The following is a 72,089-nucleotide window of genomic DNA, read 5'->3' on the forward strand; positions in this document are numbered from 1 at the left end:
TTTCAGTTGTAGCATAATTTCTTTGAGCACTGTATAGAGTTTTACTAGCATAATGAATATCATTAAGTTTCTTATCAACTCTTCGTGCTAGAACAACACCAACAACATAATCACTAGCATTACACATTATTTCAAAAGGCAAGTTCCAATCAGGTGGTTGAACAATAGGTGTGGAAATTAAAGATTTCTTAAGTGTTTCAAAGGCTTCTAAACAATCATCATCACAAACAAAAGGAATATCCTTTTGCAAGAGAATAGTAAGAGGCCTAGAAACTTTTGATAAGTCTTTGATAAATCTCCTATAGAAACCAGCATGACCTAAGAAACTATGAATACCTTTTATATCTTTAGGACATGGAATTTTCTCAATTGCATCAACCTTAGCTTGATCCACTTCAATACCTCTTTAAGAAATTTTATGACCCAAGACAATGCCTTCATTAACCATAAAGTGGCACTTTTACCAATTCAAGACAAGATTTGTTTGTTCACATCTCTGCAAAACTCAATCAAGATTGCTTAAACAATCATCAAAGGACTTCCCATAAACAGAAAAGTCATCCATGAAAACCTCAACAATCTTTTCAAAAAAAGTCACAGAATATAGTAGTCATACATCTTTGAAAGGTAGCAGGTGCATTACATAAACCAAAAGGCATACATCTATAAGCATAGGTTCCAAAGGGGCAAGTAAAAGTGGTATTTTCTTGATTAGGTTGAGAAACAGTTATTTGTGAAAATCCAGAATATCCATCAAGGAAGCAAAAGTGTGTGTGCTTAGATACTCTTTTAAGCATTTGATCACTAAAAGGCAAAGGGTAATGATCTTTTTCTAGTTGCTTTTTTTAATTTTCTAAAATCAATTACCATTCTATAGCCTGTAATAATTATTTGTGGAATAAGTTCATTCTTATCATTAGGAACAACAGTTATACCTCCTTTCTTAGGAACACAATGAACAGGACTTACCCACCTACTATCAGCTATGGGATAGATTATACCTGCTTCCAGAAGTTTTCATATTTCTGTTCTTACCACTTCTTTCATCTTTGGATTTAACCAACGTTGGTGATCAACAACGGGTTTAGAATCAGGTTCCATATTAATTTTGGGCTGACATAGAGTGGTACTAATGCCCTTTAAATCATCAAGAGTATATCCAATAGAAGCTCGGTGTTTCCTTATAACTTTCAATAATCTTTCTTCTTCATGTTCTGAAAGGTTAGCACTAATAATAATAGGATATATCTTCTTTTCATCAAGATAAGCATATTTTAAAATGTCTGGCAATTGTTTTAATTCAAACACAGGATCACCTTTAGGTGGAGGAGGACCTCCTAGAGTTTCAATAGGGAAATTGTGTTTAAGCAGAGGACGTTGTTCAAAGAAAATTTGATCTATTTCATTTCTTCCATTCATATGTAAATCATTTTCATGGTCTAGAAAATATTGTTCTAAAGGGTCAGTACGTGGTACAACAATATAAGCAAGACCAATTAATTTATCCTTACTAGGCAATTCTTTTTCATAAAGATTTCTAGTAATCTTGGAAAACTTAAACTCATGAGACTCATTACAAAAACTAAAACCGACAGTTTGTTTCTCACAATCTATCTTAGCATTAATGGGACAAAAGTCATCTTGTGGGGAACCAAGAACAAGAAAATTAGTAGGGTATTTTATTTTCCCACACAAGACTTCAACATCTCTAACAATCCCAATTGGTGATATAGTGTCTCTATTAGCAAGTTTAATAGTAACATCTATTTCTTCTATCTCTGTGGGTGCTATGTCATTCATAATTTCTTGATATAAAGTGTAAGGAATAGCACTCACACTGGCACCTATGTCACATAAACCATGATAACAGTTGATACGTCTCCAACATATCTACTTTTCCAAACACTCTTACCCTTGCTTTGGACTCTAACTTGCATGATTTGAATGGAACTAACCTGGACTGACGCTGTTTTCAGCAGAACTGCCATGGTGTAATTTTTGTGCGGAAATAAAAGTTCTCGGAATGACATGAAAATCCACGGAGACACGTTTTGGAATTAATAAAAAATACTGGCGAAAGAATCAGCATCAGAGGGACCACACCCTATCCACGTGGGTGCAGGGCGCCCCCCCTGGGGCGCGCCCCCTGCCTTGTGGGCCCCCTAGGACTCCACCGACCTCAACCCCAACTCCATATATTCACTTTCGGGGAGAAAAAATAAGAGAGAAGAATTCATTGCATTTTACGATACGGAGCCGCCGCCAAGCCCTAATCTTCCTCGGGAGGTCTGATCTGGAGTCTGTTCGGGGCTCTGGAGAGGGGAATCCGTCGTCATTGTTATCATCAACCATCCTCCATCACCAATTTGATGATGCTCTCTGCCGTGCGTGAGTAATCTCATCATAGGCTTCCTGGACGGTGATGGGTTGGATAAGATTTACCATGTAATCGAGTTAGTTTTGTTAGGGTTTGATCAATAGTATCCATTATGTTCTAAGATTGATGTTGCTATGACTTTGCTATGCTTAATGCTTGTCACTAGGCCCTGAGTGCCATGATTTCAGCTCTGAACCTATTATGTTTTCATGAATATATGTGAGTTCTTGATCCTGTTTTGCAAGTCAATAGTCACCTACTATGTGTTATGATCCGGCAACCCCGAAGTGACAATAATCGGGACCACTCCCAGTGATGACCGTAGTTTGAGGAGTTCATGTATTCACTAAGTGTTAATGCTTTCGTCTAGTACTCTATTAAAAGGAGGCCTTAATATCCCTTAGTTTCCAATAGGACCCCGCTGCCACGGGAGGGTAGGACAAAAGATGTCATGCAAGTTCATTCCCATAAGCACGTAAGACTATATTCGGAATACATGCCTACATTACATTGATGAACTGGAGCTAGTTCTGTGTCACCCCATGTTATAACTATTGCATGAGGAATCGCATCTGACATAATTATCCATCATTGATCCATTGCCTACGAGCTTTTCACATATTGATCTTTTCTTAGTTACTTTTCCGTTGCCACTATTACGATTGCTACAAAAACTGCTATTGTTACTTTTGCCACCGTTACCGTTACTTCCATACTACTTTGCTACTAAATACTTTGTTGCAGATATTAAGTCTTTCAGTTGTGGTTGAATTGGCAACTCAACTGCTAATACCTGAGAATATTCTTCGGCTCCCCTTGTGTCGAATCAATAAATTTGGGTTGAATACTCTACCCTCAAAAACTATTGCGATCCCCAATACTTTTGGGTTATCAAGACTATTTTCTGGCGCCGTTGCCAGGGAGCATAGCTCTATTCTTTGAGTCACTTGGGATTTATATCTGTTGACCACTATGAGGAACTTGAAAGATGAAAGAACCAAGATTTTTTCCCTCAACTACGAGGGGAGGTAAGGAACTGGCATCTAGCTCTGCATTTGATTCACCTTATGTTATGAGTAAATTTGCGACACCTACACCTGTTATTGATTCTGATATGTCACGTGTTATTGATGATGCCACTTCTGCTATGCATGATGCTTATGATGAAACTACTTCTATGCTTGATAATACTGTGCCATTAGGTGAATTTCTTGATGAACAACTTGCAAGGGTTAGAGAAAATGAAATTATTGAAACAGATAATATTGATGAAAGTGATGATGAAGATTCTCCCCCTAGATATGAAATGCCTGATGTGCATGAGGGTTACGTTATGGATGAAGAAACTGTTACAGACTTTTTTGCCTGCAAAGATAGATATGATCTTAAGAAACTATTAGCTAAGCTGAAAGAAAAGTCTTTGAATGCTAGAATGAAATATGACCCTGCTTTTGCTACTTCACCTATCTGTATTTCTGATAAGGATTATGATGTCTCTGTCGATCCTGAGTTAATTACTTTGTTGAATCTGATCCTTTTTATGGCTATGAATCTGAAACTGTTGTGGCACATCTTACTAAATTGAATGATATAGCCACCCTATTCACTCATGACGAAAAAAATTGTTACTGCTATGTCCTTAAGTTATTCACGTTCTCATTAAAGGGTGATGCTAAAACATGGTTTAATTCTCTTGCTCCTGGTTGTGTGCATAGTCCCCAGGATATGATTTATAAATTCTCTGCAAAATATTTCCCCACTCATAAGAAACAAGCTGCCTTAAGGGAAATATATAATTTTGTGCAAATTAAAGAAGAGAGTCTACGACAAGCTTGGGGGAGGCTTCTCCGATTACTTAATGCTTTGCTTGATCATCCTCTCAAGAAAATTGAAATACTTGATATCTTTATAATGGACTAACCGATGCTTCCAGAGACCACCTGGATAGTTGTGTTGGTAGTGTTTTCAGGAAAAGAACTGTTGAGCAAGTTGAATTGCTATTAAATAATATATTGAGTAATGATAATGATTGGACACTTCCGGAACCAACTCCTAAGCCAACTCCAAAGAAAAGGGGTATTCTCTTTCTCAGTCCTGAAGATATGCAAGAGGCAAAGAAATCTATGAAAGAAAAGGGTATTAAAGCTAAAGATGTTAAGAATTTACCACCTATTGAAGAAATACATGGTCTTAATAACCCGACACAGGTAGTAAAGGTAAATTCTCTCTATAGATTTGATGAAGGTGATATTCCTCGTAATAAGTCTGCTAGCCAATGCTTGGATGAGTTTGATAATTTTATTGTTAAACAAGAAAACTTCAATGCTTATGTTGGTAGACAATTGAAATGTAATGCTTATATGGTTGAACACTTGAGTGATTATATGTCTAGAGTTAAATGTGACCTTAAACTTATTAGTAAAAATGCTTCTATGGTTACCACTCAGGTAGAACAAGTGCTTAAAGCACAAGATGATTTGCTCAATGAATTAAATAATAGGAAAAATGATAATGCTGTTAGAGTTATGACTAGAGGGGGTAGAATGACTCCGGAACCTTTGTATCCTGAGGGCCACCCTAAGAGAGTTGAGCAAGACTCTCAGAGAACTAATGTTGTTGCACCTAGTCCTTCTAAGAAGAAGAAAAAGAAAAATGATAGGACTTTGCACGCTTCTAGTGAAACTGTTGTTGACACACCTGAGAATCCCAATTATATTTCTATTTCTAATGCTGAAACATAATCTGGTAATGAACATGAACCTAGTGATAATGATGATGTTCATGTTGATGCTCAACCTAGAAATAACAATGATGTAGAGATTGAAGCTGTTGTTGATCTTGATAACCCACAATCAAAGAACCAACTTTATGATAAGAGAGACTTCGTTGCTAGGAAGCACGGCAAGGAAAGAGAACCATGGGTTCAGAAACCCATGCCTTTTCCTCCTAAACCATCCAAGAAAAAGGATGATGATGATTTTGAGCACTTTGCTGAAATGATTAGACCTATCTTTTTGCGCATGCGTTTGACTGATATGCTTAAAATGAATCCTTATGCTAAGGATATGAAAGATATTGTTACAAATAAAAGAAAGATATTTGAAGCTGAAATTTCCACCATGCTTGCCAATTATACTTTTAAAGGTGGAATACCTACGAAACTAGGAGATCCGGGAGTACCAACTATACCATGCTCCATTAAAAGAAACTATGTTAAAACTGCTTTATGTGATCTTGGAGCCGGTGTTAGTGTTATGCCTCTCTCTTTATATCATAGACTTGATTTGAATAAGTTGACACCTACTAAAATATCTTTGCAAATGGCCAATAAATCAACTGCTATACCTGTCGGTATTTGTGAGGATGTGCCTGTTGCGGTTGCAAACGTTACTATTTTAACGGACTTTGTTATTCTTGATATTCCCGAGGACAATAGTATGTCTATTATCCTTGGTAGACCCTTTTTGAATACTGCAGGGGCTGTTATTGATTGCAACAAAGGCAATGTCACTTCTCATGTTAATGGTAATGAGCATATGGTACGCTTTCCGAGGAAACAACCTCAAGTCCACAGTACCAATTCCATTGGAAAATGTTCAATGATTACTATTGGTGTCGGAGTAATGGGCCACGAGTAGGCTAACCCGAGGCCAGAACCTTTCAAGACATTGGGGCTGACTGCGCCCCTCAAGACACCAAGATGGAGAGTCGCCTTCTAGAGGCCGGCTAAAGGAACGGCCGACTGCCCGCATGCGGCCGAGTCCTTGAGGCGAGGTCAAGATAGGCCGACTCCCGCCTGGCGGCTCCCAGAGAAGCCGGCCACGGGGAGTCGGCCCACGACACCAACAAAGCCCATGCCCTCATAAGGGGGGATGGGACGGGAGTGGCCACAGTAAAGCCCACTCCCTCCCCTTTTCATGGGATGGCTAGGCCACAGTGCGCCATACCAACGGAGATCTCCGTCCGGCGAGGCACTGTTGCCGTGCCATCCCTGACATCAGCAACATGGGGCGGAGTCCTGTGCCCACGACGGCCTGTCGGTACGGACCACGGGCGATGGACCCTACCGGCCAGCGAGAGTCCAGAAGACGGCAAGAGCGCCACCAGTCGGACCCGAAGGGAGCCGGCCCCGGGAAGTCGGCCTGCCCCTCCCACGGGTCCCACACGCCATTAACCAAACGAGACGGGGAGTGGCTACAGTAATCGCCCGCCAGGTAGCAGGGCTGTAGCCACGACCCCATGACCAAGCCTGCGTCATTAGAAGCACGGCTACAGTAATCGGCAGCCGGCAAGACCCGCAAGCGGCGGGTACGGCCTGTCGGCTCCGTACTAGACCAGTCGGCGGGGCCCACTAGCCGGCGGGCCTGAGCGGTCGGCAGAGAAGCCGGCAGGCGAAGAGACTGATGGTTGTGCCCTGCGCCCAGTCTGTTTACCATTGTACCCCTGGGGGGTAGGCCTATATAAACCCCCAGGGCACCCATGCAAGGGGGTTCCGATCCATTAGAACTAGACTAGACCTTAGAGAAGGGGGAGAGCAGGCCTAGTCTCCTCCTGCCCGCAGATACAGCTCAAGGAGCACCATTGTACCCACTTTTGCCTTAGTGATCATGCTGAGACCCTGCAGGGTAGGACTAGGGGTGTTATCTCCTAGGAGAGCCCCGAACCTGGGAAAAGTTCGTCGGCGTTCGTGTCTACGCCTCATCCCGTTTCCAGGCACCGGCGACGTTCTACTCACCCCCACCATGATAAGCCATCCATTGGCATATGTCGCACCCAACCCCCGACATTTGGCGCCCACCGTGGGGCCTGGTGCACCGTCGTCCGGAGACCTGTTCTAGATGGGAACCCTTTTCCTCCCTGGCGAGTGCAGCCAGCTCGGCACGCCAGACGGAGTCTGCACCGATGCGCTGCATGGCACTGAAATCGCCTGCGCGGCCAGTTGCCTCGCCGATCTTGTAGGCGAGGTCCGCCTCTCCGATGAGCCCGCATCCGACGTGGGCACATGCGGCCCCGAGAGCCTCCTCGCGGGCCTCCTCGATCAACTTTACGTCGCCAGCAAGCCAGCTGGGGACTTGGAGTCCGTAGGCTCCATTGATCCGATGTTGGTCGACTCCGACACCGTGTCGCTTGACACGTTCCCCACCAATGTGGTGGTCTACGATGAGCCGCTTCCTCGCGCGGAGAGCGGCGGAAGCACCGTCACGGAAGTGCTTGTCATCGATCATGACGAGCAGTCCGGCGGGGGTGATTACGACCCACTCCATGCAGCGCTGCAAGACCAGGCAGCGCCCATCCTTGAAGATGCCGACACCGAGACGCTGGAGGCACGCCGCCTTCAGCTAGTTGAAGGCGCCAAAAAGTTGGCCAGCATGAGACGCCTGTCAGAAGCCTACCAGCGCGAGATGGACCGCGCGGTGGGCGGCACGCCAGCTCCAGTTGGGCCTAGCCGCCTTGGCACGGTCCAGCAGCACGGTGCGGCTATCGCCGATCTGTTTGGGGCGAATCACCCCGTCTATGCCACACCTGCGGAGAATATTCAAGCCGCCCAAGAGGCAGCGGACGAACTGGACATGTTCGAAGGCGAAGAGCGTCGCTTGAAGACGGAGCGCGTGCAGCGACTCCTTGACGCGGCTGCTGAGCAGAACGAGGCCGGCTGCCACACTGATGTGCCACGCCGACGGAATGACAACTTGCTTCCGCGCCGAGACCAAGGCGCGGAGTCTCGAACACCGACTGGCGGCGTCCTCGGAAGAAAAGACAAGGAGCCGGCTGCCAGCCGTAGTCGGACTCGCATCACCATAGAGCGCGACCGAGACGACCGCCCAAGAATAGTGGTACGACGGGACGACTGTCTGCCTCCTCCCCCTCGGAGGGAAAGGTGAGTCTCCCCGCCACCTGTTGATCACCCGACGCCCGGCGACCGCCTTGGCCGCCGAGAGGGAGTCGGCGAGAACGACGCCCGCCATCGGATCGACCGCCTCCACCGATCCCTGGCGCTTGAGGAAGAAGATGAGTTGGGTCCGCCGTGTTTTGGCCCCCGCATCCGAGACAAGCCCTTCCCCAAAGGGTTCATGCTCCCCAGTGACACACCCAAGTACATCGGCTCCGTGAAGCCGGAGGACTGGCTGGTCGACTACTCCACGGCCATCAGCATAGCAAACGGCAACAAGCGTGTTGCTGTGAAGTACGTTCCACTCATGCTCCAGGGCACGACCCGGACATGGCTGAACAGCTTAAGGCCCAGCAGCATCAACAGTTGGGTCAACTTCACCGACGCCTTCGTCCGCAACTTCACCAGCACGTACAAGCGACCTCCCAAACCCCGCCAGTTCTCCTTGTGTGTGCAAGGCCCCAGCGAGTCAACCCGCGACTACCTCACGCGCTGGGCCGAGCTCCGCACTCTTGCGAGGGTGTGCATGAGGGTCAGGCTATTGAGTACTTCACTTCATGATGCTGAGAGGGCACCCTTCTCAAGCACAGGCTTCTCTGCGATGAGCCGGAAACCCTCGACGAGCTGCTGATCATAGCAGACAAATACGCCACGGCCGATTCCTCCATGAAGATAGAGATTCAAGTCAGCGCAACCGGCAAAGTGGCTCCTCAGGCTCCCCGAACCCTAGCTGGAGACACCAGTCGGCGTCAACAGCAGAACAACCACAAGCGTAAAGCCCCCCGCCGACTTCCACCAGTCGATAGGTGGCAACAGTTGAAGACCAACAGCCGGAAGGGCAGCCTCCGCTCAGACGTCAGAAGGGCGGAAAGTCCAACTGGCAGCCGACTTTCTCATATGAGAAGACTCTGGATGGACCCTGCAAGTTCCACAGTGGCGCGAAGCCGTCCAACCACACCACTCGGAAATGCCACTGGCTCACCAGGATCGCAAAAGGAGACGGCCTTTTGCCTCCCCCTCTGCCCAAGCAGCCGGCGGTCAGACCAGTCAGCGCAGTGCAAGATGAGTACCCGGAAGAGCAGGGAGCATACGTCATGTTCACCAGTGTGGCCGACGATCGACGCAGCAGACGGCTGCAGCAGCAGGAGGTGAATGCAGTAGCTTCTGACACACCTGAGTTCATGCCCTGGTCTGAGAAGCCCATCAGCTGGAGTCAGGCTGACCACCCCGAAGTAATGCCCAGACCCGGCTCCTATGCCTTGGTTTTGGACGCCACCTTTGCCACCGACAAGCGAGCTGCTCGTTTTTCCAGAGTCCTGATAGACGGCGGCAGCAGCATCAACATCTTGTACAAAGACACCATGGAGAAGTTGGGATTCAGGCAGAGGCAACTGCAGTCCAGCCGGACGGTGTTCCACGGCATAGTCCCTGGCCTTTCCTGCTCGCCAATCGGCAAGATCTTGATCAACGTCCTCTTCGGAGACAAAGATCATTTCCGCCGTGAATCAATATGGTTCGAGGTGGTGGACCTAGAGAGCCCATACCATGCACTGCTTGGCCGGCCAGCCCTGGCCAAGTTCATGGCCGTCCGCCACTATGCCTACCTCAAGATGAAGATGCCGAGTTCCAGAGGGATTCTGACCATAACTGGTGACTACAAGAAGTCGTCTGCCTGCGCATTAGAGAGCAGTCGGCTGGCCGAGTCCCTCGTGATCGCAGCTGAGAAGCGGCTGCTAGATCGAGTTGTGGCGATGGCAGGCAAGCAGCCAGAGATGTCGCCTGATCCCAAAGAGTCGGAAGCTGAGGGCTCGTTCAAGCCGGCCAAGAAAACAAAGAAGATACCTTTGGACTCGGAGCACCCAGAGAGGTACGCTGTCGTAGGCGCCAACCTCGACAGTAAATAGGAAGGCGAGCTCATCGATTCCTCTATGAGAATCGAGACATCTTCGCATGGTCCCCCAAGGACATGCCAGGTGTCCCGACGGAATTCGCCGAGCACAAATTACACGTCCGATCTGATGCCAAACCAGTCAGACAGCCTTTGCGCCGCTTGTCAAAAGATAAGAAGAGAGTTGTTGGAGAAGAGATAGCCCGGCAGCTCGCAGCCGGCTTCATCATGGAAGTATTCTTCCCAGAATGGCTGGACAACCTGGTCTTGGTACTAAAGAAGAACAAGCAATGGTGAATGTGTATTGACTACACCAGCCTCAACAAAGCATGCCCCAAGGACCTGTTCGCCTTGCCAAGGATCGACCAAGTGATAGACTCCACAGCCGGATGCGAGCTGTTGAGTTTCTTGGATGCATATTCAGGTATCACCAGATCAACTTAAACCCAGCCGACTAGCTGAAGACTGCCTTCATCACGCCGTTTGGAGCTTTCTGCTACCTAACCATGACGTTCGGCTTGAGGAACGCCGGCGCCACCTTCCAACAATGCATGCAGAAGTGGCTCCTCAAGCAGCTCGGCAGAAATGCTCACGTCTACGTGGATGATGTGGTGGTAAAGACGGAGAAGCGTGGAACACTGCTAAAAGACCTCAAGGAGACCTTCGACAACTTGCGCCGATTCGAGATCAAGCACAACCCGGAGAAATGCGTCTTCGGAGTACCAGCCGGCCAGCTCCTTGATTTCCTGGTCTCCGAACGCGGCATAGAATGCAACCTTGTGAAGATCAAGGCGATTGAAAGGATGGAGGTATCCAGCCGACTACTGGACGTACAAAAATTCACCGGCTGTTTGGCGTCCGTCAGCCGGTTCATCAATCGGCTGGGCGAGAAGGCCCTTCCCCTGTACCAACTCATGAAGAAGACCACTTTTTTCGAGTGGAACCACAAGGCGGAGGAAGCATTTGTCCAACTAAAAAAGATGCTAGCGACTCCACCTGTTCTGGAGGCTCCGACTCCTAAGGAGCCCATGCTCCTCTACATCGCCGCCACCAGCCGAGTGGTCAGCACGGTCATTGTAGTAGAGTGCAAGGCGGAAGGCAAAGCACTACCAGTTCAGGGACCGGTGTATTATTTGAGTGAAGTACTGTCGACCTCCAAGCAAAACTACCCCCACTACCAGAAGATGTGCTATGGTGTGCATTTTGCCGGCAAGAAATTGAAGCCTTACTTCCAAGAGCATCCAATCACTATGGTCTGCACGGCTCCTCTAGCCGAGATCATCGGCAGCGGAGACGCTTCGGGACGAGTGGCCAAGTGGGCCATAGATTTGGCCCCCTACACCATCTACTACCAACCTCGTACTGCCATCAAGTCACAAGCGCTGGCCGACTTCTTCGTCGACTGGGCCGAAACCCAGTATCTACCACTAGCACCCGACTCCACCCATTGGCGAATGCACTTCAACGGCTCCAAGATGCGCACCGGCTTGGGAGCCGGCATCGTCCTCACCTCTCCCAAGGGCGACAAGCTCAAGTATGTGCTGCAAATCCATTTTTCCGCCTCCAACAACGTCGCCGAGTACGAGGCACTCATTCACGGGCTCCGACTAGCCAAAGAGCTCGGCATTCGCCGGATCCTGTGTTATGGTGACTCCGACTTGGCGGTCCAGCAGTCGTCAGGCGATTGGGACGCCAAGGACGCAAACATGGCAAGCTACCGCTTCCTCGTACAGCAACTCAGTGGGTATTTCGAGGGATGTGAGTTTCTCCATGTACCAAGAAACAACAACGACCAAGCAGACGCCCTGGCGCGAATCGGCTACACCCGTCAGGCGATACCGTCCAGTGTCGCCCTTTAGCGCCTCCTCAAGCCGTCCGTCAAGCCATCACCGGAGCCAGATTCCATCTTCGTGGCGGCTCCTCCTGAAGTAGTCGGAACCGACTCAAGAGCCCCCGCAGACGGCGCGAGTATTCCGGCAGGCGGCGCGGAGATCGTGGCAGTCGCACCCGTCCCGGGGACTGCGGAGCCCAGCCCGGAGACTTCGGAGCCCGGCTCAAGGACTGCGCCATTCTGCCCAGGGACTTCATCGACACAGCAAGCGGCTGCCGACTCCAACCCGCCACCTCCCGGCGCAGCCACCCTCGTCCAAGTCACAGTCTTGGCGGTTGCAGAAATTGCAGCACCTTCATGGGCCCAACCCATCCTCAAATTCATGGTGAACAAAGAGCTTCCAGCCGATGAGATCTCGGCTCGGCAAGTACAACGCCGGGCGGCAGCTTATGCCATCATCAATAGAGAGCTCGTAAGGCGCAGCATCACTGGTATTCACCAGCGGTGTGTGGAGCCAGAGCAAGGCCAGGCAATCCTCAAAGACATCCATCAAGGCGAATGTGGCCATCACGCGGCTTCAAGAGCACTCGTCGCCAAAGCTTTCTGCCATGGTTTCTTCTGGCCGACTGCTCTTGAAGACGCCAAGTCTCTAGTCCAAAAATGCAAGGGGTGCCAGAAGTTCCGCTCTAAGCCTCATCAGCCGGCTTCGGCACTCAAAACTATTCCTATTGCCTTGCCCTTTGCTGTTTGGGGCCTGGACATGGTCAGACTGTTCAAGACGGCACGAGGTGGCTTGACTCATTTACTTGTTGCAGTGGGCAAGTTCACCAAATGGATAGAAGCAAAGCCAATCAAGAGTTTGAATGGTCCGACTGCTGTGACCTTCATCTCTGACATCACAATTCGGTATGGCATACCACACAGCATCATCACCGACAACGGCACAAACTTTGCCAAGGGTGCCTTGGCCCGTTTTTGTGCGACGCAGGGCATCCGACTGGACTTAGCGTCCGTTGCCCATCCGTAGTCCAACGGCCAAGTAGAGCGAGCAAATGGCCTAATCCTGTCCGGCATCAAGCCCCGGCTGGTTGAGCCTCTGGAGCGCTCGGCAGGCTGCTGGCTTGATGAGTTGCTAGCCGTTCTCTAGAGCCTGTGCACGACTCCAAACAAGTCAACCGGCTTCACGCCCTTCTTCCTCGTCTACCGTGCCGAAGCCGTCATCCCAACGGACATAGAGTTCGACTCCCCTCGAGTCACCATGTACACCGAGGAGGAAGCAGAGGAAGCATGCCAAGACGGTGTCGATCTGCTGGAAGAGAGCCGGTTGTCGGCACTCAGCCGGTCCGGCATCTACCAGCAAAGCCTACGCCGATACTACAATCAGAAGGTCAAGCCGCGATCTTTCCAAGAAGGAGACCTTGTGCTTCGGCTGATTCAGCGAACAGCTGGCTAGTACAAGCTCTCAGCACCTTGGGAAGGCCCCTTCATCATCATCAAGGTGTTAGGCAATGACTCCTACTACCTGATCGACGCTCAAAAGCCCCGAGCACGCAAAAGAGATGACTCCGGCAAGGAGACGGAGCGACCATGGAATGCAAAATCTCCTCCGAAGATTTTACAGTTAATGCAGTATGTATCATGCTACCCTTTGTATTAAAGTACGAAGACTTCGGGCCCCTCGAGAAGATCTCGGGGACTGCCTTCTTTTATCTATATGATAATGAGTTATGCCTATGAGTATGTTATTCTTTACCGCTTGGCACCGGGTTCGACTAGTCGGCCCGGGGACTTGCCGTCTTCAGCTATGAAATGACTTCCTGCAGCTAGACAAGTAGTGTGTGGCACTCAAGCCGTCTCCTGTTAGAAGCCGCAGATCACAGAAGCGACTGACTGGCAAGCTGGAGTAAGGTAGAATGGGTGTCCATATGAAAAATGGCTAAGGACTCAAATCATGCACATAGCTTAAGCCGGTATTCCGCTTTTTGCAACCGACTCTCGAGCAGCCGGCTCGCCGTTTCCTAAATTAACTTGCTAAAAACTGTAAAAGGCTAAGTACTTGCCTTCCCAAAGAAGCCAAGTATTCGATCTAGCGGCAGTCCGCAGAGCGGCTGTCCGACTAGCAAAACGGCAACTCAGGGAAGGCGGCAAAGGAAAAGGTCAAAGAGCAAAGAGCAAGAAAAGATAGAATACGGATAAATATTTACATAAAAAGTCTCTTGGCCGAGTCATCAAGCAAAAATTCAAGATACACCCAGTGGGTGGAATTGTGCAAAATAACAAGTTCATTGAGACTACTAAGCAGGTAAAGCAAAGATAAAGTGGCAGCCTAGGAAGCCGCGGACGGACTCGAAGGACCGAAGGGGTCGGCGGTGCCAGGGGCAGTCGACTGGTTGGTCTCCGCCTGATCACCTCTGGCGACAGCTGGCTTAGTTGAGCGCGGCTCGTTGCTAGAGGCGTGGTCGGGCTGGGGTTGGTCGTCTGCCTTGACCTCTGGCGCCTCCTCCTCGTCTCCTTCCTCCTCCTCGCCTTCCTCTTCGCCACTGGAGTCAATCACCTCCGCCGAGTCCTCGCCGTCGTCCGGGTTCAGCCCGAACCACTCCGGCGACGCCTCCTCGTCGTTCTCAGCCTGCTCTGGGATGAAGACACTGGTGTCGGTGTACTTAGCGATCGATGTGGCGCGCCTGACGAGATCGTCCTCCACCGTTGCCAGCTCCGCCTGAGCTTCCAGCCGGAACGTGGCTAACTGGGCTAAACTCAGCCCAGGATACCACGCCTTGGTGAACTCCAAGGCCCGGCGGGCTCCAGCCCGGGCTGCAGAGCCCTTCCAGGCCTCAAGACGGCCGGCTGCCACCTCCAACTAGTCGGCAGTCCGACTGGGGGTGCGTGGCGCCTGCATGTACGGCCAAAGGGCGGCAATCGCCTGGGCGCCGACACGTTGAAGCCGGCGCAGCATCCGGTGGGCTGGCCGAAGACGGGCCTCGATGCTCAGAATCTGCTCGTTAAGAGTTCGGGGGGCATCAGTGGCGACCTGTGCGCCGTCCGCCCTTCGTGCTTCACGATCGGCCTCGATGGCCCGATTGGCGGCGTCAGAGTGGCCGGGGAAGAAGTCTGCTAAGGAAGAAGAGCAAAGAAACAAAGTTAAAAATTTAAGGCCGACTCGACTAGCAGTCGGCAGCCCGGAAAAGAAAACGAATGGAAGCTCACCATCGACAAGATCTTGGATTGCCTAGAAGCCGGAGACCAGCGTTGCCTCCTTGTCGGTCCAGGAGGAGCGCTCGGACGCAAATTCAGCGAGAAGGGCGGTCTCCTTGTCCTCCGCCTCCTTCTGGGCCCTTTGGAGTAGCTCCTTCTACTCCGCCAGCTTCGTAGCCAGCCGGTCGCGCTCCTTCGTCAGCCGGCCGCACTCCTCTTCCCTAACGCGCAGCGCGGTTTTGATTTCGCCCAGCTGCTGCTGAAGGGTGGCATCGGCCTCTAAAAAGAGAGGGGGAGGGATGTCAGTTGCCAGCAAAGGAGAAAGGTCACCGGGGAGATCCGGCCTGAATCTCGGGGACTACAACCCGCGGGTGCGCCAGTGCGCCCCCGTAGAGAAAGAAGAGAACTCACCCCGGCTGTCCGATAAGTCGGCCGTCCGCTTGGCCAGCTCCTCAACATTGGCGTTGAAGGAGATCACGCGAAGATTGTGGTAATCCTGCATCAAAATTTCAGAAAAAAAACGTTGGTACTTGGAACTCGCCGATAAGAGTCCCAAGCCTCCTGCTCAGCAGCCGGCCCGAAACTCGGGGACTACACCCAGTGGGTGCGCTGGCGCGCCCCCACAAAGAAAAAACAAGGAAGCAAAGCAAAGAAAAGCTGCGTACCCGGATGGCCGTTCGTGACGCCAGGTATGCCTTGGTGCACTCCTTGATGGTGTCGCCCTCGGCCCGGAGCTTGGCTTGGACGTCCAAGAGCGCCCGGTTCAATGGGCCCGTCCCGCCTCCCCGCACCCACCCGGTGGGCGCGACGCTCGACACCTCGGTGTCCGGGATCGAGGAGCTCGCAGTGCCGATATCCAGAGGACGCGGTGCTGAGGCCGCCTTCACGAGACGGCGGCGCGTCGGCGTACCGACCTCGAGGGCCAGGCCCGTCGCCGCAGCGCCTCCGGTTGGCGGCACTGGCGGATCCGCCAGTTATCCGCCTAGCGCGCCTCCGGAGGGAGGCGTTGGCGGCGCAATGACCTCCGGTGTAGCGGTGACGTCGGCGTCCCTCTCCATGACCGGGTTCTCATCGCCGGCTTCCCCAGTCTGCGCCGAGAACTCCGGTGGCGGTGGTGCGGAGTTCAAGGGGACGACAAACACTGCCCACTGGTGGTGTGCGGCTTATTCCGCGCGCTTCTTCTCCGCATCGGCGGCCTCGGTTTCCGCCAGCTTCTTCAGAGCGGCGGCCTCCGCCTTGTTAGCTTCTGCCTTCTTCAGGCGGGCGGCTTCCCGCTCTTCATGCGCCTCCTGCGCGTTCCGCTCCGTCGCCCCCTGGAGGTCGGCGGCGGGGTCAACCCGCCGGGTGGTGGAGGAGGTCTCCACCGACTTCACGACGGAGCCAGCGGCCGACTTCTCAAGAGAGAGAGGGGCCCTAAAGCCGGAAAACAAAGTAAAGAAATTTCAGACAGACTCAATAAAAGAAATACGAAGATACGAGGGGAGGTGGTGCTTATGCTTAAACAAGCTGCGGCATCTTCACCACCTTGCGGAAGCGGTTGGCCTTTGCGGCCGCCTCGTCCCGCTTGGTCGCCGCGGCTGAGCCCTTGGGCTTCTTCGGCCGGCTGCCAAACAGGTTCGCCCCGGCCCTGCGCTTCTTGCCGCCGCCTTGTGCGTCCGGCGGAGCTGACGAGCCCACGCCCGACTGGCCGGCTCCTGGCTGGTGGCGTGGGACGACCTCCTCGTCATCGTCGGGCCAGTCCTCGAGACTGGCCCCAAGTCTCGGGCCGCCCGCTGCGCCGCCTCCTCCCTCGGCGTCGTCCTCCAGGGCCGCCGCCCCCAGGTAGGAGTCGTCAACATCACTCTCCGCCCGGTTTGGGAGGAATTCGCGGTCCGGCCCCGAGGTGCTGGCTGCTGGCTGGAGGAGGGGGTTCTGACCAAAGCCAGCTAGTCAGATCGGACAAAACGGACTTGACAGTGAAGAAGTCAGAGAGAAAGAGAAAAGAAAATGACTCACCTGAGGCGGAGGGGCGGCACGTGAATACGGCTCCTTGCCGAATTGCCATTCTTCTCGAAGGTCGCAGCTCGCCAGATAATTCACCATATAGGCCACCTCCTCCCGAGGCATCTCCTTGGTGCACATCCGACTTGGGTTCCGGTGCCCGCACATCTGGCAGATCATCTAGGGGCGACTTTGAAGAGGGAGCACTCGGCGGGCTACAAAGGCAGCCAGCAAGTCCGGCCCTGTCAGGCCTCCGACTGCGCCAGTACTCGAAGTCGCGCAATGGCACCGGCTCCCGCAGGCGTCAACGTTCGTGCCCGGTATGACCAGTTGGGTTGCCTCCCAGCCGGTGGGCCGACTACGAAGGCCGGCAGGTTGATCCAGTCGCCCTCCGCGAAGACGTTCTTCACGTAGAAGTATGACTGCTACCACATCTTCACCGACTTGATCAGCTTGATGGAGGGAAACGGGTTGTCGGCCCTCGACCTCCGCATGGCGATGAACGCGCCGCACTGAGCCGGCACGCCCGCGGCTTGGGTGCCGAGCTTGGAGTAGAAGAACTCCCCCCAGAGCTCCATGGTGGGGAGAACGCCGATGAAGCCCTCGCACAAGGTGACGAAGGCGGACAACAACAACACCGTGTTGGGGGTGAGGTGGTGAGGCTGGAGTCCGTAGAACTCAAGGAAGGAGCGGAAGAAGTTGCTCGCCGGCAGGCCCAGGTCGCGCAGGCAGTGCGAGCGGAAGACGACCCACTCGCCCTCCTGCGGCGCCGGCGAGATCTCTCCCCTCTGCGTGAGGCGGACCCTCATGAGGTCCCCACCGGGCAACCGACGCGTCTTGCAGAGGAAATCGATGTGGTCATCGTGAACCTCCGAACCATCCCAGGTGTCGGAATGCGCCATAGGGGGCGTGACGGCGGAGGAAGAGCTCATCGTGAGCAGACTGCCAGAGCGCTCGACGTAGCTTGAGGTGCGGCGGAGAGAGAGAGAAGAAGAACAAGAAGCAGGGGGGAGGTGGGACGCGCGTGCTCCGCCGTCTCCCCTCCTCCCCCTACTTATAGCCCAGTGGGATGCGAAGCCGAGGGGTTAGTTGTGGGATTTACTGCGCCCACTACTCCACGCCCCCACGTTTATCGCGCAAAGTTACTGTGCGCGGTAATTCCGTGGGAACCTCAACCGCCTCCCACGGCCGCAGCGGATCCGCTCGCATGCCGAGGCGTGGTAGTGGCGGGACCCGCCTGCAGACATATCCCATCTCGTGGATGGGTAGGCGGGATGGCCCGGACACTGGTTGCCATAGGGCGGGCACGGAGTGGGTGGCGGTCAGGAAGCTTAGCTCACACGCTACTGAGTTCCCACCGGGGGATTCGAAAGCATTTTTGGACAAGTCAAGGTCAGGCGACTCCGACTCCTACCAGTCGGCCTGGCAGAAGTCAAACGAGGTCTCACCTCAAGCACTCGGAGAAAGAAACTGATGAGGCTCCTCGGCTGATTGCCCGCGGCGCCTCATCAGCTTCGGGGACTACTGTCGGAGTAATGGGCCACGGGTAGGCTAACCCGAGGCCCAGAACCTTTCAAGACATCGGGGCTGACTGCGCCCCTCAAGACACCAGGATGGAGAGCCACCTTCTAGAGGCCGGCTAAAGGAACAGCCGACTGCCCGCATGCGGCCGAGTCCTGGAGGCGAGGTCAAGACGGGCCGACTCCCGCCTGGCGGCTCCCATAGAAGCCGGCCACGGGGAGTCGGCCCACGACACCAACAAAGCCCATGCCCTCATAAGGGGGGATGGGACGGGAGTGGCCATAGTAAAGCCCACTCCTTCCCCTTTTCATGGGATGGCTAGGCCACAGTGCGCCTTACCAACGGAGATCTCCGTCCGGCGAGGCACTATTGCCGTGCCATCCCTGACATCAGCAACATGGGGCGGAGTCCTGCGCCCACGACAGCCTATCGGTACGGTCCACGGACGATGGGCCCTACCGGCCAGCGAGAGTCCAGAAGACGGCAAGAGCGCCACCAGTCGGACCCGAAGGGAGCCGCCCCCCGGAAGTCGGCCGACCCCTCCCACGGGTCCCACGCGCCATTAACCAAACGAGACGGGGAGTGGCTACAGTAATCGCCCGCCAGGTAGCAGGGCTGTAGCCACGACCCCATGACCAAGCCTGCGTCATTAGAAGCACGACTACAGTAATCGGCAGCCGGCAAGACCCGCAAGCGGTGGGTACGGCCTGTCGGCTCCATACCAGACCAGTCGGCGGAGCCCACTAGCCGGCTGGCCGCAGCGGTCGGCAGAGAAGCCGGAAGGCGAAGAGACTGACGGCTGTGCCCTGTGCCCAGTCGGTTTACCATTGTACCCCTGGGGGGTAGGCCTATATAAACCCCCCAGGGCACCCATGCAAAGGGGTTCCGATCCATTAGAACTAGACTAGACCTTAGAGAAGGGGGAGAGCTGGCCTAGTCTCCTCCTGCCCACAGATACAGCTCAAGGAGCACCGTTGTACCCACTTTTGCCTTAGTGATCATGCAGAGACCCCGCAGAGAAGGACTAGGGGTGTTATCTCCTAGGAGAGCTCTGAACCTGGGTAAAGTTCGCCGACGTTCGTGTCTACGCCTCATCCCATTTCCAGGCACCGGCAACATTCTACTCGCCCCCACCATGATAAGCCATCCATTGGCATATGTCGCACCCAACCCCCGACAATTGGAGGTTTTAAATTCCCTCTTCCTACTGTCAAGAAGAAATATGATATTCTTATTGTTGGGGACATGCATATCCCCATTGAGGTAACCCAGTGTTATTCGAAAATTCTCCGGTTTCATGTTATTCGGAAAGAGTTTGTTAACAAGACTTGATCAACCTTGTTGTTGGATTCCTTTTGATGAGCACGAGATGGATGAAGTTAGAAAGCACAACTCTTTGTACCCTCTTTTACTTTCTATTATTTAGATTAAATAAAGCAAAAAAAGTATTTTTTGTCTGTTTTCTGAATTATACTTGCAATAAAAATACCCCGAAAATAATACTTCTCCAAATGTCCTAAAAATGAAATATGATTTTTTGTGGAACATTTAAGAATTTCTAGCACTGAGAAAACACCAGGGGGCCCACCTCATGGCCTCGAGGGCATAGGGCGCACCCACCCCCCTGGGGCGCGCCCCCTGCCTCATGGGCCCCACGTGGACCCCCTCCACTTATTCCAGCACCCACTCACTTTTTCTTCCTCCAGAAAAATGCTCCCATTGTTCAAACCCGTGTTCTAGCTCAACTTCCTGCCATTTTCGATCTCTTTGGTATGTGACTCCTCCAATGGTCTAATTAGTTTTTGTTCTAGTGATTTATTTATTGTAAATTTTTGCTGCCAAGGTGACCCTGTTCTTGAGCTTGCATGTCAAATTTATATGGTCCAAAGTAGTTTTAATGCATGATATAGCCTCTAGGCAATTGTGGGAGTAGCTGCTATAAATCTTGTTGAGTTTGGTTCACTTTTATTTTGAGTCACTAAAATTTTAGAAATTTTTCAGAGAAATAAAAATGCATAGGAAAATGTACCAAGGTGGTTCCTCAAGGAAGCAAGGACCAAGGCTCGCGATACGTGAGCCGGACGATGAACCATCGAGGGAAGCTCAAGTGCGGCCTTGTGAATGGCCGTCAGAGGAGTTTATGGTCCAGGCAGACATCAAGGATGAATTTGATGTGTATGTGCGTGATAAGTGCCTACAGTACCACTACCTAACTGATTCCTTTGTGAGGAGGTTTCAATTTACATCCTCGCACAATTCTCACACTTCTTTATTTGATCTTTATGATGAATCATATACCATGGACTTAGAAGATTTTTAATACTGCTTGTAAACTCCCGCGGCGGGGCAATGTTAGTGAACCTCGCAAATCTGAATATAAAGACTTTCTTGCTAGTATCACTGTGGGGGAATATAGAGAAATCACACAATCTACCATAGGGAGCATTCATTTCCCTTCCATACATTATTTTTCTGTCTTTATAGGTAGATGCATTAACGGTAAAGATGAGGCTTGTCACATGTGTGTTCCAGATCTTTGTGTCCTCAAGTGTGCGGTATTTGGTGATAGACAATATAACTTAGGGCCCATTGTTGCACGAAGGTTGCATCTTAATGGTACAAGTGGAGATTTGTATGGTGGAATTTATGCAACTCGTGTAGCTAATTATCTTGGTGTACCCATACATGGAAATGATATGGAGTTGCCTCCTACTTATCTAGATTATAATGCTATGGTTCGCCATCGGTTTCTTGAGAGGAATGAACAGTTCCTCCAGTACCGACTAATCTTTGACAGACAGTGCACTATCCATGTTGCCCTCCCTGCTCCTACTTTCTTTAACTTTCAGGCAAAAAGGAGATATGTTATAACCAGGGAGGAGGCGAACGACTATGAGAGGAGGATGGAGGCATCTCGCCTCCAAGCTGCAGCTCTGCAGGTAGTAGTTACTGCATCTCAGTACAACCCCAGCTACGACTTTGGATATCCGCCAGGCCAACAGTAGCCATAGACCAACTTAGGCCAAAAGCCTAAGCTTGGGGGAGTATGTATTCCTCACCGACATTACATTCATGTTCACACACTCATTCTAGTTGTTGGTGCTCATACTTTTTCATTGTACTATCCATGCTAGTTTATTTTCTTTTCTAAGCCTTCTTCTTGTGTGTTTGAAAAAACCTTAAGAAAAACCAAAAAAATAGTTATAGCTTTTAGCTAGTTTACTTTCCATGCCTGTAGTAGTGGTAATTAAAAGAAAACCCAAAAGATTTCTTGTTCTTCTTTTGCTTGTTGGGAGCTTTCCCGTGTAAATAGTTTTATTTCTTTTCTTATTCTTTGGGGTCGAGAGGAGAAGACCATGATGAAAATGTTGAGTGGCTCTCATATGCATTATTGTTGATTTAATCAAGAGCCCCTATTACCTTGTCTTCTCCCTTGTATTAAATGCTTGCAGATTCTAGCTTAGTCCAATGCACGTGCACTATTATTAATATCCACACCATTCGGTTGTGCGAGTGAAAGGCAATAATGACGATATATGATGAACTAAATGAGATGAGATAAGCTGGTATGAACTCGACCTATGTTGTTTTTGTAAATATGATTATCTCACCGTTCCTGATTCAGCCTATTATGAATGAAACATGTTTGCAATGACAATTAGAGATTATAGTTGCTCATGCCATGCTTAATTTGCTAGGAGTTTATAATGGTTTACCTTGCGGGCCAGCATGCTATTAAAATGGTTGTAATGTGGTAGGATAGGGCGGTATCCTCCTTTGAACGATTCGAGTGGCTTGACTTGGCACATGTTCACACATGTAGTTGAAACAAAATCAACATAGCCTCCATGATATTTATGTTCACGGTGATTTATATCCTACTCATGCTTGCACTCATTGTTGATTAATGTTAATGCATGTTCATGACTATTGTCGCTCTCTAGTTGGTCGCTTGCCAGTCTCTTTCTAGACTTCACTTGTACTAAGCGGGAATACTGCTTGTGCATCCACTTCCATAAACCCCAAAGTTATTCCATATGAGTCCACCATACCTTCCTATATGCGGTATTTACCTGCCGTTCCAAGTAAATTTTTATGTGCCAAACTCTAAACCTTCAAATGAAATTCCATTTTGTATGCCTGAATAGCTCATGTATCAACTAGGGTTATCTATATCTTCCATGCTAGGTGGGTTATTCTCACGATGAGTGGACTCCGCTCATCACTCACGAGAAAATGGCCGATAACCGGGATGCCCAGTCCCATGCTCAAATCAAATCAACATAATTGCAAACAAAACTCCCCTAGGATTATTGTTAGTTGGACGACACCCGTAGTTTCGGACAAGCCATGGATTGATGTTTGTTGGTGGTGGGGGAGTATAAACTTTACCATTCTATTTGGGAACTGCCTATAATGTGTGTAGCATGGAAGATATCGAGATCTCTTGGTTGTTATGTTTACAATGAAAGTATGCGACTCAAAATATTATTTATCTTTGTTTCAAAATTCGAGCTCTAGCACCTCTGCAAATCCCTGCTCACCTCTGCGAAGGGCCTATCTATTTACTTTTATGTTGAGTCATCATCCTCTTATTAGAAAGCACCAGTTGGAGAGCATCGTTGTAATTCGCATGCATTGCTATTAATTTACATTGAGTATGACTGTGACTGGATCTCTTTTACCATGAATTACAATGTCTACTCAGTCCTTGATCTTCAAGGGTGCTCTGCATTTATGTTTTGCGCGGTCTCAGAAAGGGCTAGCGAGATGCCATCTTGTTATATCATGTTATGATTGTTTTGAGAAAGTGTTGTCATCCGAGATTTATTATTATTGCTCGCTAGTTGATTATGCCATTGATATGAGTAAACATGAGACCTAAATTTTATTATGAATATGGTTAGTTCATAATCTTTGCTGAAAACTTGAATGCTGGATTTACATATTTGCAACAACAAGATCAAACAGAGTTTGTAAAAGATTTTCTTTATCACTTTCAATTTGTCAACTAAATTGCTTGAGGACAAGCAAAGGTTTAAGCTTGGGGGAGTTGATACGTATCCAACATATCTACTTTTTCAAACATTTTGGCCCTTGTGTTGGACTCTAACTTGCATGATTTGAATGGAACTAACCCGGACTGATGCTATTTTCAGCAGAACTGCCATGGTGTTATTTTTGTGCAGAAAAAAAAGTTCTTGGAATGACCTGAAAATCCACGGAGACACATTTTGGAATTGATAAAAAATACTGGTGAAAGAATCAGCATCAGGGGGCCCACACCCTATCCACGAGGGTGCAGGGCGCCCCCTAGGGCATGCCCCCTGCCTCGTGGGCCCACTGGGACTCCACCGACCTCAACCTTGACTCCATATATTCACTTTCGGGGAGAAAAAAATAAGAGAGAAGGATGCATCACGTTTTACGATACAGAGCTACCGCCAAGCCCTTTCCTCGGGAAGGCTGATCTGGAGTCTGTTCGGGGCTCTAGAGAGGGGAATCCGTCGCCATCGTCATTGTCATCATCAACCATCCTCCATCACCAATTTCATGATGCTCTCCATCGTGCGTGAGTAATCTCATCGTAGGCTTGCCGGACGGTGATGGGTTGGACGAGATTTATCGTGTAATCGGGTTAGTTTTGTTAGGGTGCGATCCCTAGTATCCATTATGTTATAAGATTGATGTTGCTATGACTTTGCTATGCTTAATGCTTGTCACTAGGGCCCGAGTGCCATGATTTTAGATTTGAAACTATTGTGTTTTCATGAATATATGTGAGTTCTTGATCCTATTTTGCAAGTCAATAGTCGCGTACTATGTGTTATGATCTGGCAACCCCGAAGTGACAATAATCGGGACCACTCCTGGAGACGACCGTAGTTTGAGGAGGTCATGTATTCACTACGTGGTAATGCTTTGGTCTGGTACTCTATTAAAAGGAGGCCTTAATATCCCTTAGTTTCCAATAGGACCCCGCTGCCACGGGAGGTTAGGACAAAAGATGTCATGTAAGTTCTTTTCCATAAGCACGTATGACTATATTCAGAATACATGCCTACATTACAATGATGAACTGGAGCTAGTTCTGTGTCACCCTGTGTTATAACTATTGCATGAGGAATCGCATCCGACGTAATTATCCATCATTGACCATTGCCTACGAGCTTTTCACATATTGATCTTTGCTTAGTTACTTTTCCATTGCCACTGTTACGATTGCTACAAAAACTGCTACTGTTACTTTTGCCACCGTTACTGTTGCTTCCATACTACTTTGCTACTAAATACTTTGCTCCAAATATTAAGTCTTTCAGGTGTGGTTGAATTGACAACTCAACTGCTAATACTTGAGAATATTCTTTGGCTCCCCTTGTGTCGAATCAATAAATTTGGGTTGAATACTCTACCCTCGAAAACTGTTTCCATCCCCTATACATGTGGGTTATCAACAGTGATATCCTATTTTAACTAAGATGACAGGCATGCCAACAACAAGTCTATGTTTATCTTTCTTATCAGGTTTGGCAATTCTAGCAGCTTCTTCACAGAAGTAAATAACAAGCCCATCCATATCTTCTTCCAAGAGATCTTTAACCATAGCGATACTTGGTTCTACTTTAATTTGTTCATCAGGTTTAGGTGTTCTAATATACATTTTGTTAACCACACTTGAAACTTTAGCATGTTCCTTTATTCTAACAGGGAAAGGTGGTTTCTCAATATAAGCAGAAGGAACAACTGGATCCGCATTATAAAGTATAGTTTCTTTAACCGGTATAGGTTCTTTGGTTTCTTCTTTAATACTCCCTTCGTTCTGAATTACTCGTCGCAGAAATAGATGTATCTAGATGTATTTTAGTTCTAGAGACATCCATTTCTGCGACGAGTAATTTGGAACGAAGAGAGTAGGTGGGTGATATTTAAACCACTTCTCTTTAGGGAGTTCAACATGAGTAGCAAATGATTCACAAAAGGAGGCTACTATCTCAGAGTCAAGTCCATATTTAGTGCTAAACTTTTGAAAACCATCGGTATCCATAAAAGATTTAGCACAATCATACTTAAGTTTAATACCTGACTCTTTACCTTTGTCGAGTTCCCAATCTTCAGAGTTGTGTTTAATTCTTTCCAGAAGATCCCACCGGAATTCAATAGTCTTCTTCATAAAAGTACCAGCACAAGAAGTATCAAGCATGGTTTGATCATTACGAGAAAGCCGAGCATAAAAGTTCTAAATAATAATTTCTTTTGAGAGCTCATGATTGGGGCATGAATATAACATTGACTTAAGCCTCCCCCAAGCTAGAGCGATACATTCTCCTTCACGAGGCCAAAAATTATATATATAATTCCAATCACGATGAAATAGATGCATAGGATAAATTTTTTGGTGGAACTCCAATTTCAAATGATTCCAATTCCATGATCAAATATCATCACATGGCCTATACCATGATAATGCTTTTCCCTTCAAAGATATAGGGAAAACCTTTTTCGTAACTTTATCTCCGGGTAAGCCTGCAAGCTTAAACAATCCACAAATTTGTTCTACATATATCAAGTGCATATCAGGATGTTCGGTTCCATCTCCTACATAAGGATTAGCTAGCAGTTGTTCTATCATACCCGAAGGAATTTCATATTCAATATTTTTAGTAGGTGCAGTAGTTTGAGGGGTACCTAATTGTGGTTCCGGACGAGGTGAAGATACCCCGAACAAACCCCTCAAAGGATTGTTTTGCATAGTAACAAGTGACAATAAATTACAACACACTATATAAATGTTTCCTTACCAAAGGTGCTTCACTCCCCGGCAACGGCACCATAAAATAACCTTGATGACTCACAAGTATAGGGGATCAATTGTAGCTCTTTTTGATAAGTAAGAGTGTCGAACCCAACAAGGAGCAAAAGGAAATGACAAGTAGTTTTCAGAAAGGTAATGTCTGCAAGTGTTGAAATTGTAAGTAGCAAAGTAATTTGATAGCAAGATAATTGGTAACAGGCAAGTAACGATAGTAGTAAAATAATTGCAGCAATGTAGCCCAATCCTTTTGAGGCAAAGGACAGGCCAAAACGGTCTTTTATGATAAGCAAAGCGTTCTTGAGGGTACACAGGAATTTCATCTGGTCACTTTCACCATGTTGGTTCGATTTGTGTTCGCTACTTTGATAATTTGATATGTGGGGTGGACCGGTGCTTAGGTGCTATTCTTACTTGAACAAACCTCCTACTTATGATTGACCCTCCCGCAAGCATCCACAACTACGAGAAAAGTATTAAGAATAAATTCTAACCATAGCATTAAACTTTTGGATCCAATCGGTCCCTTACAGAATAGTGCATAAACTGGGGTTTAAGCTTCTGTCACTCTCGCAACCCATCATCTAATTGCTACTCCACAATGCATTCCCTTAGGCTCAAATATGGTGAAGTTTCATGTAGTCGACGTTCACATGACACCACTAAGGGAATCACAACATACATACTATCAAAATATCGAACACATATCAAGTTCACATGATTACTTGCAACATGATTTCTCTCGTGACCTCAAGAACAAAGGTAACTACTCACAAATGATAATCATGCTCAAGATCAGAGGGGTATTAAATAGCATATTGGATCTGAACGTATAATCTTCCATCAAACAAACCATATAGTAATCAACTATAAGATGTAATCAACACTACTAGTCACCAGAAGCACCAATCTATAGTTCCGATAACAAGATTGAACACAAGAGATGAACTAGGGTTTCAGATGAGATGGTGTTGTTGAAGATGTTGATGGAGATTTCCCTCCCTAGATGGGAGAGTTGTTGGTGATGATGATGATGATGATGATTTACCCCTCTGGGAGGGAAGTTCCCCCGGCGGAATCGCTTCGCCGGAAGGCAAAAGTGCTCCTGCCCAAGTTCCGCCTCGAGACGGCGGCGCTCCATCCCGAAAGTCCTCCCCTTATTTTTTTTCTAGGTCAAAATGACTTATATACCAAAAGATGGCACCAGAGGTGGGCTGAGGAGGGCACAACCCACCAGGGCGTGCCCAGGTGGGTTGTGCCCACCTGGTGGGCCCCCTCTGGTAGTTATTTGCTCCAATAATTCTTAAATAATCCATAAAAAAATCTCCATGAAATTTCAGCTTGTTTGGAGTTGTGTAGAATAGGTGGCCTGACATAGCTTTTCCAGGCCCAGATTTCCAGCTGCCAGAATTCTCCCTCTTGGTGTGTACCTTGCAAATTATGAGAGAAAAGGCATTAGAATTACTCCAAAAAGCATTATTATGGATAAAAATAGTGTAAATAACAGTAAGAGAACATGATGCAAAATGGACGTATCAGTGTATGATACTGCGTACTAAAGGAAATATGCCCTAAACGCAATAATAAAGTTGTTATTTATTTCCTTATTTCGTGATAAATGTTTATTATTCATGCTAGAATTGTATTAACCGAAAACATAATATATGTGTGAATACATAGACAAACAGAGTGTCACTAGTATGCCTCTACTTGACTAGCTCGCTGGTTAAAGATGGTTATGTTTACTAACCATAGACCTGAGTTGTCATTTGATAAACGGGGTCACATCATTAGGAGAATGATGTGATTGACTTGACCCATTCCGTTAGCTTAGAACTTGATCATTTTAGTTTACTACTATTGCTTTCTTCATGACGTATACATGTTCCTATGACTATGAGATTATGCAACTCCCGATTACCGTAGGACCACTTTGTGTTCTACCAAACATCACAATGTAACTGGGTGATTATAAATGTGCTCTACAGGTGTCTCCGATGGTACTTGTTGAGTTGGCATAGATCGAGATTAGGATTTGTCACTCCGATTGTCGGAGAGGTATCTTTGGGCCCTCTCGGTAATGCACATCACTATAAGACTTGCAAGCAATGCAACTAATGAGTTAGTTGCGGGATGATGCATTACAGAATGAGTAAAGAGACTTTCCGGTAATGAGATTGATCTAGGTACTGAGATACCAATGATCGAATCTCGGGCAAGTAACATACCGATGACAAAGGGAACAACGTATGTTGTTATGCGGTTTGACCGATAAAGATCTTCGTAGAATATGTAGGAGCCAATATGAACATCCAGATTCCACTATTGGTTATTGACCGGAGACGTGTCTCGGTCATGTCTACATAGTTCTCGAACCCGTAGGGTCCGCACGCTTAACGTTCGGTGACGATCGGTATTATGAGTTTATGTGATTTGATGTACCGGAGGTAGTTTGGAGTCCCGAATGTGATCACGGACATGACGAGGAGTCTCAAAATGGTCGAGACATAAAGATTGATATATGGGACGACTATATTCGGATACCGGAAGTGTTCCGGGTGACTTCAGAGAAAACTGGAGTGCCGGAGGGTTACCGGACCACCCCGGGCCGGCCAGGGCAGGCCGCACGCCCCCTCCCCCTCTGGTCTGAATTAGACTAGGGAAGGGGGGGGGGCGGCGCCCCCCTTTCCTTCTCCCTCTCCTCCTTCCTTTCCCCCTCCTAGTAGGAGTAGGAAAGGGGAGTCCTACTCCTACTAGGAGGAGGACTCCTCCTCCTGGCACGCCCTGCAAGGGCCAGCCGGCCTCCCCCTTGGTCCTTTATATACGGAGGCAGGGGGCACCCTAGGACACACAAGTTGATTGTTCCAAGCCGTGTGCGGTGCCCCCTCCACCATAATCCACCTCGATCATATCTTAGCGGTTCTTAGGTGATGCCATGCATCGGTAGCAACATCATCACCGTCATCACACCGCCGTGTTAACGGAACTCTCCCGTGAAGCTCTGCTGGATCAGAGTTCGTGGGACGTCATCGAGCTGAACATGTGCTGAACTCGGAGGTGCCGTGCGTTCGGTACTTGGATTGGTCGGTTCGTGAAGACGTACGACTACATCAACCGCGTTCTCATAACGCTTCCGCTTACGGTCTATGAGGGTACATGGACGATACTCTTCCCTCTCATTGCTATGCATCACCATGATCTTGCATGTGCGTAGGAATTTTTTTGAAATTACTACGTTCCCCAATAGTGGCATCCGAGCTAGGTTTATGCGTAGATATTATATGCACGAGTAGAACACAAGTGAGTTTTGGGCGATACAAGTCTTACTGCTTACCAGCATGTCATACTTTGGTTCGGTAGCATTGTTGGATGAAGCGGCCCGGACCGACATTACGCATATTCTTACGCGAGACTAGTTCTACCGACGTGCTTTGCACACAGGTGGCTAGCGGGTGTCAGTTTCTCCAACTTTAGTTGAACCGAGTGTGACTATGCCCGGTCCTTGTTGAATGTTAAAACAACACTAACTTGATGAAATATCGTTGTGGTTTTGATACATAGGTAAGAACGGTTCTTGCTCAGCCCGTAGTAGCCACGTAAAACTTGCAACAACAAAGTAGAAGACGTCTAACTTGTTTTGCAGGGAATGTTGTGATGTGATATGGTCAAGGCGTGCTGCTATATTTTATTGTATGAGATGATCATGTTTTGTAACGAAGTTATCGGCAACTGGCAGGATCCACATGGTTGTCAATTTATTGTATGCAATGCAATCGCCCTGTAATTGCTTTACTTTATCACTAAACGGTAGCGATAGTCGTCGAAGCAATATTTGGCGAGACGACAACGATGCTACGATGGAGATCAAGGTGTCGCGCTGGTGACGATTGTGATCATGATGGTGCTTTGGAGATAGAGATCAAAGGCACACTATAATGGCGGCCATATCATATCACTTATATTGATTGCATGTCATGTTTATCCTTTATGCATCTTATTCTGCTTGATTGACGGTAGCATTATAAGATGATCTCTCACTAAATTTCAAGGTACAAGTGTTCTCCCTGAGTATGCACCGTTGCCAAAGTTCATCGTGCCGAGACATCATGTGATGATTGGGTGTGATAAGCTCTACGTTCACATACAACGGGTGCAAGCCAGTTTTGCACACGCAGAAATACTCGGGTTAAACTTGATGAGCCTAGCATATGCAGATATGGCCTCGGAACACTGAGACAGAAAGGTCGAGCGTGAATCATATAGTAGATATGATCAACATAGTGATGTTCACCATTGAAACTACTCCATTTCACATGATGATCGGTCATGGTTTAGTTGATTTGGATCACGTGAGCACTTAGATGATTAGAGGGATTTCTATCTAAGTTGGAGTTTTTAAATATGATTAATTGAACTTTAATTTATCATGAACTTAGTACCTGATAGTATTTTGCTTGTCTATGTTGTTGTAGATAGATGGCCCGTGTTGTTGTTCCATTGAATTTTAATGTGTTCCTTGAGAAAGCAAAGTTGAAAGATGATGGTAGCAATTACACGGACTTGGTCTGTAACTTGAGGATTATCCTCATTGCTGCACAGAAGAATTACGTCCTGGAAGCACCGCTAGGTGCCAAACCCGCTGCAGGAGCAACGCCAGATGTTATGAACGTCTGGCAGAGCAAAGCTAATGACTACTCGATAGTTCAGTGTGCCATGCTTTTACAGCTTAGAACCGGGACTTCAACGACGTTTTGAACGTCATGGAGCATATGAGATGTTCCAGGAGTTGAAGTTAGTATTTCAAGCAAATGCCCGGATTGAGAGATATGAAGTCTCCAATAAGTTCTACAGCTGCAAGATGGAGGAGAATAGTTTTGTCAGCGAACATATACTCAGAATGTCTGGGTACCATAACCACTTGACTCAACTAGGAGTTAATCTTCCTGTTGATAGTGTCATTGACAGAGTTTTTCAATCACTGCCACCAAGATACAAGAGCTTTGTGATGAACTATAATATGCAAGGGATGGATAAGATGATTCCCGAGCTCTTCGCAATGCTAAAAGTTGCGGAGGTAGAAATCAAGAAGGAGCATCAAGTGTTGATGGTCAACAAGACCACCAGTTTCAAAAAAAGGGTAAAGGGAAGAAGAAAGGGAACTTCAAGAATAACGACAAACAAGTTGTTGCTCAAGAGCAGAAACCCAAGTCTGGACCTAAGCCTGAGACTGAGTGCTTCTACTGCAAAGGGACTGTTCACTAGAAGCGGAACTGCCCCAAGTATTTGGCGGATAAGAACGATGGCAAGGTGAACAAAGATATATGTGATATACATGTTATTGATGTGTACCTCACTAAAGCTCACAGTAGCACCTGGGTATTTGATACTGGTTCTGTTGCTAATATTTGCAACTCGAAACAGGGACTACGGATTAAGCGAAGATTGGCTAAGGACGAGGTGATGATGCGCGTGGGAAATGGTTCCAAAGTCGATGTGATCGTCGTCGGCACGCTACCTCTACATCTACCTTCGGGATTAGTTTAAAACCTGAATAATTTTTATTTGGTGCCAGCGTTGAGCATGAACATTATATCTGGATCTTGTTTGATGCGAGACGGTTATTCATTTAAATCAGAGAATAATCGTTATTCTATTTATATGAGTAATATCTTTTATGGTCATGCACCCTTGAAGAGTGGTCTATTTTTGATGAATCTCGATAGTAGGGATACACATATTCATAATGTTGAAGCCAAAAGATGCAGAGTTGATAATGATAGCGCAACTTATTTGTGGCACTATCGTTTAGGTCATATTGGTGTAAAGCACATGAAGAAACTCCATTCTGATGGACTTTTGGAATCACTTGATTATGAATCACTTGGTACTTGCGAACCATGCCTCATGGGCAAGATGACTAAAATGCCGTTCTCCGGAACTATGGAGCGAGCAATAGATTTGTTGGAAATCATACATACTGATGTATGTGGTCCGATGAATGTTGAGGCTCGCGGCGAGTATTGTTATTTTCTCACCTTCACAGATGATTTGAGCAGATATGGGTATATCTACTTGATGAAACATAAGTCTGAAACATTTGAAAAATTCAAAGAATTTCAGAGTGAAGTGGAAAATCATCGTAACAAGAAAATAAAGTTTCTACGATCTGATCGTGGAGGAGAATATTTGAGTTACGAGTTTGGTCTTCATTTGAAACAATGCGGAATAGTTTCGCAACTCATGCCACCCGGAACACCACAGCGTAATGGTGTGTCCGAACGTCGTAATCGTACTTTACTAGATATGGTGCGATCTATGATGTCTCTTATTGATTTACTGCTATTGTTTTGGGGTTATGCTTTAGAGACAGCCGCATTCACGTTAAAGGGCACCATCTAAATCCCTTGATACAACGCCTTATGAACTAAGGTTTGGCAAGAAACCAAAGTTGTCATTTCTAAGTTTGGGGTTGTGATGCTTATGTGAAAGAGCTTCAACCTGATAAGCTCGAACCTAAATCGAAGAAATGTGTCGTCATAGGATACCCAAAGGAGACTGTTGGGTACACCTTCTATCACAGATCCGAAGGCAAGACATTTGTTGCTACGAATGGATCCTTTCTAGAGAGGGAGTTTCTCTCGAAAGAAGTGAGTGGGAGGAAAGTAGAACTTGATGAGGTAAATCTACCTGCTCCCTTATTGGAAAGTAGTCCATCACAGAAACAGGTTCCTGTGACACCTACACCAATTAGTGAGGAAGCCACTGATGATGATCATGAAACTTCAGATCAAGTTACTACAGAACCTCGTAGCTCAACCAGACTAAGATCCTCACCAGAGTGGTACGATAATCCTATGCTGGAGGTCATGTTACTTAACCATGACAAACCTATGAACTATGAGGAAGCGATGATGAGCCCAGATTCCACAAAATGGCTTGAGGCCACGAAATCTGAGATGGGATCCATGTACGAGAACAAAGTGTGGACTTTGGTTGACTTGCCCGATGATCGGTGAGGGAGTCCTGGATTAGGGGGTGTCCGGATAGCCGGACTATACCTTCGGCTGGACTCCTGGACTATGAAGGTACAAGATTGAAGACTTCGTCCCGTGTCCGGAAGGGACTTTCCTTGGCGTGGAAGGCAAGCTTGGCGATACAGATATGTAGATTTCCTAGCATTGTAACCGACTCTGTGTAACCCTAGCCCTCTTCGGTGTTTATATAAACCAGAGGGTTTTAGTCCTCAAGGACAACAATCATACCATAGGCTAGCTTCTAGGGTTTAGCCTCCTCGATCTCGTGGTAGATCTACTCTTGTACTACCCATATCATCAATATTAATCAAGCAGGACCTAGGGTTTTACCTCCATCAAGAGGGCCTGAACCTGGGTAAAACATTGTGTCCCCTGCCTCCTGTTACCATCCGCCTAGACGCACAGTTCGGGCCCCCGTACCCGAGATCCGCCGGTTTTGACACCGACATTGGTGCTTTCATTGAGAGTTCCTCTGTGCCGTCGCCATCAGGAAGGATGCATCATCCCGTCTTTAAAGACGGCACCGTTGCTAAGGGAGCTTTGGCTGTCGGCCAGACTCTCAGGCTAGGTGGTTTCCTTATGACCGTCCGTTCGGCTGCTGCGCCGACGATGACCTCTCGGGTCATCGAAAGCAATCTTCACGTCAGCTCGGAATTCGCCGAGCAGCTATATCCAATGGAGCTCTCTTCCCTAACCGAGCTCTTGGATCGCTTCGCCGCCCTGGGAGTCGCTACAGATTACGACCAGCTTCGGCCTAAACCCGATCTGAGAGAGATTAACTCTCCCCAGGTTACCCATCACGTTGCCGTGGTAGAGGGACAGTGCGGCGACCCTTCATCTATCTTAAGGACTAGCTATGTCGGTATTCCCGATCCCTCCAAGCCGGATACCCGCGGAGGGGAGGAAATCACTCAAGACCTAAACTTAAAGTCAGGCGATGGGCTAGATTCATTGGACAGCATCCAAGAATCCAAACTTCCGAGTTCAGAAACTCCTTGGCCCCTGGGTCTCAGACTGGGTGAGGTTTCGGATTTGATTCCACCCACCCACCCGTACATAAGCGATCTATCTCAAATTAGGCAAGAGCCCAAAGAAACAGTACATCATTACTGGGCCAGATTCCTCCTGGTTATGAACAGGATAAAGGACTGCCGCGAGGAAGATGCACTTTCATTCTTGTGCAATAATTGCACGAACAAGGGAATCCTCAACGCCATAAGTCGCCGTGATATTACACGCTTTGCTGACTTGTCATCCATAGTACGAAAGTATTGTGCGATGGAAAGCGCCTGGAAAACCGAAATAAAATTTTGGGACAATCCGGCCTTGAATACAAACCCAGTCTGAAATAAAAGGGTGCATCATCGCCAGACACCCGGGTTCAATACCAAAAAGCAAAAGCCCTCTACAGGGCACGGAACCGTGCTGGAAGGATGGCTTAATGGACCCTGTAAAATTCACAGTACAGAGGGCGCCACCCCAACTCATAGCCTTAGAGCATGTTGGATACTCCGGAGGTGGCAAAAATTGGCGAATATCTTCTAATTCAAGAAGCCACAGAAAGCCACCCCAGAGACACCAGTACGGTATCAACAGTCTTCGAGACTTTCGCATCAAATAATATGCGAAAAAGAACACTCCGCAGCCTTGCCGAAGTCTACCAAGTAGCAACAATAAACCCATGGAGTGACACAGCTATTACTTTTAACGCCAGTGATGAACCTAAATTCCGAACAGCCCGAGCACCAGCCGCATTGGTCCTCAGTCTAATAGTGGACGGCTTTCGTCTTACCAAGGTACTCATGGATGGCGGCAGCGGATTGAACCTCATTTATGAGGAAACCCTTAAAAAATGGAAATAGACTAGAACCGCATTGAGCGAGGCAGCACAACCTTTAGAGGAATAATCCCCAGTAGGGAAGCGCGCTGTATAGGAAAAATCACCCTAGATGTGGTGTTCGGCACGCCGGATAATTACAGGTCCAAAGAGATCACGTTCCAAGTGGCCCCGTTCAGTAGCGGATATCACACTCTGCTAGGGCGGGAAGCATTTACGATCTTCCAAGCAATACCCCATTACGGGTACATGAAGCTCAAGATGCCCGGGCCTAAGGAATCATCACTCTCGCTAGTGATCCGAACATAGCACTCCGCGCCGAAAACAAGACAGCCGCACTGGCCCTCGAGGCGCTATCCGAAGCCCTAGCGGCTGAGGAACTGACTGCGCTGTGCTCCACGGTGAATAGGGACGATGTGATACTTGACAAAAGATCCAAGTCCACCTCCTTTAAACCGGTGGATGAAATAGTCAAATTCCAGGTCCACCCAAAGGACCCCAATAAAACAACTTCCATCGGAGCACAGTTAAACCCTGATGTAGATGCCGCACTGCGGGAGTTCCTACGAGAGAACTGGGACATTTTTGCCTGGCACCCTTCAGACATGCCAGGAATCCCACGCAGGCTGGCCGAACACAGCTTAAATATCCTAAAAGGATTCAAGCCAGTCGAACAGGCTCTTCGGCATTTTTCTGAACCTAAGAGACAGGCCATGGGAGAGGAACTAGCCAAGCTACTGGAGGCCGGATTCATCGAAGATATAAAACACCCGGACTGGCAAGCAAACCTGGTGATGGTACCAAAGAAGGACAAATCCTGGCGCCTGTGCGTTGATTTTAAAGACCTTAACAAGGCTTACCCAAAGGATCCCTTCCCTCTCCCCCGCATCGATCAAATTATCGATACTCCGGCTACCATCAAATAAAGATGGCAGAGTCAGACCAAGCCGCAACGGCATTCATCACACCATACGGCCCATTCTGCTTCAACACAATGCCCTTCGGGCTCAAAAACGCCGGCGCAACATATCAGCGCATGATTCAGACATGTCTGGCAAACCAGATTGGCAAAACAGTGGAGGCATATGTAGATGATGTGGTCGTTAAAACAAGACATGTCGAATCTCTAGTAGACGACTTGAGGCTAACATTTGGTAACCTCCAAACATACGACATCAAGCTCAACCCGGAAAAATGCGTTTTCGGCATTCCAGCCGGAAAGATCTTGGGCTTCATTTTATCCGGTAGAGGAATTGAAGCAAATCCTGCCAAGATCCGAGCTCTGTCACAATTGGATATCCCGAAGGACCTCAAACAAATACAAAAATTAATCGGATGCGTGGCGGCTCTAAGCCGCTTTATCTCCCGCTTGGGAGAAAAGGCCCTACCCCTTTACCGCCTCCTTCGGCGCACCGAACACTTCGAGTGGACGGATGCAGCCACGGCCGGACTCGACGAAATAAAAGCCATCTCGGCAACAAACCCAGTCCTGGCCGCGCCAAACATTGGCGAACCAATGCTATTATACATTGCAGCAACCCATCAGGTCATAAGCGCAGTGCTCGCCGTCGAACGAGAAACGGACGGACACAAATTCCCCCTTCAAAAGCCAGTCTACTGTGTGTCCACTGTCCTTACTCCGTGCAAGTCACTGTACCCGCATTATCAAAAGATTGCGTACGCGGTATTTATGGCATCCCGAAAGCTGCGACACTACTTTCAAGAGTGTTCAATAACAGTAGCCTCGGAAGTGCCACTTAATGATATTATAAACAACCGCGACGCGACGGGCCGGATTGCAAAATGGGCCATTGAGCTCCTCCCGTTTGACATAACTTACAAGCCACGGCGAGCTATCAAGTCGCAAGTTTTTGCCAACTTCGTCGCAGAATGGACGGAGGCCGAACTCCCTAAAGAGTACGGCACATATTCAAACTGGGTCATGCACTTCGACGGCTCCAAAATGTTGGCCGGTCTAGGGGCTGGCGTCGTTTTGACATCCCCCACATGAGACACAATTCAATACGTACTCCAGATAATGTACACAGACTCCAACAATGCAGCCGAATATGAGGCCCTTTTACATGGTCTCCGGATGGCAGTATCCATGGGCATTCAATGCCTAGAGGTGCGCGGGGACTCGAACCTCGCAATATCCCAAATAAATGGAGACTTTGATGCCAAGGATCCAAAAATGGCAGCTTATCGCAACACCGTCCTAAAAATGTCAGCTCGGTTCGAAGGGCTCGAATGTCACCATATAGCCTGGGAAAATAATCAGGCAGCAGATGTCCTGGCATGCATCGGCGCAAAACGCGATGTAGTCCCCCCCAACATCTTCTTGGAAAGGCTATTCAAGCCATCCGTAGTATGGGAAGGGGAACCCGGCAATAACAGCCCAGACCCAACCGCACTGCCCGACACCGAACACTCTGACATAATTGGAGGCTCTGCCAATGAAATAACACCTTCATCCCACGTAATAATGGCCGTCATCGCCCCATTGACAGAACCATTCCTCGCCTACCTTACTAGGCAGGAACTCCCCGAGGACCAAAATGAGGCACGCTGCATAGTGCGGCGATCTAAAGCCTATAAATTCCATGAGGGAGAGCTTTATAAGAAAAGCGCTACCGGAGTCCTTCAAAGGTGCATCTCTGAAGAGGAAGGGCGGAACCTCCTGGCTGAAATTCATGCCGGACTCGGTGGTCATCACGCTGCAGCTCGGTCCCTTGTAAGCAAGGCCTTCCGTACAGGATTTTATTGACCGACGGCCCGGGCAGACGCCCAGGACTTAGTCCAACGATGTGTCGGTTGCCAGCATTTTGCAAACCAAAGCCATATGCCACCCACCGCCCTCCAAACTATCCCCATAACTTGGCCCTTCACGGTCTGGGGGCTTGACATGGTTGGACCCCTTAAAGGAGGAACCCATAAGAAAAAATACTTATTGGTCATGGTGGATAAGTTCACCAAATGGATAGAAGCCAAGCCTGTTAAGATGGCCGAATCTGGACCGGTGATAGACTTTATATCCGGGGTTGTACACAGTTACGGCGTCCCCCACAGCATCATCACTGATAACGGTATGAACTTTACGGCCGACGAGGTAAAACTCTGGTGCAAAAACATGGGCATCAAGCTCGATTATGCTTCCGTCTATCACCCACAAACTAACGGCCAGGTCGAACGTGCAAATGGTCTTATCATGAGCGGCATCAAACCCAGATTGGTGCGGTCCCTTAAGGAATCTAATATGCACTGGGTAGAGGAGCTCGACTCCGTACTCTGGGGGCTACGGACCACGCCGAATCGCACCACCGGATACACACCATTCTTCATGGTGTATGGCGCAGAAGCAGTTTTGCCCTGCGACATAATTCATTACTCACCTCGAGTGCACATGTATGAAGAAAGAGAAGCCGAGCTCGATCGGTAGGACAGTTTGGACGCCTTGGAGGAAGAGCGTGACGTGGGAAAAGCCCGTTCCGCATTCTATCAACAACAGGCTCGGAGATACCAAAGCAGAGAAGTACAGGCCAAAAATTACAACGTTGGCGAATTAGTTCTACGCCCGCTGGACAAGAAAAGGACAAACTCAAGCCCAAGTGGGAAGGTCCCTTCATAATTGACCAAGTCCTGACTGGTGGAGCGTACCGCCTGCGAGATGCATCGGATAACCGACTCGAGCCGAACCCATGGAACGCATCCCGTCTCCGAAGATTCTACGCCTAGCGCCGGACTCTGTGTTCGTCTCCTTCCTCTGTCCATTTTTATATACTTTATGTCTTACATTTCTCTCCTTCTCCTCTCTCTCTATCTCTCTCTCTCTTATAGCCTTTAAAGGCTCATACAGTGATGCGCTATCCGCGCTCATTCCCCCTGCGGGCTTCCTTAAACAGAATCTTATTTATACGGGCCTCATGCCCAACACATGTGTCACACTTCTGCATGTACCTTTTATTCACCATTATATGCATCAATATGACTTAAGTTTTGGCCAAGCTGGGTTGCCTGGCTCCTGTGCTTACCCCTACGTTCCCGATTGTTTAGCTAGGTGGTAAAGGGAGCACCTCTGCGATTGTTACTTCCGGGTCAGCCGGATGTGTACCTCAGACTGGGTGAAGCGGAAAGCTAGCATTCTTAAGGGAATATTCGGTCGGTGAACTAAAGATGATCTTTTTTTCACTTATTTATCTATACGTCGCCAGATGTTTTTCCTGCGTCTCTTTTCACAGAATGGACATGCACTTTAGGGCATGCCTCCCAGGGAAAGGAACCCCTAACGGAACTATTCTCCCTGGAAGATGTTTCTTACTAACCATGTAATATAACATAACTAGTTGGGCACTTGTCTGTTCAAGCACTAATGACCCCTATGCCTGGTCTCCATGCATACCCTGGTTCTTATATAACCGCGAGGGTATTCGGACACACTCCGGACCGTCAGGTCCCGAGGTTGAAGCGAAAAGGTCGGACATGACAAATGATCTACAATCCGGCTAGAAGGCATTACACATGTCAATTATAATTACATAGTGAATCTGACTGATTGTATTCCTCTTCAATACCATCTAACAGGCTGTCTAGTTTACAGTCCTGTTGGGAATACTTTGCAGCCAATTCTATTTGGCCGTATACTAATCTCACAGGGATCTCCATCCCATCGGGCCCCATGGGTCCGACCTCGGCCATGTGGTTTGGGTCAGCCTTCATGTACCATGTCTTCACCATGGCCCAGGCCTCCCTGGCGCCTTGACGGCAGGCCGACATCTTCCACAATCGGAAGCGTCGCCGCGCTCCCTTCAGCTTCTCTACAAGCTCTCCAAGGCCTTCGGGCATGGAGACGGAGGGCCACAAGGCCTTCGGGCATCTTGGAGATCGTTCTTCTCCCGCCTCACCTTTTTCAGCACGCTCTCACCAGCCTTCAGCTGGCGTCGGAGTTGTTGCTCTTCCGGATTTAATCCGGCGCCATCTGCAATTTCATTTGTCAGATTTGCACCCACGCCGCACTTTGCAAAATACTTATCTTTCGAAGCGTATATTACCAGAGGGGGTCTCCTTGGGCTCCCCTGCCGCGGCTAGTGCGGCCTCAAGTTGGGCTTTGCACTCTTCCAGCTCCTGGGACAGTAGGGTATTCTTTTCTATAAGAACCTGCATAACAAATGATCCTTAAATCAGTTATTCTAACTGTTTCAAGTCTCAGGGGCTACTGGTATATATATAATTACCAAAAATTTCTTACCCGTATTTCTTTTACATATTGCTCCGTGGCTCTGGCTAGACCATTTTGAGCGGCATGGAGGTACGCATCTCCCGAATTGAAGGCATCCAATGCCTCTTGGGAGAAACAAGCATCGCGAAGAACTGTCTGGCGACGCCTGTGGTTCATGGCACTCTCCACCTCGGAATTGGTGACAGACAGCCTGTCCGCATCCTCTGTCGGAGGAGCGTCCGGTGTGCGCCTCGTGTTCGCCTCCGCTTCCGGACCAGGCTTTCGAGCCTGGCTGGTGGAGGCGCGATTGGCAACCTCTCTGGATATAGTCCGGCGAGGTCTCTTAGTCCTGAAGAGAGCACGAGTGTTAGTATGCCTTGAAGGAATAACACCTGGGAATAAGATGGCGTGCTATACCTTTGCGCCGGCGTCTCAGTCCGGACCGCACTTCTTTTCAGCCTGCGGGGCCTTGCCGCCCCTCGTTGGCTAGTCGCCGCAGGCTCGGCCTCCCGTCTCAAGGACCTCCCCTGCAAAACACGGTTGTCATACGGCAATCGAAAACACGCAAGGATAGATCCCTTTTCAAAGTGTTGGGACTTCGGTCTCAGTTACCTGTGAGGCTGGGAGTAGCCCTGGGTAATCGGCCGTAATGGCCACCAAGGCGTTGTCCTTGCTCAATTGATGAAACACCCCATCAATCAGCTCCACAGATAAGTCCGGATCCTCTTGAGAGGCTGGGTCGAGGAACCGTCCCGGATCCTCGGGTTGTGGAGGAGGGCTGTTTATTTCTTTAACAGCCTGGCGTAGTTCCTGCATTGAAGTCATTAGACTGAATATTTAACAATGGGAATACAAAATAGTTGGGCAAGTAAAAGTGTCCACTTACCCAACTTGGGGGATTGTACATAGAAAATTCACCCTGTGGGTTAACGCGGAGAAATTCCTCCTCTTCTCCCTTGTACAAAGTGGACAAGATCTTTATTAGAGCGGCAATCGAATCCGGCCCCTTACGGCCGTGGCGGGTGGTGTCGTCCTCCCCATTGAAGTCTCACATGGGGCAGCCTCTATACTGAAGCAGCTGCACCCCTCGCATGATGCATGCGGCCATGACCCCGATCATGGTAAGTCCGGAATGAGCTAACAATCTTATCTGGACCATCAGGTAAAGAACGTCATTGTTGCTTTCCCTCTGAGGGCTTCGTGGACGCCAGCTGAGGCACTTCTTTAGGGGAGCACTGTCGAACTCAGGGAGGCCGATCCAGACAGGATCCGGCAGCGGGACGTCCTCTATATAAAACCATTCCGAAGGCTAGTCTTCGGACGCCTTCTTTGGGGTTCCGGATAGATATCCGGTCCCGGCGATGCGCCACACTTCGGCTCCGCCCACTTGATATATTGACCCCTTCTTAGAACGGGGCACAAGGCAGAATAGCCTTTTCCACAGCACGAAATGAGCCTCACAGCCCAAAAACAGCTCGCAAAGGGCTACGAAGCCCGCGATATGCAATATGGAGGCAGGCGTGAGGTTGTGCAGCTGGAGGCCATAGAACTTCAGGAGCCCCCGGAGAAACGGATGAATTGGAAATCCGAGCCCTCCTATTAAGTAAGGGACAAGGCATACCCGTTCTCCTTTGGAGGGATTGGGGGCGCTCTCCGCTTGCTCTCCACCATTATAGGTGGCAAGTCCGGCTCGAACCGGGACCATATAGGCCGGGCGGAGAAATCCCTTGGTCCGGAGCGTCGCTAGATTGCTATGCGGGATGGAGCACCTCTTCCTATCTCCAGGCTGAGGGCTGGAAGGGCGAGAGGAGGAGCTGCGGCGGCCGGCCATGATAGAATGGACTTCTGTCGGATACGCTCTGATGAATACTCGCGGAGGGGACAAGGTGTGGTTTGGATCTAAATCCTCGTCCCCTTAAATAGGCGGCTCATTCACGCGACTAGGGGTGTAAATATAAAAAAAACACCCTGACTTTTCGTATTCGTTTGACACGTGGAAGACGACCATTATTGGGCGTACAAGCCAAGGAGCGCTACAAGAAACCAGACATTATTCAAAGGTACACGGAATTTGGAGAACCCGCCTTGCAATGCCGAAGACAATCTACGCGCCAGACTCGTCGTCATTGAAGCCTGGTTCAGGGGCTACTGAGGGAGTCCTGGATTAGGGGGAATCCGGATAGCCAGACTATACCTTCGGCCGGACTCCTGGACTATGAAGATACAAGATTGAAGACTTCATCCCGTGGCCGGAAGGGACTTTCCTTGGCGCGGAAGGCAAGCTTGGCGATATGGATATGTAGATTTCCTACCATTGTAACCGACTCTGTGTAACCCTAGCCCTCTCTGCTGTTTATATAAACCGGAGGGTTTTGGTCCGCAAGGACAACAATCATACCATAGGATAGCTTCTAGGGTTTAGCCTGCTTGATCTCGTGGTAGATCTACTCTTGTACTACCCATATCATCAATATTAATCAAGCAGGACGTAGGGTTTTACCTCCATCAAGAGGGCCCGAACTTGGGTAAAACATTTTGTCCCCTGCCTCCTGTTACCATCCGCCTAGACACACAGTTCGGGACCCCCTACCCGAGATCCGCCGGTTTTGACACCGACAATCGGCAAGCCATCGACAATAAATGGATCTTCAAGAAGAACACTTACGCTGACGGTAACGTTACTGTCTACAAAGCTCGACTTGTTGCGAAAGGTTTTCGACAAGTTCAAGGAGTTGACTACGATGAGACCTTCTCACCGTAGCGATGCTTAAGTCCGTCCGAATCATGTTAGCAATTGCCGCATTTTATGATTATGAAATTTGGCAAATGGATGTGAAGACTGCATTCCTGAATGGATTTCTGGAAGAAGAGTTGTATATGATGCAACCTGAAGGTTTTATCGATCCAAAGGGTGCTAACAAAGTGTGCAAGCTCCAGCGATCCATTTATGGATTGGTGCAAGCCCCTCGGAGTTGGAATAAACGTTTTGATAGTGTGATCAAAGCATATGGTTTTATACAGACTTTTGGAGAAGCCTATATTTACAAGAAAGTGAGTGGGAGCTCTGTAGCATTTCTAATATTATATGTGGATGACATATTGTTGATTGGAAATGATATAGAATTTCTGGATAGCATAAAAGGATACTTGTATAAGAGTTTTTCAATGAAAGACCTCGGTGAAGCTGCTTATATATTGGGCACCAAGATCTATAGAGATAGATCAAGACACTTAATTGGACTTTCACAAAGCACATACCTTGATAAAGTTTTGAAGAAGTTCAAAATGGATCAAGCTAAGAAAGGGTTCTTGCCGGTGTTACAAGGTGTGAAGTTGAGTAAGACTCAATGCCCGACCACTGCAGAAGATAGAGAGAAAATGAAAAGTGTTCCCTATGCTTCAGCCATAGGCTCTATCATGTATGCAATGCTGTGTACCAGACCTGATGTGTGCCTTTCTATTAGTTTAGCAGGGAGGTACCAAAGTAATCCAGGAGTGGATCACTGGACAGCGGTCAAGAACATCCTGAAATGCCTGAAAAGGACTAAGGATATGTTTCTCGTTTATGGAGGTGACAAAGAGCTCGTCATAAATGGTTACGTCAATGCAAGCTTTAACACTGATCCGGACGATTCTAAATCACAAACCAGATACGTGTTTATATTGAATGGTGGAGCTGTTAGTTGGAGCAGTTCTAAACAAACGTCGTGGCGGGATCTACGTGTGAAGCAGAGTACATAGCTGCTTCGGAAGCAGCAAATGAAGGAGTCTGGATGAAGTAGTTCATATCCGATATAGGTGTCATACCTAGTGCATCGGGTCCAATGAAAATCTTTTGTGACAATACTAGTGCAATTGCCTTGGCAAAGGAATCTAGATTTCACAAGAGAACCAAACACATCAAGAGACGCTTCAATTCCATCTGCGATCAAGTCCATGTGGGAGACATATAAATTTGCAAGATACATACAGATCTGATGTTGCAGACCAGTTGACTAAGCCTCTCTCACAAGAGAAACATGATCATCACCAAGGCTCCATGGGCGTTAGAATCATTATTGTGTAATCTAGATTATTGACTCTAGTGCAAGTGGGAGAATGAAGGAAATATTCCCTAGAGGCAATAATAAATTTATTATTTATTTCCTTATTTCATGATAAATGTTTATTATTCATGCTAGAATTGTATTAACCAGAAACATAATACATGTGCGAATACATAGACAAACAGAGTGTCACTAGTATGCCTCTACTTGACTAGCTCGTTGGTCAAAGATGGTTATGTTTCCTAACCATAGACATGAGTTGTCATTTGATAAACAGGATCACTTCATTAGGAGAATGATGTGATTGACTTGACCCATTCCGTTAGCTTAGCACTTGATCGTTTTAGTTTACTACTATTGCTTTCTTCATGACTTATACATGTTGAGGGAGTCCTGGATTAGGGGGTCCTCGGACAGCTGAACTATATCCCTTAGCCGGACTGTTGGACTATGAAGATACAAGATTGAAGACTTCGTCCCGTGTCTGGGTGGGACTCTCCTTTGCGAGGAAGGCAAGCTTGGTCGTTCGGATGTGTAGATCTCCTCCCTTGTAACTGACTTTGTGTAACCCTAGCCCCTCCGGTGTCTAAATAAACCGGAGGGTTTTAGTCCGTAGGACAACAACAATCATACCATAGGCTAGCTTCTAGGGTTTACGCTCTCCGATCTCGTGGTAGATCAACTCTTGTAATACTCATATCATCAAGATCAATCAAGCAGGAAGTAGGGTATTACCTCCATCGAGAGGGCCCGAACCTGGGTAAACATTGTGTCCCCCGCCTCCTGTTACCATCTGCCTTAGATGCACAGTTCAGGACCCCCTACCCGAGATCCGCCGGTTTTGACACCGACATTGGTGCTTTAATTGAGAGTGCCACTGTGTCGTCATCATAAGGCTTGATGGCTCCTTTGATCATCGGCAACGATGCAATCCAGGGTGCAGTTTTCTTCTCCGGACAGATCTTCGTATTCGGCGGCTTCGTACTGCGGGCCAACTCGCTCGGCCATCTGGAGCAGATCGAGAGCTATGCCCCTGGCCATCGGGTCAGGTTTGGAAGCTCGAACTATACCGCCGACATCCGCAGAGACTTGATCTTCGACGAATTCGATCCCATGTCAGGTACGCCGCACAGTCACAATGAGCATGATTTAGCTCTGCCATCGGACAGTGTTCGGGAGATCACACCTGTAACTACTCTGGCCCTCAATCCGGAACAGATCGCGCCGTCCGAGGATGGGTGGATGGACCCCACCACGGAGGCAGCACACTCAGCGGCGATAGAGCTGAATACTGACTTCACCTCCTATGAGGCCTGTGTTGCCGGACACTCGGATTCGTCCCCGGCCACAGACTCCGAACCGCTCGTGTCCGGCCCATCCAATCTGACTGGGCACCGATCATGGAGTTCACCTCCACGGATATCTTTCAACACTCGCCCCTAGGCGACGTCCTAAACTCATTACGGTCTCTCTCCTTGTCAGGAGACCCTTGGCCGAGCTATGTCCGGCTTGAGTGGGAAGCGGACGACGAAGAAATTCGTTCCCCACCCACCACCCACTTAATAGCCACTGTCGACGACTTAACCGACATGCTTGACTTCGGCTCCGAAGACATCAACGGTATGGACGACGATGCAGGAAACAAACAGGAACCACCAACCGCAGGGCGCTGGATTGCCACTTCATCACATGATATATACATGGTGGATACACCCCAAGAAAATGATGACGAGGAACGGGAGGAAGCAGCGAAGGACAATTCCCTCGAGAAGCAACCAAAGTGATGGCGTAAGCGCCGCTCCAAATCCCGCCCCGGCAAAAACAGCGATAACAATGCAAGAAAGAGTAACACCCCGATCGACCCCAAAGGAGACAATGACCACATGAACCCAGCGGTGGAGCAGGGTGAACCAGCGGACGGCGAACATAGTACGGAGCCGCTATCAGGTCCCGACGACCCTGAGGGTAAAACTCATCAACCTGTCTCCTTGAAAGACACTTAGAACAAGAGAACCTTCATAAAAGGCTCATTGAAACCTCGCGGAGCCTGAAGAAGCAGAAGCAAAGGCTTAAGACCGTGCAAAATATGGTCAACAACAGATGGAATAAAGTGCTTGACACGGAAGAAAAGCACGGCGGTAATCACCACACACAAAGCTATCCAAAGCGCAAGCTGTTGCCTGAATTCGACGATGAGGCCTTAGAGCCCACTCAGCCGGAAAATAAAACGGCCGATCAACCGGACCGGCCACCCCGTACACAAGTCAGCACACGACCTACGTGAGGACCTACACAAAAAATCCGATTTGACCAGGTCCATTTACGGACCTAGGAAGCATGTTCCGGCACAAAATCATCGTCGCCCAAATGACTATACTGACAAAATAATGGTTCGGAATCAAAACCGAACACTACAACGGTCAGACACACCCAAATACAAGGGGTGCCGCGCACCCCCTATGCTTCACCGACGAGGTACTGGATCATGAATTCCCAGAAGGATTCAAACCCGTGAACATAGAGTCATACGACGGAACAATAGACCCTGGGGTCTGGATTGAGGATTTTATCCTTCACATCCACATGGCTTGTGGAGATGATCTCCACGCCATCAAATACTTGCAATTAAAGTTGAAAGGACCAGCTAGGCACTAGTTGAAAATCCTCCCCGAAAACTCAATTGGAAGTTGGGAAGAGCTCAAGGATGCTTTCAGGGCTAATTTTCAAGGGACCTATGTCCGACCTCCGGATGTAGACGATTTAAGTCACATACTTCAACAACCTGGAGAGTCAGCCCGACAACTTTGGAACATATTCCTAACTAAGAAGAATCAAATTGTGGATTGCCCGGACGCCGAAGCCTTAGCGGCTTTCAAACATAGTGTCCGGGACGAATGGCTTGCCAGACACCTCGGCCAGGAAAAACCAAGGACAATGGCAGCCCTAACAAGCCTTATGACCCACTTTTGCGCGGGCGAGGATAGTTGGCTGGCCCGCAGCGGCAGCAGCGACCCAAGCACATCCGAAGTCAGGGATGGCAATGGAAAACCACGCGTAATAAAAGCAAGCGTCGAAGCAACAAAGACAGCCCTAACAACACGGCGGTAAACGCCGGATTCAGGGGCTCTCGACCCGGTCAACGGAAAAAACCATTCAAAGGCAGCAGAGATGGACCGTCCAACCTAAACAGGATTCTGGACAGATTATGTCAGATTCATGTTACCTCCGATAAACCTGCAAATCACACCAACAGAGAATGCTAGGTCTTTAAGAAGGCCAGCAAGCTAAATGCCGAACACAAGGGGAGGGAGACACCAAGTGAAGACGGGGATGAGCCTCACCAACAAAACACTGGGGGACAGAAAAAATTCCCCCAGAAATAAAAACAATGAACATGATTCATGTAATGAAGAGGAGGAGCACACGCGCGCTCTGAGACGTATGCACCCTAGAGCCCGTTGCCCCCAAGTTCAACCCTTGGTCGGCCTGCCTAATCACTTTTGATCGCATGGATCACCCGACTAGTATCTGGCACGGAGGATCGGCTGCCTTGGTACTAGACCCAATAATTGATGGATACCATCTCACCTGAGTCCTTATGGACGGCGGCAGTAGTCTTAATCTTATATATCAAGACACAGTCCGCAAAATGGGGATAGATCCAACAAGAATCAACCAAAGCAATACTACCTTTAAAGAAGTAGTACCAGGCCCAGAGGCACGCTGCACGGGCTCTATAATACTAGAGGTTGTATTCGGTTCTCCCGACAACTTCCAAAGCAAAGAATTAACCTTCGACATCGCTCCATTCCGAAGCGGCTATCAAGCACAACTCGGAAGAACAGCCTTCGCTCATTTTAACGCAATACCGCATTACGCTTATCTTAAGCTCAAGATGCCCAGTCCATGTGGCATCATCATAGTTAGCGGAAACTCGGACCGTTCCTTACATGCGGAGGAATGTACGGCGGCTTTCGCAGCCGAACACTGGACGACCCCTCCAACTAGAATAAATGATCGGACGAAAAGACCGCGGACACGGCTAGACGAGTCTGGCACCCCCCTCGCTGTAACAGTTCAGGTAAAACCGAGATTGGGTCGATGGATATACCCCCATAGGTGGCGCTAGGGGCTTCCCGCATGTAAAAAGGACTATAGTTCGGTTTGACCTTACTTAGATTGAATTTCAATGGTCTATTAATAATAACCAATTTTCCACATGTAGGCTTTCACCTAGGTTTTTTCTCTTGCAGATGACAATCGTGCTACACCCTTCCGGGACACGGCACAATGGAGACACAGGCGCAGACGTGCAGCAGGGCCCCGCTCAAAGGTTTATTTTTAGATTAAGACCCTGTGTAAACCTTTCTCACTGTCTGTTGTTGCTTTATGCCCTCCAGATACTTAACACAACCGAGAGGGATGCTGACGTTATTGGCATTTTCGCCACGTCAGACTAATGCATGTACCTGGAAATTTCGGATTCATTATCAAGGGCTTTGCTCAGCCCGGTATATGTTGTAAAGTCCGAATACCTTAGGGAGTGTTCGGCGTCGCGAGTTTGGCCTTATATGCATCAACTCCGAATCATGTCTTTGGTCAAATGTTGGGTTTTCCTGGCTCCCGTGTTTTGCTACCTTACGTTCCGCTCTATCGGCTAAGGTGGCACCGGGAGAACTACTTCGATTGAGCCCTGGTTCATCTGGGTGAGCACCTCATTAGAGAAAGCCGAAAACTGACTGTCATGATAAAGCGCGAGACTGGTCAACCACTCAATGACTCAGCAGAATCTTCGTGATTCCTCCGCATTAACGAAGGACCGGTTTCCCAGTCATGTATGTACGTGCACCGTATTTGGATAAGTGCGGAGGTATCAGGGGCTATATAGTAGCCCCACTGTCAAACACCTATGGCTAAGTGAAAGTGTTAAAGCAATATAGTCCGATTGCCTTGTTCGCCGCGCTATCACCTCCTTCATGGATCAAGACGTTGGATCAAGTGTGAATACGTGCTTTTCCGAACACCCCCGCATTATGTGCGTGGGGGCTGAAGCCGACGACTACAAACTTTCAGGTTATATACATACATAAAACGACCGCACAGGAGGCATCATAATACTTTCAGGCAAAAGTATAAACATAGCCTTTATAATTCAAAGAATATTGTTTTTACAATTGGGGCACATGTCACTCGAACATGATACTCTTCGAGCACCGTGCCTCTATTAACCGAGCACATTCTAGGACTTCTCCTAAATAGTGCTCGATCGAGACCTGGCCTACGACCGGACCCTGGGTTGCAATAGCGGTAGCATCCACCTCTGCCCAGTATGTCTTAACACGGGTAAGAGCCATCCGGGCACCCTCTATGCACGCCGACCTCTTTACAGCATCGATACGCTGCACAGCACAAGGGAATCGTTGCACTAAACCAAAATCACTATTCACCTTTGGCCCTTCCGGCCAAAGATGATCCATGGCAGACCTCATAGCAAGCCCAGACAACCTATGGAGCTCCGCCCACTCGGCCATTTGCTCATTTAAGAGCAACGGATGCGTCGGAGCACTGAACTGTGACAAGAACAACTTCTCTACTTCGTGATCTTCTTGATCCTTGAAAAACGCAGTCGCATCAGTAGCACTCATTGCCAAGTCCGCATACGCGTCTGCAGCACTCCATAATCGATCCAGAGGGGCATACTTCGGATCTTCGAACTTCGTCCGCAACAAAAAGGGCTTCCTAGCCATGATGTCTCTGGCTAGATGTAGCTCCTCCTCTGCCGCTCTGATTTTAGAATGGGTTTCCTTGGATGCCTCCACGGCACTCTTCAAGTCAGCCGCTCTCACTTGGCTTTCCTTTTCAAGAAGCTCATATCGGCCGACGGCATCTTTCAGCTCAACAGCCATCTTAGCTATTTTATCTTTGCTCTTGCGATGAGAAGCCTGTTTGGCTCTTAAATCTTCGGCCGCCTTTAGGGCGGCCACATCACTTCTCCTGGCTTGTTCCTTGGCTCGGGCAAGTTCCGCCCGAAGGGTCTCCACGGCGGCAGCTCCATCTGCAGTCACAACATACATAGATACTAGCATCATGCTCCTCTTAATATCTGTTGACCACCCGAAAATACATACCCTGTGCCTCGTCAAGCCGCTTATTCACAAGCGCAATGTCGGCATCTGCCGCATCAAGTTGTCGGCTTAGTCCGGCAAGCTCGGCAGTCCGGCCAGCCACAGGACCGTCAGCCGTCTGCATAGGATAGAAGCGTGATCATTACCATGGATTATGATTCTCTGTTTGCTGCCTCTCGACAGAAACCAGAGTCTCAGGGGCTACTATCGGTATAGAGCACACCTAGCGAGTGCGGTACCGTCAAAAATTTATATATTATTTTGCATACCTTAAAGCCTCTTAGCAGGCTCACAAAAGCTTCATGCAACCCACTTTTGGTGGATGAGATCCTCTCGATCACAGTACCCATTAAGATACGATGCTCCTCTGAGATTGCCGCTTGCTCCAAAAGATTCATCAGTACATCCGATTGCGCACCGGACAATCCCAGACTCTTTATGTTGCTCCCCTTAGGAGCCGAATACTCCGGACTTCGTGATGACACCTTCTGGCCCTGGCGGATCAGGAGAAATCCTCCATGATGACACCTCAGGGTCATCCGCCCCAGGAGGTGGGGAGACAAGGGGAGGCATTACGCTCTCCATCATCTCCGGAAGAAGATCCCCCGAAGACAAACTCCGTCGAGAAGGGCTACGATCCGGACTGCAAGACATACATCTTGATTATTGTCCGTGGAGATAAGGAAAAATATATTTACCAAAAGTACTTTTGTTCACTTACAGCTCGGTGGAGGGCTGACCCCCTTACGGGCACTGGGGGCAAGGACGCCCTCCGAGGCAGGGCCTCCTAGCGAGGGTTTCTTCTCTCGTTTGGAAACCTTTGTTTCCAAGTCTTCAAGAGCGGTCCTTTTCCTTCCTTGGGAAGAGGGAATTTCGGATTCTTCTCCCCGATTATCCTCCTTCATGGAGGTACTAATTCCCCCGGTTTGGATGAGTAATACGTGAGGCTCGTTTCGGCTTCTTCGTCTCTCCTTTTATCTTCCCCCGAGGGCACTTGATAAGGTGCGTACTCCAGCATCCTGGTGTTGGAAATATGCCCTAGAGGCAATAATAAAATGATTATTATATTTCCTTGTTCATGATAATTGTCTATTATTCATGCTATAATTGTATTGTCCGGAAATCATAATACATGTGTGAATACATAGACCATAATGTGTCCCTAGTGAGCCTCTAGTTGACTAGCTCGTTGATCAACAGATAGTCATGGTTTCCTGGCTATGGACATGGGGATGTCATTGATAATGGGATCACATCATTAGGAGAATGATGTGATGGACAAGACCCAAACCTAAGCATAGCACAAAGATCGTGTAGTTCATTTGCTGTAGCTTTTCTGGATGTCAAGTATCATTTCCTTAGACCATGAGATTGTGCAACTCCCAGATACCGTAGGAGTGCCTTGGGTGTGCCAAACGTCACAACGTAACTGGGTGACTATAAAGGTACATTACAGGTATCTCCGAAAGTGTCTGTTGGGTTGGCACGAATCAAGACTGGGATTTGTCACTCCGTATGACGGAGAGGTATCTCTGGGCCCACTCGGTAATGCATCATCATAATGAGCTCAATGTGATCACGTGGTTGATCACGGCATCATGCATTACGGTAAGAGTAAAGTGACTTGCCGGTAACGAGACTGAACAAGGTATTGGGATACCGACGATCGAGTCTCGGGCAAGTAACGTACCGATTGACAAAGGGAATTGAGTACAGGATTGATTAGGTCCTCGACATCGTGGTTCATCCGATGAGATCATCGAGGAGCATGTGGGAGCCAACATGGGTATCCAGATCCCCTTGTTGGTTATTGACCAGAGAGTCATCTCGGCCATGTCTGCTTGTCTCCCGAACCCGTAGGGTCTACACACTTAAGGTTCGGTGACGCTACGGTTGTATAGATATGAGTATGCAGTAATCCGAAAGTTGTTCGGAGTCCCGGATGAGATCCTGGACGTCACGAGGAGTTCCGGAATAATCCGGAGGTAAAGAATTATATATGGGAAGTTGTCATACGGTCACCGGAAAGGTTCGGGGGCATATCGGCATTGTACCAGGGCCACCGGAGGGGTTCCGGGGGTCCACCGGGAGGGGCCACCTCTCCCGGAGGGCCTTATGGGCTGTATGAGGAAGGGATCCAGCCCAAAGTGGGCTGGGGCGCCACTCCCCCTAGGGCCCATGCGCCTAGGGTTGGGGGAAACCCTAAGGGGGGGCGCCCCCTTGCTTGGGGGACAAGCCCCCCTCCCCTTGGCCGCCGCCCCCCCTCTAGATCTCATCTAGAGGGGGCCGGCCCCCTTCCCCCTTCCCCTATAAATAGAGGGCTGAGGGGAGGGCTGCAGAGTACATCCAAGGCGTAGCCCCTCCCCTCCCCAACACATCTCCTCCTCCGTCACGAGCTTGGCGAAGCCCTGCCAGAGTACTGCTGCTCCACCACCACCACGCCGTGGTGCTTCTGCTGGAGCCATCTTCCTCAACCTCTCCTTCCCCCTTGCTGGATCAAGAAGGAGGAGACGTCACGCTGACCGTACATGTGTTGAACGCGGAGGTGCCGTCCGTTCGGTGCTAGGATCTCCGGTGATTTGGATCACGTCGATTACGACTTCCTCATCCCCGTTCTTTGAACGCTTCCACGCGTGATCTACAAAGGTATGTAGATGCAATCCGATCACTCGTTGCTAGATGAACTCATAGATGGATCTTGCTGAAACCGTAGGAAAATTTTTGTTTTCTGCAACGTTCCCCAACAGTGGCATCATGAGCTAGGTCTATGCGTAGTTCTCCTTGCACGAGTAGAACACAATTTGTTGTGGGCGTAGATGTTGTCAACTTTCTTGCCGCTACTTGTCTTATCTTGCTTCAGCGGTATTGTGGGATGAAGCGGCCCGGACCGACCTTACACGTACGCTTACGTGAGACTGGTTCCACCGACTGACATGCACTAGTTGCATAAGGTGGCTAGCGGGTGTCTGTCTCTCCCACTTTAGTTGGAGCGGATTCGATGAAAAGGGTCCTTATTAAGGGTAAATAGAAGTTGACAAATCACGTTGTGGCTATTACGTAGGTAAGAAAACGTTCTTGCTAGAACCCTTTTGCAGCCACGTAAAACTTGCAACAACAATTAGAGGACGTCTAACTTGTTTTTGCAGCAAGTGATTTGTGATGTGATATGGCCAAAGTTGTGATGAATGATGAATGATATATATGTGATGTATGAGATCATGTTCTTGTAATAGGAATCATGACTTGCATGTCGATGAGTATGATAACCGGCAGGAGCCATAGGAGTTGTCTTTATTTTTGTATGACCTGCGTGTCATTGAGAAACGCCATGTAAATTACTTTACTTTATTGCTAAACGCGTTAGCCATAGTAGTAGAAGTAATAGTTGGCGAGCAACTTCATGGAGACACGATGATGGAGATCATGGTGTCATGCTGGTGATAAGATGATCATGGAGCCCCAAGATGGAGATCAAAGGAGCTATGTGATATTGGCCATATCATGTCACTATTATTATTTGATTGCATGTGATGTTTATCATGTTTTTGCATCTTGTTTACTTAGAATGGCGGTAGTAAATAAGATGATCCCTCATAATAATTTCAAGAAAGTGTTCCCCCTAACTGTGCACCGTTGCGACAGTTCGTTGTTTCGAAGCACCACGTGATGATCGGGTGTGATAGATTCCAACGTTCACATACAACGGGTGTAAGACAGATTTACACACGCGAAACACTTAGGTTGACTTGACGAGCCTAGCATGTACAGACATGGCCTCAGAACACAGAAGACCGAAAGGTCGAGCATGAGTCGTATAGAAGATACGATCAGCATGAAGATGTTCACCGATGTTGACTAGTCCGTCTCACGTGATGATCGGACACGACCCAATTAACTCGGATCATGTTATACTTAGATGACTAGAGGGATGTCTATCTAAGTGGGAGTTCATTATATAATTTGATTAGATGAACTTAATTATCATGAACTTAGTCTAAAATCTTTACAATATGTCTTGTAGATCAAATGGCCAACGTTGTCCTCAACTCCAACGCGTTCCTAGAGAAAACCAAGCTGAAAGACGATGGCAGCAACTATACGGACTGGGTCCGGAACCTGAGGATCATCCTCATAGCTGCCAAGAAAGATTATGTCCTAGAAGCACTGCTAGGTGACGCACCCGTCCCACAGAACCAAGACGTTATGAACGCTTGGCAGACACGTGTTGATGATTACTCCCTCGTTTAGTGCGGCATGCTTTACATCTTAGAACCGGGGCTCCAAAAGCGTTTTGAGCGACACGGAGCATATGAGATGTTCGAAGAGCTGAAAATGGTTTTCCAAGCTCATGCCCGGGTCGAGAGATATGAACTCTCCAACAAGTTCTTCAGCTGTAAGATGGAGGAAAATAGTTCTGTCAGTGAGCACATACTCACTATGTTTGGGTTATATAACCGCTTGACTCAGCTGGGAGTTAATCTCCCGGATGACGCGGTCATTGACAGAATCCTCCAGTCGCTTCCACCAAGCTACAAGAGCTTTGTGATGAACTTCAATATGCAGGGGATGGAAAAGACCATTCCTAAAGTATTTGCAATGCTGAAATCAGCAGAGGTAGAAGTCAAAAAGGACCATCAAGTGTTGATGGTGAATTAAACCACTAAGTTCAAGAAAGGCAAGGGTAAGAAGAACTTCAAGAAGGACGGCAAGGGAGTTGCCGCGCCCGGTAAGCAAGCTGCCGGGAAGAAGCCAAAGAATGGACCCAAGCCCGAGACTGAGTGTTTTTATTGCAAGGGAAGTGGTCACTGGAAGCGGAACTGCCCCAAATACTTAGCGGACAAGAAGGCCGGCAAAACGAAAGGTATATGTGATATACATGTAATTGATGTGTACCTTACCAATACTCGTAGTAGCTCCTGGGTATTTGATACCGGTGTAGTTGCTCACATTTGTAACTCAAAGCAGGAGCTGTGGAATAAGCGGAGATTGGCGAAGGACGAGGTGACGATGCGCGTCGGGAATGGTTCCAAGGTCGATGTGATTGCCGTCGGCACGCTACCTCTACATTTACCTACGGGATTAGTTTTGAACCTCAATAATTGTTATTTAGTGCCAAGTTTGAGCATGAACATTGTATCAGGATCTCGTTTAATACGAGATGGCTACTCATTTAAATCCGAGAATAATGGTTGTTCTATTTATATGAGAGATATGTTTTATGGTCATGCTCCTATGGTGAATGGTTTATCCTTAATGAATCTCGAGCGTAATGCTACACATATTCATAGTGTGAATGCCAAAAGATGTAAGGTTGATAATGATAGTCCCACATACTTGTGGCACTGCCGCCTTGGTCACATAGGTGTCAAACGCATGAAGAAGCTCCATACAGATGGACTTTTAGAGTCTCTTGATTACGAATCATTTGACACGTGCGAACCATGCCTCATGGGTAAGATGACCAAGACTCCGTTCTCAGGAACAATGGAGCGAGCAACCAACCTATTGTAAATCATACATACTGATGTGTGCGGTCCAATGAGTGTTGAGGCTCGTGGTGGCTATCGTTATGTTCTCACCCTCACTGATGACTTGAGTAGATATGGGTATATCTACTTAATGAAACACAAGTCTGAAACCTTTGAAAAGTTCAAGGAATTTCAGAGTGAGGTTGAGAATCAACGTGATAGAAAAATCAAGTTTTTGCGATCAGATCGTGGAGGAGAATACTTGAGTCACGAATTTGGTACACACTTAAGAAAATGTGGAATAGTTTCACAACTCACGCCGCCTGGAACACCTCAGCGTAATGGTGTGTCCGAACGTCGTAATCGCACTCTATTAGATATGGTGCGATCTATGATGTCTCTTACCGATTTACCGCTGTCATTTTGGGGCTATGCTTTAGAGACTGCCGCATTCACTTTAAATAGGGCTCCGTCGAAATCCGTTGAGACGACACCGTATGAATTATGGTTTGGGAAGAAGCCTAAGCTGTCGTTTCTAAAAGTTTGGGGATGCGATGCTTATGTCAAGAAACTTCAACCTGAAAAGCTCGAACCCAAGTCGGAAAAATGCGTCTTCATAGGATACCCTAAAGAAACTATTGGGTATACCTTCTACCTCAGATCCGAAGGCAAGATCTTTGTTGCCAAGATTGGATCCTTTCTAGAGAAGGAGTTTCTCTCGAAAGAAGTAAGTGGGAGGAAAGTAGAACTTGATGAAGTATTGCCTCTTGAACCGGAAAGTGGCGCAACTCAGGAAAATGTTCCTGTGGTGCCTGCACCAATTAGAGAGGAATTTAATTATGATGATCAAGATACTTCTGATCAAGCTCCTACTGAACTTCGAAGGTCCACAAGGACACATTCCGCACCAGAGTGGTACGGCAACCCTGTCTTGGAAATCATGTTGTTAGACAACGGTGAACCTTCGAACTATGAAGAAGCGATGGCGGGCCCGGATTCCGACAAATGGCTGGAAGCCATGAAATCCGAGATAGGATCCATGTATGAAAACGAAGTATGGACTTTGACTGACTTGCCCGTTGATCGGCGAGCCATAGAAAATAAATGGATCTTTAAGAAGAAGACAGACGCGGATGGTAATGTGACCATCTATAAAGCACGGCTTGTCGCTAAGGGTTATCGACAAGTTCAAGGGGTTGACTACGATGAGACTTTCTCACCCGTAGCGAAGCTGAAGTCCGTCCGAATCATGTTAGCAATTGCCGCATTCTATGATTATGAAATATGGCAAATGGACGTCAAAACGGTATTCCTTAATGGTTTCCTTAAGGAAGAATTGTATATGATGCAACCGGAAGGTTTTCTCGATCCTAAGAATGCTGACATGGTGTGCAAGCTCCAACGCTCGATTTATGGGCTAGTGCAAGCATCTCGGAGTTGGAACATTCGCTTTGATGAGATGATCAAAGTGTTTGGGTTTATGCAGACTTATGGAGAAGCCTGCATTTACAAGAAAGTGAGTGGGAGCTCTGTAGCATTTCTCATATTGTATGTGGATGACATACTGTTGATGGGAAATGATATAGAATTCTTGGAAAGCATAAAGGCCTATTTGAACAAGTGTTTTTCAATGAAGGACCTTGGAGAAGCTGCTTATATATTAGGCATCAAGATCTATAGAGATAGATCAAGACGCCTCATTGGTCTTTCACAGAGTACGTACCTTGACAAGATATTGAAGAAGTTCAAAATGGATCAGTCAAAGAAGGGGTTCTAGCCTGTATTGCAAGGTACGAGATTGAGCTTGGCTCAATGCCCGACCACGGCAGAAGATAGAGAAAAGATGAGTGTCGTCCCCTATGCCTCGGCCATAGGGTCTATCATGTATGCTATGCTGTGTACCAGACCTGATGTAAACCTTGCCATGAGTTTGGTAGGAAGGTACCAAAGTAATCCCGGCATGGAACACTGGACAGCGGTCAAAAATATCCTGAAGTACCTGAAAAGGACTAAGGAAATGTTTCTCGTTTATGGAGGTGACGAAGAGCTTGTCATAAAAGGTTACGTCGATGCTAGCTTCGACACAGATCTGGATGACTCTAAGTCACAAACCGGATACGTGTAAATTTTGAATGGTGGGGCAGTAAGCTGGTGCAGTTGCAAGCAAAGCGTTGTGGCGGGATCTACATGTGAAGCGGAGTACATGGCAGCCTCGGAGGCAGCACGCGAAGTAGTCTGGGTGAAGGAGTTCATTATCGACCTAGGAGTCATACCCAATGCGTCAGGCCCGATGACTCTCTTCTGTGACAACACTGGAGCTATTGCCCTTGCCAAGGAGCCCAGGTTTCACAGGAAGACCAGGCATATCAAGCGTCGCTTCAACTCCATTCGTGAAAGTGTTCAAAATGGAGACATAGAGATTTGTAAAGTACATACGGACCTGAATGTAGCAGATCCGTTGACTAAACCTCTCCCTAGAGCAAAACATGATCAACACCAGAATTCCATGGGTGTTCGATTCATCACAATGTAACTAGATGATTGACTCTAGTGCAAGTGGGAGACTATTGGAAATATGCCCTAGAGGCAATAATAAAATGATTATTATATTTCCTTGTTCATGATAATTGTCTATTATTCATGCTATAATTGTATTGTCCGAAAATCGTAATACATGTGTGAATACATAGACCATAATGTGTCCCTAGTGAGCCTCTAGTTGACTAGCTCGTTGATCAACAGATAGTCATGGTTTCCTGGCTATGGACATGGGGATGTCATTGATAACGGGATCACATCATTAGGAGAATGATGTGATGGACAAGACCCAAACCTAAGCATAGCACAAAGATCGTGTAGTTCGTTTGCTGTAGCTTTTCTGGATGTCAAGTATCATTTCCTTAGACCCTGAGATTGTGCAACTCCCGGATACCATAGGAGTGCCTTGGGTGTGCCAAACGTCACAACGTAACTGGGTGACTATAAAGGTACATTACAGGTATCTCCGAAAGTGTCTGTTGGGTTGGCACGAATCGAGACTGGGATTTGTCACTCCGTATGACGGATAGGTATCTCTGGGCCCACTCGGTAATGCATCATCATAATGAGCTCAATGTGATCAAGTGGTTGATCACGGGATCATGCATTACGGTACGAGTAAAGTGACTTGCTGGTAACGAGACTGAACAAGGTATTGGGATACCGACGATCGAGTCTCGGGCAAGTAATGTACCGATTGACAAAGGGAATTAAGTATGGGATTGATTAGGGCCTCGACATCGTGGTTCATCCGATGAGATCATCGAGGAGCATGTGGGAGCCAACATGGGTATCCAGATCCCGATGTTGGTTATTGACCAGAGTGTCATCTCGGTCATGTCTGCTTGTCTCCCGAACCCGTAGGGTCTACACACTTAAGGTTCGGTGACGCTAGGGTTGTATAGATATGAGTATGCAGTAATCCGAAAGTTGTTAGGAGTCCCGAATGAGATCCTGGACGTCACGAGGAGTTCTGGAATAATCCGGAGATAAAGAATTATATATGGGAAGTTGTCATACGGTCACCGGAAAGGTTCGGGTGCATATCGGTATTGTACCGGGGCCACCGGAGGGGTTCCGGGGGTCCACCAGGAGGGGCCACCACTCCCAGAGGGCCTTATGGGCTGTATGAGGAAGGGATCCAGCCCAAAGTGGGCTGGGGCGCCACTCCCCCTAGGGCCCATGCGCCTAGGGTTGGGGGAAACCCTAAGGGGGGCGCCCCCTTGCTTGGGGGGCAATCCCCCCTCCCCTTGGCCGCCGCCCCCCTCTAGATCTCATCTAGAGGGGGCCGGCCCCCTTCCCCCTTCCCCTATAAATAGAGGGGTGAGGGGAGGGCTGCAGAGTACATCCAAGGCGCAGCCCCTCCCCTCCCCAACACATCTCCTCCTTCGTCACGAGCTTGGCGAAGCCCTGTCGGAGTACTGCTGCTCCACCACCACCACGCCGTCGTGCTGCTGCTGGAGCCATCTTCCTCAACCTCTCCTTCCCCCTTGCTAGATCAAGAAGGAGGAGACGTCACGCTGACCGTACGTGTGTTGAACGCGGAGGTGTCGTCCGTTCGGCGCTAGGATCTCCGGTGATTTGGATCACGTCGAGTACGACTTCCTCATCCCCGTTCTTTGAACGCTTCCACGCGTGATCTACAAAGGTATGTAGATGCAATCCGATCACTCGTTGCTAGATTAACTCATAGATGGATCTTGGTGAAACCGTAGGAAAATTTTTGTTTTCTGCAACGTTCCCCAACACCTGGCTAGTACAGGATCTGGCGAGCCCTCGGGAGGGGGGGTCGAGCACCTGATCATCTTTGCCTTCCTTACCCAGTCCTGGCCAAGAGCAATTCTTTTAGAATTATGTTATGGCAAAGGAAAAAGGCAGTGTGTTCGGTCGTGGAAATACTTACCTGGGTATCTGGACGATTACAGTTGAGACCCGCATTCTCGGTGGTGTCCGGACACTTTATTCGTGATCTGAAGAACAATTTATACATCTCTTCGAGCGTCCCGCTGAAGAACTGCTGAATAGTTCACGGTCCTTCTGGGTTGAACTCCCACATACGAAGAGATCGACGTTGGCATGGCAGGACCTGACGAACTAGCATAACTTGCATTACTTTGATGAGACCGACGTCCCTCTTGAGGTGATCTCGGATGCGACTTTGCAATGTCGGCACGTCATTAACCAACCCCCAGTCTAGCCCCTTCTTGACCCATGACACCAATTGTGGTGGGGGGACCGAACGGAAGGCGGGGGAAGCCACCCACTTAGTACTTCGGGGAGCTGTGATGTAAAACCACTCCCGCTACCATAAGTTGGATATCTCCGAGAAGGAACCCTTTGGGCATGGGGCATTGACGTCTTTGCTTATTGTGGCACCTCCGCATTCTGCGTGTCACCCATCGATCATCTTCGGCTTCACATTGAAGGTCTTGAGCCATAAGCTGAAGTGTGGGGTGATGCGGAGGAAGGCCTCACATACGACAATAAACGACGAGATGTGAAGGATAGAATCCAGAGCTAAATCGTGGAAGTCGAGCCCATAATAGAACATGAGCCCTCTGACGAAGGGATCAAGACTAAAGCCTAGCCCTCGGAGGAAGTGGGAAACAAATACGACACTCTCGTTGGGTTCGGGAGTGGGGATGACCTGTCCTGGGGCAGGCAGCCTGTGCGAGATTTCGGCGGTCAGATACCTGGCCTCCCTTAGCTTCTTGATGTCCTCCTCTGTGACAAAGGAAGCCATCCACCGGCCCTGAAGGTTGGATCCGGACATGATTGAAGGTCCGAAGTGCTTCGCCTGAGCCTTGGGTGTTGGAACTCGGGGTGGGGGAAGGGAGGGATTGAGCGCGATAAGAAAAGGAAAAGCTTTGGCCCCTTTATAAAAAGGGCGAATATCAAGCGTCCTTCGCGTGGCCGTTTGGAACTTTCCTAAAATCGAGGAGTTGTACTAACAAGCACGATTGGGTTACCCACACCCGTATTGATGAGAATCCCGTGATAAGGGGACACGATCTCTGCTTCGACAAGACGTGCCAATAAAACCGCCTCGCAACACGTGCAGTGGCTGGTTGGGAAAACGGATCGAATAATGACCGAGGCCAGGGTGTGATGTCACGTTATAAAAAGTTGTCAGCAGATTAGATTTGTGGAAATATTATATTCTCTATGGTGGTATGTGGATTTGTTTTGCAGAGCCGGACACTATCCTTGTGTTCAAAATCTTCTATGGAGTATTCGAAGGAGGAACCCGCCTTGCAAATCCGACGACAATCTGCGCGCCGGACTTATCGTCATTGAAGCCTTGTTCAGGGGCTACTGAGGGAGTCCTGGATTAGGGGGTCCTCGGACAGTCGGACTATATCCCTTGGCCGGACTGTTGGACTATGAAGATACAAGATTGAAGACTTCGTCCCGTGTCTGGGTAGGACTCTCCTTTGCGTGGAAGGCAAGCTTGGCCTCTCAGATGTGTAGATCTCCTCCCTTGTAACCAACTTTGTGTAACCCTAGCCCCTCCGGTGTCTATATAAAGCGGAGGGTTTTAGTCCGTAGGAAAACAACAATCATAGCATAGGATAGATTCTAGGGTTTAGCCTCTCTGATTTCGTGGTAGATCAACTCTTGTAATACTCATATCATCAAGATCAATCAAGCAGGAAGTAGGGTATTACCTCCATCGAGAGGGCCCGAACCGGGGTAAACATTGTATCCCCCGCCTCCTGTTACCATCCACCTTAGACGCACAGTTCGGGACCCCCTACCCGAGATCCACCGGTTTTGACACCGACACATGTTCCTATGACTATGAGATTATGCAACTCCCGATTACCGGAGGAACATTTTTTGTGCTACAAAACATCACAACGTAACTGGGTGATTATAAAGGTGCTCTACAGGTGTCTCCGATGGTACTTGTTGAGTTGGCATAGATCGAGATTTGGATTTGTCACTCCGATTGTCGAAGAGGTATCTCTGGGCCCTCTCGGTAATGCACATCACTATAAGCCTTGCAAGCAATGCAACTAATGAGTTAGTTGCTTGATGATGCATTACGGAACGAGTAAAGAGACTTGCCGGTAACGAGATTGAGCTAGGTATTGAGATACCGACGATCGAATCTTAGGCAAGTAACATACCAATGACAAAGGGAACAACGTATGTTGTTATGCGGTTTGACCGATAAAGATCTTCGTAGAATATGTAGGAGCCAATACGAACATCTAGGTTCCACTATTGGTTATTGACCGGAGACATGTCTCGGTCATGTCTACATGGTTCTCGAACCCGTAGGGTCCGCACGCTTAATGTTCGGTGACGATCGGTATTATGAGTTTATGTGATTTGATGTACCGAAGGTATTTCGAAGTCCCAGATGTGATCACGAACATGACGAGGAGTCTCGAAATGGTCGAGACATAAAGATTGATATATTGGACAACTATATTCGGACACCGGAAGTGTTCCGAGTGATTTCAGAGAAAACCGGAGTGCCGGAGGGTTACCGGTACCCCCCCCCCCCCCCCGGAGAAGTAATGGGCCACATGGGCCTTAGTGGAGAGAGAGGGTCGGCTAGGGCAGGCTGCGCCCCCTCCCTCTCTGGTCCGAATTGGACTAGGGAAGGGGGGCGGCGCCCCCCTTTCCTTCTCCCTCTCCTCCTTCCTTTCCCCCTCCTAGTAGGAGTAGGAAAGGGGAGTCCTACTCCTACTAGTAGGAGGACTCCTCCTCCTGGCGCGCCCTGCAAGGGCCGGCCGGCCTCCCCCTTGCTCCTTTATATACGGGGGCAGGGGGCACCCTAGGACACACAAGTTGATTGTTCCAAGCCGTGTGCGGTGCCCCCCTCCACCATAATCCACCTCGACCATGTCGTAGCGGTGCTTAGGTGAAGCCCTGCGTTGGTAGCAACATCATCACCGTCATCACGCCATCGTGCTGATGGAACTCTCCCTTGAAGCTCTGCTGGATCGGAGTTCATGGGGCGTCATCGAGCTGAACTTGTGCTGAACTCGGAGGTGCCGTGCATTCAGTACTTGGATCGGACGGATCGTGAAGACGTACGACTACATCAACCGTGTTCTCATAACGCTTCCGCTTACGGTCTACGAGGGTACGTGGACGATACTCTTCCCTCGTTGCTATGCATCACCATGATCTTGCGTGTGCGTAGGAATTTTTCTGAAATTACTACGTTCCCCAACACGTACGTACCTACACAGTGCATATATTGTATCATAGAGTAGTTACTGCTTCTTTGCCACATCATCATATTTTCTATTCCCAAGTGCATGATACCGGCTATGATACCCCCACTATGGCCACCCTAAGGCTGGTCGTAATATGGGAGTATCAAGCGGTATCATGCATGCCAACTAGACTTTTTGGATGATGTGGCACACAGTTAAATGAGGAAAGAGAGGGTGTGGTATCATATCATGATAGCGTATCTTATTAAATATTGTACTACTTTGGGTCATGCATGGCAATTAATTAGGCAACCTAAGATACTAAATTATAATACTATGCATGCGCGCATTACAAATGTATTACCGATCATATACTAGTATCATGCATATATACTCCCTCCTTCCCGGTTTATAGGCTTATCTCAAAATTTTAGTTTTTCCTTTTTATAAGGCTCAATTTGGGGTTCATGATCTCGGCTAGGACTACGTCGGTATTTCCCCAAAGAGGAAGGGATGATGCAGCATAGTGACGATAGGTATTTCCCCTAGTGATGAAACCAAGGTTATCGAACCAGTAGGAGAACCAAGCAACACAACATAAATTGCCCCTGCACACAAATAACAACCACGTGCAACCCGACGTGTTAAAGGGGTTGTCAATCCCTTTCGGGTAACGATGCCAGAAATTGGCAAACAAACGTGAGATAAACTTGTAGCAGATTGATAGATCAAACACCAAATAAAATAAATAGAATAAAGCACAACAAGGTATTTTTGTATTTTTGGTTTAATAGATCTAAAAATAAATGCAAAAGAAAAGTAGATTGCAAAGGCAAATATATGAGAAAGAGACCTGGGGGTCGTAGGTTTCACTAGTGGCTTCTCTCGAGAAAAATAGCAAATGGTGGGTGAACAAATTACTGTTGGGCAATTGATAGAACTTCAAATAATCATGAAGATATCTAGGCAATGATCATTATATAGGCATCACATCCAAGATTACTAGACCGACTCCTGCTTGCATCTACTACTATTACTCCACACATCTACTGCTATCCAGCATGCATCTAGTGTATTAAGTTCATGGAGAAATGGAGTAATTCAATAAGAACGATGACATGATGTAGACAAGATCTATCTATGTAGAGATAGACCACATCATTTTATCCTTAGTAGCAACAATACATACGTGTCGGTTCCCCTTCTGTCACTGGGATCAAGCACCGTAAGATCGAACCCACTACAAAGCACCTCTTCCCGTTGCAAGATAAATAGATCAAGTTTGCCAAACAAAACCCAAATATAGGAGAAGAAGTACGAGGCTATAAGAGATCATGCATAAAAGAGATCAAAGAAACTCAAATACCTTCATGGATATAAAAAGATATAACTGATCATAAACTCAAAGTTCATCAGATCCCAACAAACACACCGCAAAAAGAGTTACATCATATGGATCTCCAAGATACCATTGTATTGAGAATTTAGCGAGAGAGAGGAAGCCATCTAGCTACTAACTACGGACCTGGAGGTCTAAAAGAACTACTCACGCATCATCGGAGAGGCACCAATGGAGGTGGTGAACCCCATCCGAGATGGTGTCTAGATTGGGTCTGGTGGTTCTGGACGCTGCGGTGGCTGGATCAATATTTCATCGACTCCCCTAGGGTTTTGGGTATATTGGGGTATTTATAGAGCAAAGAGGTGGTCAGGGGGGGCACCCGAGATGGGCACAACCCACCAGGGCGCGCCTGGGCCTCTTGGCATGCCCTAGTGGGTTGTGCCCTCCTCGGAGCACCCCCTAGGCACAGCTAGGGCCCATTAGGTGTCTTCTGGTCCACAAAAAATCTCCATAAAGTTTTGTGGTATTTGGACTCTGTTTGGTATTGATTTTCTACGATGTAAAAAACATGCAAAAAATAGCAACTGGCAGTTGACACTATGTCAATAGGTTAGTACCAAAAAATGATATAAAATGACTATAAAATGATTATAAAACATCCAAGATTGATCATATAACAGCATGGAATAATCAAAAATTATAGATACATTGGAGACGTATCAGTATCCCCAAGCTTAACTCCTACTCGTCCTCGAGTAGGTAAGTGATAAAAACAAAATTTTTGATGTGGAATGCTGCCTATCATGTCATATCATATTCTTTTCTTTATAGCATGGACCTTTGGACTTTTATATTGTTCAAAGCAATAGTCTAGTTTTGAAATCATAATTCAAATACTCAAGCATATCAACAAGCAACCATGTCTTTGAAAATATCAATGCTAAAATAAGGTAACCCTAGCCCATCATGCTCAATCATTGATCCATTCATGAAACACACTCACATATTAACTACACGCAACGCTCAAGTACGATCATAGTGCCTCCTATAGTTGGTTCTTTTATAAGAGAAGATGGAGACTCAAATTCAAAAATAAAAATTGCAAAAAGTAAAAGAAAGGCCCTTTGCAGAGGGAAGTAGGGATTTGTAGAGGTGCTAGAGATAAAAACATTTTGGGAGGTGTATCCTTCCCACCAAGGAAAATTACTTAGAGTTCCTAGAACTTTCCATGCTAGATATATCATAGGTGTTTCCCAAACAGAAATAAAGTTTATTCCTTTTTCAACCATACTTTCACTTTCCATGGCTAGCCGTATCCATGGTTGCCCTCCATACCAACACTTTCCAGGGAATTTATTATTTGACAGCACAAAGTAAATTCATTTTTCATTTCGGGACTGGGCATCCCTAATACCTTTGCCTTACTCTCATGCAATGACAAGTGAATAAACACTCATCATGAGAATAACACATCTAGCATGGAAAATATTAGCCACCCCTCACCGCTCCACGAGCGAAACGAACACAAAAAAGAGAAGTTTATTTTGAAAATTAGAGATGGCACATACAAATTTGCTCAGAACGACATATAGGTAGATATAGTGGACTCATGTGGCAAAACTGGTTTAAAGGTTTTTGGATGCACAAGTAGAGATCAAACTTAGTGCAAAATGAAGGCTAGCAAAAGATTGAGAAGCGACCAACCAAGAAACGAGTAATCTCATAAGCGAGCATTAAGCATAATTAACACCGAATAATGCACCACAAGTAGGATATAATTTCATTGCATAATTATTGACTTTCGTTCTTGCATAGGGAATCACAAACCTTAACACCAATATTCTTACTAAAGCATAATTACTCATCAACATAACTCATATATCACATCATCATATCTCAAAATTATTACTAAGAATCAAGTTTATTTTGTCCAATGATCTTCATGAAAGTTTCTATTATATCCTTCTTGGATATCTATCACTTCGGAACTAATTTTCATTTGTTGCTTTTGATAAGCTCAAATAAATATAAGTGAAGATCCTGAGCATCCGATCAAAAATAAGAAGATCATGAGCATAATTTTTATTTCTCTCCAAATAATTTAAGTGAAGCAAGAGAGAATTTCTTGAAAATTTTACTAACTATCAAATATATCTAAGTGAAGCAAGAGAGCATTTCGTCAAAAAAATACTAAAGCACACCGTGCTCAAAAAGATATAAGTGAAGCACTAGAGCAAGTCCATAGCTCATAAAAGATTTAAGTGAAGCATAGAGAGCAATTCTAACAAGTGATGACATAATTTTGGCTCTCTCAAATAGGTGTGTCCAGCAAGGAATCAAGACTTAAAACACAAAGTAAAACAAGCAAAGATTCATATCATACAAGACGCTCCAAGCAAAACACATAGTATGTGACGAATAAAAATATAGCTTCAAGTAAAATACAGATGGTTGTTAGAAGAAAGAGGGGATGCCACTCGGGGGCATCCCCAAGCTTAGTTGCTTGCTCTCTTTTGGATAATAACGGGGGATGCCGGGGCATCCCCAAGCTTAGGCTCTTCTTACTCCCTATTCCTTCATCCATCGTATGATAACCCAAAACTTGAAAACATCAATCACACAAAACTCAACAAAAACCTTCGTGAGATCCATTAGTATAAGAAAGCAAATCAGTACTATAAGTACTGTATCAAACCAATTCATATTTTCTTATTGCATTATATCTACTTTATTCCAACTTTTCTATGGCTACAACTCATCAAAGAAAAACCATAGAGCCATAAAAATAAGCACACAACGCAAAGAAAACAGAATATATCAAAACAGAACAGTTTGTAGTAATCTGGGTGTTTCGAATACTTATGTAACTCCAAAAATTATGAAAAATAGGATGACCTGAGAAATTTGTATATTGATCTACTAAAAAATGAATTGGCATTTTATCACACTCTGATAAAAAATGAGAATTAGTTTCGTAAGATCAAAAGTTTCTGTTTTTTCAGCAAGATCAAACAACCATCACCCAAGAGGATCCTAAAGGCTTTACTTGGCACAAACACTAATTAAAACATAAAAAAACACAATCATAACAGTAGCATAATTGTGCTAACACTCAAAAAAGGAAGCAAAAAGCAAAAATTTTATTCATTGGGTTGCCTCCCAACAAGCGTTATAGTTTTACGCCCTTAGCTAGGCATAAAGCAAGGATCTAGGTTTTGTCATCTTTGTTTCGAGATCCATAAGATGATCTCATGATTGATTCATATGGTGGCCTGATTCTTGTTCTAGGAAAGTGTTCTATACCATTCCTCAAGGGAAATTGGAACTTGATATTGCCTTCTTTCATATCAATCACGACACTAATAGTGCGTAAAAACGGTCTACCAAGAATAATTGGACAAGACGGATTGCGATCAATATCAAGAAAAATAAAATCTATGGGCACATATTCCTATTTGCAAGAATAAGAACATCATTAATTCATCCCATAGGATTTTTAATAGTAGAATCCGCCAAGTGCAAATTCAAAGAACATTCTTCAAGATCGGTAAGACCAAGAACATCACATAAAGATTTCAGAATAGTAGAAACACTAGCACCCAAGTCACACAAAGAAAAGCACTCATAATTTTTAATCTTGACTTTGATAGTAGGTTCCCATTCATCATGCAATTTTCTAGGAATTGATACTTATAATTCCATTTTTTCTTCAAAAGCTTTCAACATAGCATCAACAATATGTTTAGTAAAAGCTTTATTTTGTTCATAGGCATGGGGTGAATTTATCATGGATTGCAACAAAGAAATACAATCAATCAAAGAGAAATTATCATAATTAAAGTCTTTGTAAGCTAAAAGAGTGGGTACATCACTAGCTAAAGTTTTGACCTCTTCAAACCCACTTTTATCAATTTTCTCAACAAGATTTTCACCCTCCGAATTATCGGGACACCTTCTAGCTAAAGTTGACTCTTCTCAAGTCCCTTTTTCATCAATCTTAAGTTTACTAAACAAGAAATCAATAGAAGAAACACCAATCATTTTAAGATCTTCATCACTTTTACAAAAGTAATCGCTAGAAAATGCTTTTTCTAAAAAAAAATCTCTTTTAGCTCTAAGCATGGCGCTTCTTTTCTTACTTTCAAATATAAAGAGATTTAATTGATTCATCGCCCTTAGGCACAAAAAATTTCATCTTGAGATTTTCCGCATCATGAGAAATTCTATCAACACTTCTAGACAAATCATCAATCTTACTCAACTTTTCTTCTATGGAAGTGTTGAAAACTTTTTGCGTGTTGATAAATTCTTCAATATTATTCTCAAGATCAGAGGTGTTCCTATTATTATTATAAGATTGATTTCCATAGAAATTACCATAATTATTAGAGGAATTACTAGGAAAAAGGCCTAGGATTAAAATTACCTCTATAAGCATTGTTATTGAAATTATTTCGAGAAATAAAATTCACATCTATGGCATCACTATTTTGATCAATAAGAGTGGACAAAGGCATATCATTAAAATCAATAGGAGCACTTTTACTAGCAACCAATTTCATAAGAGCATCAACTTTTTCACTCAAAGAAGAAATTTCTTCAACCGAATAAACTTTTTTACTAGTAGGAGCTCTTTCGGTATGCCATTGCAAATAATTTGCCATAATATTATCAAGCAATTTGGTGGATTCACCCAAAGTAATTTCCATAAAAGTACCACCAACGGCGGAATCTAAAAGATTACGAGAAACAAAATTCAATTACGCATAAAAAATTTGTATGATCATCCAAAGATTTAACCCATGAGTTGGGCAATTCCTTAGCATCATTTTCATCCTTTCCCAAGATTTTGCAACATGCTCTTGTTCAAGTTGCTTGAAATTCATGATCTGGGTTCTAAGGGAAATAACTTTTGCGGGCGGAAAATACTTAGTGATAAAAGCATCTTTGCACTTATTCCAAGAATTGATACTGCTTCGAGGCAAAGAAGACAACCAAATTTTTGTAGAATCACACAAAGAAAAAGGAAATAATTTCATCTTCACCACATCATTGTCCACATCTTTTTTCTTTTGCATATCGTATAATTCCACGAAGGTATTAAGATGGGACGCGACATCCTCATTAGGAGTACTGGAAAATTGATCTTTCATAACAAGATTCAACAAAGCAATATTAATATCACAAGACTCCGCACTAGTGGCGGGAGGAGCAATCGGAGTGCCGATAAAATCATTGTTGTTGGTATTTGAGAAATCACATAACTTGGTGTTCTTTTGAGTCATGATGACCACACAACAAGATTGCACTCAAAAACAGATCCGTCAAGAAAACGGCGAATGGAAAAGGAGGGGCGAATAAAATGGCAATTGTTTGTGAAGTGGGGGAGAGGAAAACAAGAGGCAAATTGGAAACAATGTAAATTGCGAGGAGATGATATTTGTGATTAGGAACCTGGTATATGTTGAAGATCCTCCCCGACAACGGCGCCGGAAATTCCTTTTGATGTCAGCTAGGACTACGTCGGTATTTCCCCAAGGAGGAAGGGATGATGCAGCACAACGACTGTAGGTATTTCCCTCGGTGATGAAACCAAGGTTATCGAACCAGTAGGAGAACCAAGCAACACAATGTAAACAGCCCCTGCACACAAATAACAACCACTCGCAAACCGACGTGTTAAAGGGGTTGTCAATCCCTTTCGGGTAACGGCGCCAGAAATTGGCAAACGAACGTGAGATAACATTGTAGTAGATTGATAGATCGAACGCCAAATAAAATAAATAAGAATAAAACACAGCAAGGTATTTTTGTATTTTTAGTTTAATAGATCTGAAAATAAATACAAAAGAAAAGAAGATCGCAAAGGCAAATATATGAGAAAGAGACCCGGGGGTCGTAGGTTTCACTAGTGGCTTCTCTCGAGAAAAAGAGCAAACGGTGGGTGAACAAATTACTGTTGGGAAATTAATAGAACTTCAAATAATCATGACGATATCTAGGAAATGATCATTATATAGGCATCACATCCAAGATTAGTAGACCGACACCTGCCTGCATCTACTACTATTACCCCACACATCGGCCGCTATCCAACATGCATCTAGTGTATTAAGTTCATGGAGAAACGGAGTAATGAAATAATAACGATGACATGATGTAGACAAGATCTATCTATGTAGAGATAGACCCCATCGTTTTATCCTTAGTAGCAATGATACATACATGTCGGTTCCCCTTCTGTCACTGGGATCAAGTACCATAAGATCGAACCCACTACAAAGCACCTCTTCCCATTGCAACATAAATAGATCAAGTTGGCCAAACAAAACCAAAATATCAGAGAAGAAATACGAGGCTATAAGATATCATGCATAAAAGAGATCAAAGGAACTCAAATACTTTCATGGATATAAAAAGATATAACTGATCATAAACTCAAAGTTCATCAGATCCCAACAAAACACACCGCAAAAAGAGTTACATCGTATGGATCTCCAAGAGACCATTGTATTGAGAATTCAGCGAGAGAGAGGAAGCCATCTAGCTACTAACTACGGACCCGATGGCCTACAAAGAACTACTCAAGCATCATCGGAGAGGCACCAATGGAGGTGGTGAACCCCATCCGAGATGGTGTCTAGATTGGATCTGGTGGTTGTAGACTCTGCGGCAGCTGGATCAATATTTCGTCGACTCCCCTAGGGTTTTGGGAATATTGGGGTATTTATAGAGCGAACAGGCGGTCCAGGGGGCACCCGAGGTGGGCACAACCCACCAGGGCGCGCCTGGGCCTCCTGGTGCGCCCTGGTGGGTTG

The sequence above is a fragment of the Triticum urartu genome, chromosome 5A (genome assembly GCF_056163025.1).
Source record: "Triticum urartu cultivar PI428250 chromosome 5A, HENAU_Tu73, whole genome shotgun sequence".
NCBI classification, from domain to species: domain Eukaryota; kingdom Viridiplantae; phylum Streptophyta; class Magnoliopsida; order Poales; family Poaceae; genus Triticum; species Triticum urartu.